Genomic DNA, 72,089 nt, shown 5'->3' with positions numbered 1-72,089 from the left:
CTTTATAATCATAAAATAAAGTTAAAAATCTAATTATTCAACTTAAAGCATATAAAATCTTTATTATTATTCGATTACTAAAACTTTAAATCATAAATAAAAAATTACTTAATTTATATATAAAATTTCATAAAAATATAATTTTAGTTAAATATAATAAATTATAAATAAATTTATTATTTAATTTTTTTAGAAATACGGGGTCATACAACGTTTGCTGATCCTAAGTTGTACAGGTTTGTAGTTGGGAGTTTATCTCACCATCACAGGTCTTGAAATTGCATATAATGTGAGTAAGATTTCTCAATATATGTAGTGTCTCTCATATGCTGACTAGTTAATTGTCAAAAGAGTATTACGTTACTTGGCTGGCACAACTTCATTTGGTCTGCTACTGCACTCTGATGTCTCCCTAAAGGTAGTGGTTTACTGTGACTCCGAGTGAGGTAGTGATTGTGATGATAGAAAGTCGCAAGGTGGTTACTCTGTTTTTCTTGGAAGCAATCTAGTCTCTTGATCTTCCAAGAAACAGTCTGCAGTGGCTAGGTCCAACACTGAGGCTTAATATTGTAGCATGACAGATTTAGTTGCTGAATTGATCTGGATTAAAAATTTGCTTGGTGAACTTTATGTTTATTTACCTAATCCTCCCTTGGTTTATTATGACAATTTGAGTGTTGTGCTCTTGGCTGCTAATCCCATTTTACATTCCAAATCAAAATACTTTGAACTAGATATGCATTTTGTTCGAGATTTGCTGACTGCTAAGGCTGTTAGTATCAATTATATTCCTGACAAGGTTCAGGTTGCTAATGTCTTGACTAAGTCTATTCCTTCAGAGGCTTTTCTATTTTTTAGGGACAAACTCAAGGTGAGAAATTCTTTCACCTTGAGTTTGAGGGAAAATGTAAATGATGATATTGAAGAGAAGGCAAGTGAGATTGTTTAGACTCATAAGAACTCTCTGGAAGCTTCTAGAAAGGCTGAATCAGCTCAAATTAGTTAGGGTGAGTCAGTAGAGTTGTTAAAATTTCGTTAAGTTGTTAGCCTCTTGTTATACAGTGTGTAAAGTATGTTATAGCTAAGAGTGTAAGAGTGCTCTATAAATATTTTGTAACTTTACTAATATATTGAACTACAATAGTTCATCAATGCCATTCATATTTTCTCTTTACTTCTGTTTTTATTTTCTTATAATTAGAGTGTTCTAATTCTGTTTTTTAAATCTAGATCTGATACTTTTATTTATAATTATTAAAACTTAAGATTAGAAGATTATAATTTAAGATTTAAATTTAGAATAAACCAAATAGTTTTAAAAAAGTTGATTGATGTTGGCGAAAAAATATTGATTACTTAATATTACTCATAAAAAAATATGTTAATAATTTAAATTTTTAAAATAAATAATTTGCGTATGATTCTTTGTTGGATCGGATAAAATAACATACACGGGTGCCATACTTTCTTTAGACTGAAAACAAATAAATTAATTATATGCTAGCTTAGCTAGCTATAACTGTAACACAATTCTGAGAAGGATCCATTGTCACTCAACAACTTAAAATTCGTATTTATCATCAGAATTTGTGGCTTTCTAAGCCCTAATAAAAAGAAAGGAACCTAGGTACATCAGCTGAAGCAGCACCTCTACTTTAATATATTTTTTATATAATATTTTTTCTTTTCGATAACTTTTTGTGAAGCCAATTGAAGACTATTCAAACAAAGAAAGAAGGAATTGAAAGGTGCGTGTGACTGACTGAGAGAGGGTTAAAAGTGTTTGTAGGGATAAAAGAAAAGAAAAGAAAAGAAAAGAAAAGGGAGATATTCGCTGCCAACAAGTGTTGCTTTCTGTAATAAAGGGACACTAATATTATTCTTATCATCACCATAAGAGAGATGAGATCTCCCATTATTTCACTGATTGGATGAAACGTTATGGTGCCACAGAAATTAAAGAAAGTGAATTTTAAAATATGCTAGAATATGTTTGCATGTATTCTGTTGTACGTATATATATATCCATAGAAAATTGCTACAATATCGTTAGGGGAAAAAAAAAAAAGAAAATAAGAAAAGATTTTCAGTCAGGTGATTTCAGTAGTAAATATCATGCTCTATCTTCAATATTACTATAACCATAATACAATTAAAGTACACGAATAATAATAATAATAAATAAATATTTTATATTTAATTAATTCTTCTCTAAGTGTCTCCACGAGTTTGGTTCTAAGGAATTTTAGAGGAAATGAAAAAGGCTTTGAAGGATTAAATCTAGTTCATGAGTTTTATTATATGAAGGGAGAAGCTAAGATTTTAAAATTTTATCACTCATCCACTCCCTATTTTTAAGTTCTCTTAAATTGGAGGATTTAGTAAGATATAAATTTAAGTTCTCTTTTTATTCTTAATAGTTACCATTTTCTTTTTTATACGTAAAACTATAATGGAAAAAAGTTGTAAACTTAAATAATAAATCCTTCAAATTCCTTCTATCTGTTGATTTTAAATACGTTAATAAAAGAAGCCAAGTAGGGGTGCACAGACCCGGCCCGGTCCGAAGGTCCGGCCCGGTTCCGAACACTTTAGGGACTAAATTGGTGTGATTTCATCGGGTTTAGGGTCGGGTACGGGTCTCAAAAAATAGACCCGGTCATTATTTCGGGTCGGGTCCGGGCCATAACTCGGGTCACCCGAAGTCGGCCCGGTGGCCCGATCATCTACATAATTAATATTTTGTGTTATTAGTGATGGATCATGACTATTCTTATGTGGAATTTAAGTATTGTAAACTTTAATATTTTGTGTTATTAGTCATTATAAGACTATAAGTTAATGTTTTATGTTTAGAATGCATAAGACTTTAGACTAATACATAAGATTGTGTTATTTGTATTGATTTAAATATTTGGTATTATTAGACAATATTAGTATTGATTGTGGTTATGCTTTAATTTTGAAGAAGGGTTGGTTCTTGTTATATTTTTTTAAGTGAATTTTACTATGTTAACTAATGGTTGGAGTCTTAAAAATTTGGATATTTTTACATGCTAGCTTACAAGAAGGTATCAACGTAATGTAATGTTAATGACTCGGTTTTCACCCAGTTTTTACCCGGTTTTCACCCGGTATAATTGTGGCCCGAAAGTGTATTGGTTTCATCGGATTTAGGACCGAATTTAGGTCTAATAAATAGACCCGGTGTATATTTCGGGTCGGATCTGGATCACATCAAACCCGGCTTCACCCGACCCATATGCACCCCTAAAGCCAAGGTTTAAAAAATCTCAAGTGCTTCTGTTACTTTTCCTTCCCCTTCTTTAAAACCTTCCCCTTTTTTTCTTTTTTTGAATAAATATCCAATTCGGTATTTATCGATTTTTACAAATAATATGAAGGATATGATAATTTATGTCAAAAAAGAATATCACATTTTTTTTATTTTAGGATAATACAATTTTTTTGTTAAACAAATAGAAGTAGATAATAATAATGATAAAATATCATTGTATAATAAAAATAACAGAGACAGAAATTATAATGATGAAGATGAACAAAATAACAATAATAGTGGTAGTAGTTGGTTCTATTGTTAAAAAAAAATTAAAATCTAAAATTTTTACAAATTACAAATAAACCTCCCAACTAATTTTCATTACTATTTAACGGATTTTTAACAAAAAGATTGTATTATCCCAAAATAAAATAGTCAAGAATCAACATATCTTTTTTTTTTATAAGAAATTACCTTATCTTTCATAAAAATAGACAGAAGTTTGATTAATTAGATGTTCAGTATTTTTTTTTTGCAGAATATTTTGTAAGGAAGAAAAAGATTTTAGTGAAAAAAAACATGTGAGAGAATATATTAAATAGTAAAAATTTACATTTTACTAAACAATTGAAAAAAAATTGAAAAGACCATTCACAAATTTAATTATTATTTGAAAGGCGAAGTTAACATTTTAAAATCCTCCAAACTCCTCATTTCAAATGTTCCAATTTGGAAGGTTTATAATATTTAAATCTAAATTATCTTTTTATTCTTAATAAATTATTATTAATAAATTATATTTTTATTTTTTTGAAAAAAAAATTAACAAAAAATGTCACTTTTGAATTAAAAAACCTTAAAAAAAGAGTTTTTTAAGTGGGTTAGTTGGATCATTAAGTCGAATAAAAAAATTATTGAAAAAAATGCTGAAATTTTTTTGCAAATGCGAAAAAAAAGGCCACTTATTTAATTCGTAGTTTGGTTTGTTTAACCTACTATATTTTTGAATTAATTAGACTCAACTCATTTAATTTAAAATTTAAAAAGATCTAATTTTAAAAATAAAAGTTTGTCTGTTGAAGAATTTGACTTATTTTGATGGTCATACTAACAATACCTAATAAGCTTTGTCAATTGCATTAAAATTTTGATTGAATTTTGATTTTCAGTCTTACTTAAAAAGGAATTTAAATAATATTTTTAATTAAAAACTCTAATTCTAAATAATGACCCTAATTTTAAATAAGGACAATACTCATATAAGGATGGCAAAAACAACTTTAGAAAAAAGTATAAATTATAAATAAAATTAAAGAATAAAAAAACAATTATATTAATGATTCTAACTAATTAATATTAATTCAAATCACACTGAATTTTTTAAATTAATACAAAATAATTTTTTTAAAAATCTCAATTTTACAATAAATTTTATTTAAAGAATTCAAAAATAAATAAAAATTGCTAGACTAAAAATTAAACAATTAAAAATAAAAACTGATAGATTAAAATATAAATCTTTAAAAATCAAATAAAAAAATATTAAAAGAATTATAAAAATTATAAATAAAAACTCAATTCGTAAAAAATATTAAATTCGTAAAATAAAAAAAGTATTAAAATGATAATAAAATGAAAATAAATTTATAAAAAATAAAATAATTCTCCAATAAAAATAAAACAAATTAAAAGATTAGTATCAGATTTAAATTAACAATTTTAAAAATATAATAATATTTTTAATAAAAAATAACATGTCATGGGGGAGGATCTAGAGAGTTTGGTTCAAGGCATACCTTTGAGAGATAAGATTTTCTTAGGAGGAGATTTAAATGGCCATGTTGGGAGAGAAGTGACTGGATATGGGAGTATTCACGGAGGCCATGGTTTCGGGGTGATCAATGCCGAGGGTAAAACTATTTTGGACTTTTCCTCAACCTTTGATCTTCTCATCGCAAATACATGTTTTAAAAAGAGAGACGAACATCTTATAACCTATAAGAGTGGCATGACAAGCTCTCAAATCGACTTCTTCTTGTTGAGGAGAGTCGACCGAAAATTTTGCATTAACTGTAAAATTATCCCGGGAGAGAGTTTGACAACACAACATAGGGTGCTCGTCATGGATTTTCGCGTTGAGCAAAAGTTGAGGAAAAGACATCATACGAAGAACCCAAGGACGAGGTGGTGGCGGATGAAAGGTGAGGAACAAAGAAGCTTCCTAAGACGGGTAGGAGAAGAGGCAAAGTGGGATGGAAATGGAAGCGCGGAAGAGATGTGGAGGGAGATGGCAGAAGTTATTAGAAGAACAGCAAAAGAAAGTTTTGGTGAATCTAAAGGAATATGACCAAGAGACAAGGAGTCCTGGTGGTGGAATGCGAGTATACAAGAAAAGATAAAGATAAAAAGGGGATGCTTCAAAGAGTGGTCTTTATGCCGCAATGCAGATAACTGGAAAAAATATAAGGCGACTAAGAAAGAGACAAAAGTGGCTGTAAGTGAAGCAAGAACAAGAGCATATGAAGGTCTCTACCAGTCTTTGGGCACAAAAGAAGGAGAAAAAGGTATATATAGAATCGCAAAGAGTCGGGAAAGAAGAACGAGAGATTTGGATCAGGTTAAGTGCATAAAGGATAAGGATGGAGAGGTGTTGGCTCAAGAGGAGAAGATTAATGAAAGGTGGAAGAGCTACTTCTACGAGTTATTTAATGAGGGACAGAAGACTCTTCCGAGCCTTGGTCGTTTATGCACAAGGGAAGAAGATCAAAACTTTGACTATTATCGAAGGATTCGAGACTTCGAGGTAAAAGAGGCTCTAAAGCAGATGAAAAATGGCAGGGCAGTAGGACCTGATAATATCCCGATTGAGGTTTGGAAGGGTTTTGGAGAAAAAGGCATCAACTGGTTAATCATGCTTTTTAATGAGATTTTAAGGTCTAAAAAGATGCCTGATGAGTGGAGAAAGAGCACCTTGGTACCTATCTACAAGAATAAGGGGGATATACAAAGCTGCGGAAACTATAGAGGGATTAAGCTTATGAGTCGTACTATGAAGTTGTGGGAAAGGGTGATAGAACGGAGGTTGAGAAAAGAGACACAAGTAACAGAGAACCAATTTGGATTTATGCCAGGCAGATCTACCACTGAAGCGATATACCTATTAAGAAGGATGATGGAGAGGTATCGTAGTAATAAAAGGGATCTACATATGGTGTTTATTGATTTGGAAAAAGCGTATGATAGAGTACCAAGGGATGTCTTATGGAAGGTTTTAGAAAAGAGGAGAGTAAGGATCGCATATATTCGGGCAATTAAAGATATGTATGATGGGGCCACAACTAGTGTGAAGACTCAAGGTGGTGTGACAGAGGAATTTCCTATTGGTATAGGATTACACCAGGGATCATCCTTAAGTCCATACCTTTTCACATTAGTCTTGGAAGTACTCACAGAGCACATCCAAGAGCCTGTGCCATGGTGCATGCTTTTTGCCGATGATATCGTCCTTATGGGAGAGTCAAGGGAAGACCTAAATAAGAAGTTGGAGTTATGGAGAGAAGCTTTAGAAGTGTATGGTCTGCGCATAAGCCGTAGCAAGACGGAATATATGGAATGTAAGTTCAGTCTAAGAAGGGAAAACCCCAATATAGAGGTGAAGATTGGAGAAAACATCCTACGAAAAGTTAAAAGTTTTAAGTATCTTGGGTGCATCATACAGGACAATGGAGAGATTGAACAGGATGTAAATCATAGGATCCAAGCAGGTTGGTCAAAATGGCGGAGTGCATCTGGTTTTATATACGACAAAAAAGTGCCTTTAAAACTTAAAGGTAAATTCTATCGCACCGCTATAAGACCGGCTATGCTGTATGGTACGGAGTGTTGGGCGGCTAAAGGGGAGCACGAACATAAGCTGAGTGTGGCAGAGATGAAGATGTTGAGATGGATGAGTGGTCATACGCGATTGGATAAAATAAGGAATGAAGATATAAGGGAGAAAGTTGGAGTTGCACCAATTGTGGAAAAGATGGTTGAATCGCGTCTCAGGTGGTTTGGACATGTGAGAAGAAAACTGATAGAACATCCAGTTAGGAGGGTGGATGAGATGGAAGATGAACAAAGGGCGAAAGGCAGAGGAAGACCTAAGAAGACCATCCATGAGGTGGTCAAACGAGACCTATATGTAAACGGTCTCTCTGTAGACATGATACATGACAGAGCACAATGGCATCGTTTGATTCATGTAGCCGACCCCACTTAGTGGGACAAGGCTTTATTGTTGTTGTTGTTGTTTGTTAATAAAAAATAACACTTTTATTTATATTATATATAAAAAATATAATACATACCAATCTATCTAATAAATAAAATCAAATATTTTTATTTAAAAACGTTTTAAATATCTTTGTCTAAATATTCGATTTTAAATAACAGTACATGGAGGAATAAAAGTGGGAATGATAGATCAACATCTACCCCAAAAATAAAATGGGAACGAATTCCGTCATGCCAATGAAATAGCGCCAGGTGGCAAACAAAGAAATGGACACGTTAGTGGATATGGCATGCTCTTGAGTGTTGAGCCAGAGGCCCTTCCTTTTAACTGTGGTCCAAGCCCTCCCCTGGAACCCTTTCCTTTATCCCACTATATATATACATGATGGTGAGACCAGCGGTGGCTATGGCTTTGCCTTTTAATCATAAGAATGGTCATGGTCATAGACTCATGGTGCTGATACATGATGATATATATGAACCATCACTAGGTATATTTTCCCCCTCTTTTGGTATTGATAGCCAGCTTAGCAGAATTTTTGTATATTCCTAAGGGTTAATTTTGTGCCTGTAACTTTGTGACATGTGTCATGCTCGAAATCGATATTTCAATAGAATAATACTAGCTAAGGAGTAACATTTTTAGTAAAAAATATCAAATTGATTAATATTAATTTAAATGTAAAAAAATGTTTGTCATTTATGTTTTTCACTTGAATAATTCAAAGTTAATTAATATTTTGAGAATATAATTTATCTATTTAGATTTATCGTAAAATTATTTTTCCTACAAATTTAAATTAATAAAAAAATTATATAAATAAATATATCTCTAATTTATTCTTTTAATCATGAACCTCTTTTAAATTTACTTAAATAACAATGATTATATTCTAAATCTTTTGATCTTAAAAATTCTGATACTATATTATGAAATTACTATTTTTAAAAAATTAAACTGATAAAAAAATACATAAAATATTATAGTTTTAGCATAATTAACTTTAGTTGATATGTAGCTGTATTTTTTAGGTTTAAAATGTACATTATTGATGTTATTAGATTATACAAAAAAAAAAAAAATCTACTAACTTTTTCTAAAATTATTTTTCTCACGCTTGATTTATTTTCTTGGCATACCATTTCCGTTTTTCCATTTTCTTAAATATATTCTTGCCATCATCAATATTATCGATTATAGTACTCTTAGGATATAGAATCAATAGGGTATCTCAGAGAAATTCTAGATTAGGTTTCAATTTGAATACAACTAACGAACTGCATCACTCCACATATTTATGTTTTAATCGTACGTACGTTGATCTTTCGGTTCTTTTATTTATTTTTTTATTATTTATTTTCAATGAATATGAATATGATAAGTGATAACCCTATCCTCCAGACTGTCTCTAAAACAAAGAATGAATTAGTGTTATTTTCTCCGCTTTAATTTATTCTCCGACCAGATTTCTTGTGAATACTGCTTCCGCATTAATTCCTTCATTAATTATCTTATTTTTGGTATCACTCTGATTTTGACATCACCTAAATGTTGTGTCCCCTAACTATGAATTAGACGTATAAAAGCCCTTGTGAATTCATATTAGCATATGTTATTATTAAAGTTATCTGAAAAGATGCAATTTGAATACGTTTGAATAAAAAGTTAACTAAACACGTATTGGTGGAATATGAAATTTACTTGTATATAAATAAAATAATATATATAAATATCTGCTAAATTAATTTTTGGTATATATATAATATTTTTGTATATATAAATAAAATAGTTATAATTTTAGCTGAAAGTAGTTATAATTAAATTACAATTGTGAATGATTGCATTATCAGATAAAATCTATATTAGAGATATAATTATTTATGTGTCTTTTTTTATTAGTTTAAATTTTTGAAAAAAGAAGTTTTAAAGACATGATTCCAAATTTTCTATGACAAAAATTTAGAATTCGATTCTTGTTATTTTCTAAAAGAAAAACTAACATAAGACAAATAAAAAAAATTTGCAAAAAATTTAAACAAATCCAAAAAAAAAAATTCTTGTTTTTAGAGATATGTTAAAGATATAGTCATTCACGTATCTCTTCCTATCAATTTAAATTTTTAATAAAAATGATTTTATAACAACATAAATATAACCCTAAACTTTAAAATCAAAGTATTAAATCAAATTTTATTATCTTAAACCTAAATATAAGTCACCACAAAGTTATTTATTCTCCATCACAGTTCATTTACTTATATAACTCATACTTCCCAAATTTCAATAATTAACATAAAATTTAATTACTTAAATTTTCATAATTTTATTCAGTTTTTTAATGAAGTCTTGATAATTTAAAAAAGCTAAATTGTAGTATTTTTATACTACAATAATATATTTTTAAAATTGTGATTAATTTAGCAACTAATATAAAAAAATACAAAAATGTTATTCATATACTAAAATCAGTCATTAAAATTAGTCATTAATGTATTTGTGTATAAATACATGTGTGATTTAATTTATTTTCAATGTATATTTATATTACAGTATGTATTTTATATTGATAACTGATTTTAGTAGCTAATTTTAATGTATACGTAGTATAATCCAAAAAAATAAGACTATAAAAATTGTTAGTCGTTCAATCAAATAGCTAATAAAGAGTTTGGTGATCAATTTTACTTAAAATTTGACCCTAAATCGATCACTATTCTAATAGTTTTTTCCATTAAGAAACTATAATGCAAGAAAGTTTGAATAAACTCCTTATTTTTATCTATCTACTATTATTAAAAAAGATTAAGAGAAAGTCAAATTAAATGTTTTTTATGAATATTTTCTAACAGTTCAGTTTTATAACCCGCAAAAATAGGGTTGAGATGACAAGTTCATCTATACTTTTAGTTTTGGACAAAGATATTTAATTTTGTCTATTAAATAGATTGTCGTATATTAGATTTTTAACAAGTAATATAGATTAAAATTATTATCTTTATTAAAAAGTATTACTGTATTTTTAAAATCGTTAATTTGATTCTGATACTAATTTTTTAATTTGTTTAAAATTTAAATTTTTAACAAAAATTTTATTACAGGATTGTTTTATTTTTTTATTATTTTTTATAAATTTTATAATATTATTTTTCTACTTTTATTTTATTATCATTTTGATATTTTTTATTTTAAAAATTTAATAATTTTTTACAAGTTAAATTTTTATTTATAATTTTTTATTTTAAAATTTATATTTTAATCTATCAATTTTTATTACTAATTGTTCTATTTTTGGTATAGTAATTCTTATTATTTTTGTATTCTTTAAATTATTGAGAAATTGAGATTTTGAAAAAAATATTTTATATTAATTTAAAAAATTCAATGTCGTTTGAATTAATATTAGTTAGAATTGTTAATATAATTATTTCTTCTCTTAGATCTTCAATTTTATTTTTAATTTATATTTTTATTATTAATCTATTTTTTTAGAGTGTTTTTTTAACTGTTACTAAATAAATAACTTAAAAAATATATTTTTATCATCTTTATATGAACGATGCCTTTCAGTTTTACCGTAAATGTGCTTTTTTTTTTTTCCCCTTATTATTATATATATGCCATCCTCTATTATGAGCAAACTTTGATGGTATTAGTTGTATATGCATTAATCATTTTAGCTCCACAAATGATTATTCTCTATTTCTCTGTAGAGTTGTGTTTTTTTTTTTTTCTTTTTTATTGTGTAGATATATGTAAATTATTTTTCAGAATAGTATTTGTTCCCAGATTTTTCTTAATTAATAGTGCAGCTTTTAAGTTATGCTTATTAGAAAGCTAACAATGAAGGAAGTATGAGAATGAATGAGTGAATTTCTAAATTTAAAGTGACAAAAGTGTATCAAATCTACTTTATGTATATTAAGGAGATTTGAGGAGAAAATCATCAAGAAAATCATAAACACAACAGCATAGTCTATCTCGATTGAGATTTGAACATTGATCTTATTCTTCAAGACGTGGTTCTTTTGTCGCCACGCACGTGCAACCCTTTTCATCATATATAACTGCTGTAATTTCTTTCAAAAAAAATATATAATTAACTAAATAATAATTGACATTGAAAAAGATATTTTTGTCTTCTTTTGTGTCAACCTAGTTGCTTGCTATAATAATCTATCAACTCTTTTTATAATTGAACTGATTAAATTAGCAAATATATGTATGTACATAATTTTCTTTCGATTTCCTACTTTATGTTAATCCAAGTTATCCCACTAATTCTTTTGAGATAAGAATTCCCTTAAGAAATAAATCTTTAACCACAAAAATTATATATATATATAATTTTAATATACTCTTAATGTAAAATAATCTTTTTACGTATATCTAATAATCATAATAAAACACTGATCAATAATATATAATATATATAATTTTAATATATTTTTAATGTAAAATTATTTTCACATATATATATTCATAAAATACTAGATTAATAATAAAAATAATTATTTTTTATATCCAAAAGTTTATATATAATTAAATAATTATATAAAATATTTTGTATTAAAAATACATTAAAAAAATATATATATATATATATATATAAAAGTGAGTATTAGACTATATATGTAACTAAAGAATACTTAAATACTGAGTCCAAATATCAAGTGTTAGGTTTTCCCATTACAATTATACATATCTTAATTATTCATATACATCAAGTGGATATATATCCACTTGGATTATATACATATATACGGAAAGAAGTTGATGAACAAAAAATACTGTGGACCACTGCTCATACCTATAATGGCTAGTTGAAAGAATACAGAATATATGTCACTCTAAAGTATAACATACAACTATGCATAATTATTAGAACCGATAATCCCGATTAAATTACTGAATTATTGTGTTATTAATTTAACTAGTGTATGTTCCCGTACCTTGTACGGGATAATACATAAAATTATATTAAAAATTTTATTAAAAAATTAAATAATATATATAGTAATTATTATTATAAATATTTTATAAAGTTATAATTAAAATTAAACTCTCAAAATTTTTAATATTAAAATATTAAAAATAATTAGTATTTATCTTAATTAATTTGAGTTTGTTAAGTGATCATCTCACTCGTCCGCTTAAACAACTATTATGAGTTAGAATCTCGCTTTGTCTATATAGCAATCCATTGGCTAGCGATAAACCCTTAATAAAAGGAGTATCAATACGTGGTTAGACTTGGCAGGAGTTTTCGAATACGCAGGTACCCGACCCGTCCATACCCGAATGAAAAGGGTAATAACTTTACCCGAGTCAGGGCAGATTTTGCTCAAGACAGGTATCGTCGGGTTTAGGGTGTACTCGCCCCGAATATATACATATAAACACTTTTTAGGAATTAGGATTTGTCTCATATCACACATGATTCATAGCTTCAGTCTATACTCTACATGCAAGATAAACTCAATCATCCTCACCTAAAATCTTCTTCTTCTCGACTTCTTCACAAAAAAACTGCATAGCTCCTGTCATGTTGTTGCTGAGTCCATCACCGCTTACCTATTCACAACTACCATCTTCCTTCACAGCCAGAGACGGATCCACATTTAATATAGAGGGAAATTTACCCCACAAATTTTTTTAAAAAAAATTAATACTTATATACATATATACCACTTATTATATTATATTTGTCTCAAAATAAAATATAAATAGTTTTTTTGTATTTTATGTTAAAAAATATTTTGTTAAACTTAATACATAATAATAATTATATTGTTAAATTTGATTTAGCATGAAAAATAAATAAATACACTCAAAAATTAGTGATAATTAATTATATTATATTAGTTAATTAATTAATAATTAAATTAAAACTTAGTTTTCTAATTAAATACAACTTAAATTATTAGTGATTTTTTAAAAATTGGTTAAGATAAAAAAATATATTATCTATGTATTAATATACTGTAATTATTTTGGTTAAAAAATTTATTTATACTATAAAAATTATAATAAGTAAATTTGATAATTAAGTAAAATAATTGTTTAAAAATATATATAAAAAAATAATATTTAATCATGTTAAAAATAAAAAAGGTCCTTATAAATATTTTTTTGTTATTTTAAATATTATACTATGTGTATGAAATTATAATTTTATTATTTTAAATATTATAATAATGATTGTGTGTATATTTCTAGTTCTTATCAATATGTATTTTTTTTTTTTACCAAAGATAGGAGACTCGAACCCGCAACCTCTTAATTGAGTATGGGGAGACTATGCCATTTGAGCTATAACTCATTGACTTATCAATATGTATTAGATAGTTCTAATTTTAAATTTTGAATATATCTAAACCAATTTAGATTGATCAAGTGATCAACTTAGTCGTCCGCTTAAATAAGTATTGAGGGTTCGAATTCTATCTCGTATGTATAGCAATTCGTTGCCGGCCAATTGTAGATTCTTAAATGGAATTCAAATTCATGACGGATTAGTCTTTAACTTGTTGAATATCGTGGGAAGCAAAAAAAATATCTATACCTAAATTTTATTATATTTTTGTCCCCATTACTAATTCTCTCTCTCTCTCTCTCTCTGAGTCTGTTAAGTTCTTCTATTCAAACATTGATATTTAAATTATAAAAAAAATTGATTTTCATATTTTATAAAATATCATACTGGCGGTAATTGTAAATATGACGCTACTTAAAATTAAATAAAGTAACATAGATAAAATAAATAAAAAAAATTAAAAAAAAAACTTAATTTTGTATAAAATTTACCTATAAAATTCTGTACCGAAAAATGAATTTAATTTTAGTATATTAATAATATAAAATATTTTATATAATCATTCAATTCAATTAGATTTATCTATTTAGATCATTATTAAAAATAAATTTAAGATACCAACATACAATTACTTTAAATTAAGCAACGATTATCAATACTATATAAAGGACACATTATTCCACTAAGAATGATTTCCATAAGGAATAATTTTCCCATTTTCTATACTAATTAATATTAGAAAGTTTATATAATACTATATAATAATATTATTATTATCAATATTATATGATATCAAAATAAAAAAAATCACCGTGCTAATATAATATTTAATTAACACATTAAGACATATATAATATTTTGTTAATACATATATAATATAAAGTGATTTACAAATTATTATTAATTCGTATATAATGTATAATTAAATTTAATGAATTCAATTAGAATAAACAATAAATTATTTATTTTATTTCAGACTTTATAAATGAATAAATTAATTAACTAATATAACAAATTACAATTAATGTAGTAAAATTAATTAAGTAATATATATTATAATAAATTATATTAATATTTAAATATCTAATCAAATCAATTAACTGATATAATTAAGTCATGAATGAGTTAAAATATTTAAATCGGGAAACACTCTCTATAGCATGCCACGTCAACTCCATCATTAAGTGTAGACATCCGATTTTTATATAATAGAATAGATTGATAAATTATAAATTAAATTAATTAATGTAATTTTAATTAAATAATTATATAAAATTTTATTTATTTTTTATTTTTATAATAACTATTTTTTATTTTTATTTTGTAATTATTTTTAAATTTTAATAATTTATTAATTAATTTATATTTATTAGATTTTTATATATTTATAAATTTATATTTATTATATTCTTTAAGTATTTATAGAAAAAAATAAAAATAACAATCATAAAAATAAAAAATATATTATAGTTAATAAATATTATTTTTTTAAAATTTATAAATATAATTTAATTTTATTTACATAATACATTTAATAAAAAAATATGTATAGAAAACAATTTTTTTTAACTCAATCAGATTTGACCAAATTTTATTGGATTTGACTATATTTGATCGAATTAATTATTTAACTGGTTTAAATTATAACCTACTCAGTCACCAAAAAAAATTATAACCTACTCAATCCAAATTAATAACCAAATTTGATAATTATGCAACGATGTCAATAATTAAATTTATTTATTTTAGAATTTAATTAGGGAGTTAATCTTTTACACTCAACATCACCTAATTTTTGTAAATTCTAAACTGTAAAATCTAATAATTTTAAAAATAAAGTTAAAAATAATATAATAACAATTGACTAATATTGATATTTAAACATTAAATTTTTATATTTTTATTTTATTTATTTTTAAATTTTAATATTTTTTATTTACTCATTTACCTGAGACTACAACCACTTTTAGTGTGACGGAAATAATGTTGAGTTGTGACATATATATATATATATATATATATATATATATATATGACTAACTAATTTGAGTTACGTATGGCAATTTTATTAATGTTTCCATAACTTTATCCAAAAAGGTGGCAGACGTTAGGAATAAATGCTCTTATTATAATAAATACTTTTTTAGCCACCAAAAAATAATAAATGCCTTTTTTAATTCTTTTTATTTTATTTATTCATTTTTTTTTCTAATTGAGGTTAAAACACACATGTTTGTCTAGCTTTCAGAGCCGCATGTGTATATGCGGCTAAAAGAAAAAATAGTAAAATAAAAAATAACAAACAAAAATGAGGGGCTCCAACAAAATATTATCTACCTACTTATGTGCTGCGAATAATTATTTTATAAAAACATGTATTTTTATATTTTATATTAATATATATTATATAATATGATTAGTTTTTTATGTATATATAATATAAATAGTGTTTATTATTTTTTAGAAAAACAGTGCTAATTTATCTATATTTTTCAATAAACAAAAAATACTAAGAGTTAAAGCTATATCATACTTATTTTTTAAAATATGGCTAAAATTTTAGTTTAAGATGTTTGAAATATTTGAAAAATGTTAGTGTAAGATATGTGACAAGAGTATGTTTATTTTTAAATATTTTATTAAATAAAAATTATTGTATTATATATTAACTTAATATTATTAATTTATTTATTATATTTTATACTAATAATTTTAATTTAAAAAATAACGTATTAATTAGGTTAATTAATTTTTTTAAGATTATAAATAATAAAAATTTAAAATCCATTTATTTATTATTTTTAATAACATATTTAAAAAAAACACTGCACTCTCAACTCTTTTTTTTAGTGTATTAATATTAGTAGCTAATAATGTATTTTTGAAATGAGATTTATGTAAATAAATAAGAGTACTAGTTAAGTGCAATTTAGTGAAAGAGCATCTCTAATTATTCTATCCTATTGATTATTTTTTGTCTTTTTATTAATTAGAAAGACCTTTTTTATCTATAAAAGACTGTTTTTTCTTCTTTCAACTGTCATTATTGTTTATATGTTGCACTAAAACAAGAAAAAAAAATATTTCTTTTTTTTTAATTGCACATACAATCACTTATCTTATATCTATATTTTTCTCTTCTTATTATAAAATAAATGAATTCAAACATTCTTTCATGAATTGCAGTGTAAAATTCTAACATCATTCCAATTGTATATTCCTTGTGCAACTTAAATGTAAAAGTTTGTAATTCAAATTCAAATGCTTAAAATATCAGTGCACTAAGTACAATAGAATAGTGGAATAGATGATGAATTCATACTTTTTAATTTTTTTATATAGAATAATTATTAAACATAACTGAATACATCAGTCCTAAAAAGTGATAAAATACTGTCTTTTCTTCTTTCAACTGTCATTCTTACTTATATGTTGCACTAAAATAGAGAAAAAAATGTATATTTCTTCGGCGATTTCAAATGCTTAAAATGTCAAGGTACTATAGAACAGTAGAATAGTCAGTGAATTTATACTTTTTCTTTTTTTGTATAGAATAATTGTTAAATACAACTGAGTATATCAATATTAAAAATGACTTAATATAATATTATTTTTTGTCTGTAAAAAACTGTCTTTTCTTCTTTCAACTGCTGTCATTCTTGTTTATATGTTGCGCTAAAACAAGAAAAAAATGTTTCTTTTTTTATTGCACATACAATCACTTATCTTATATCCATATTTTTCTCTTTTTATTATAAAATAAATAAATTCAAACATTCTTTCATCAATTGCCGTGTAAAATTCTAAATTAGTTGTATATTTCTTTTATTGCACATACAATCAGTTGTATATTTCTTTCCTAACTTGAATGCAAAATTTTGTAATTTAAATTAAATGCGCACTAGGTACAATAGAACAGTGGAATAGTTGGTGAATTTATATTTTTATTTTTTTAGATAGAATAATTATTAAACACAATTGAGTACATCAGTACTAAAAAATGGGTTAATTTTTTTGGATATGGGATAAAAATGAGTGTAATCCTTTAATATTGGAAGTTATAGTATTTTACAAAATTTTGGGGCTATAGAATTCGCAGAGTGCGAATTGTCAGATCAATTTTTTTTAATTTATAAAGATAATACACAGACTGCGTATTGTATTATTTTAATGTTAAATTACAATACACAGTCTTGCGTATTGTAAATACACAGTTTGCGTATTGTCAGTACAATACGTGTTCTGCGTATTGTGCTTGTATAGAACAACGCCCCCATAATACTGTAAAACTCTATTTTTTGTAACATAAATGTAAAACTCTCTTCATTCTTCCATATTAAAATAAAAAATCCCTAAAAAATGACCTAATATAATTTTTAAATTGTTCTACTAGATTTTTTATTCTGCTTGACGGATTTTTTCCTTTCTTTTTAACCTTAATTTTCTAATTGTTCTTTTACTTTTACAAATTTTATTTTTATGTGAATCCATTTTTACAAATTTCTCTTCTTCTTTCAATTTTTTTTTATCTTTCTCTCATTCTATCATTATTACACCTTCATTTGTATCATAAATCTAAAAGGAGAAGAAATTCATATCCGAACTCACAGAACATAGAAGAAGATTAGGAATTGATATTTGTGATAAAAGAAAATTTTTCTAAAAGACTGAAAACATGTACTAAGAATCTATTTAATCATATGTTTATAACGTATTTTAATAATAGGAACCATTGAAAACGAATTGAAGACTATTGATGGATGAATTTAGATTAATGGAATTAGGATCAAACCAGTCTTTTCCATTTGAATTCAATTCTGTGGACTTTTAGAAAAAATTTTAAGACAGTTGAAGTTGGTCATAGATTGGGTGAAAAAATGAGTAAAATTATTGATATTGGATTTTTTTTGTCAGCGATAGGAGGGTATTGTGATTTTCTGTACCTATTGTACTTACTTTGGACATTATTCAAATAACTACCTGATTTTCATGTTTTGCTGAAGTGAAAAGTATCGGCGACTGGGTCAAAGCCGATCACGTAGAAAAAAAATTGACAATAAAGATAGTGATAATGCAAATAATTTCAGCAATTAATAATCCAAACCTTCACAACTAAGGAAAAAGATTGTCCCTTCTTACTTGCTTGAAAACTTCTCTAAGCTGAATATGAAAGATAAAAAAAATAAAGTCTCAAAGTACAGAGTCTCCCAGTCCAATTCCAGAATTAGCTTGACAATGAATAACAAAATCTGGTTCTCCTATTATGTTAGAAAATATTACAGACTCTATGAATGAAATATAGGAAGACAATCAAATGATAATAGAAGTTAGCAGTAAAAAACTAAATCTAAAATAGATAACAAGATAGAGTCATAATTTATTTAACCAATTGTGTAGGACAAAATGAAAAGGCTCTGATAAATAAGTTTGTAGCCAAGAAGATGTGTGTTGAGCAGGAGTTAATTGCTGATCACAGTTCACAACCTTACAGGAATGGTTCAATCCCACTCTCTCGAGTTTTTTTTTTTTGAAATGAAAAATTAATCTCGATAGGTGAAGAAAAATTCAGATCTTGTGGCTCCTCTAATTGGTAAATTATTGATCCTTCTGATAGTGCGGGTGAACTTGTGTTGACATGGAAGGATGATTTTGTTGTTCAGATTATTAGTTATTCTGAGTTTTATGTTGCTGCCTTGATAAAATATGTCCATTTCAATATTGAATAGAACTTTATAGGCATTTATTTAAATTGCAGGGAGAATATTCCGTTATCTCAGTTCTAAGAAATCTCTTTGATTCTCTCCTAATTCCAAGGTGAATCGGTTATTGATGGTGATTTCAATTCCATTATTGATTAAGGTGAGAAATTAAATTTGGTGGTAATCCTAAATTTCATATTTCTATTGCTGTCTTTAATCACTTTATTTGAGATAACTTGTTAATTGATTTGGGAATGATAGGTAGATCATTTACTTAGAGGAACAGGCGCAGAAAAGGTGAACTAATTCAGGAAAGGCTTGACAGAGTGCTTGTTGATAAATTTTGGTCCTAATTATACTCTCAAATCACGATCTTTATACTATCAGAGACAGGTTCTGATCACGTCCCTTCCTTTTGGACACTAACTACCAATCGGAGAGATCAAAGAGAAGATTCAAGTTTCAATCTCGCTGGTGTGGTGAAGAACAAATTTGTAACTTCATCAGCGAGGCTTGAAGCTCAGATATAGAAAGTTTGACAATGTTTAGATTATTTCAGAAGCTTAAATTGGTTAGACACTGATTGATTCTCTAGCAAAAGAGCAACTCTACTAATTTTAAAAAGAGATCGTATAAGTTATTACTATCCTAGAACAAAAGCAGGTATCAGACATCATGGGAGGCATTGGATTAGTTGAGATTGAACAGTAGCTTGAAAAAATATTTGTGTGAGAAATTTTATTGTGAAGATAAATCTAGAATTAAATGGCTAAAGGAAAGAGACCAAACTTCTTCCACTGGAAATTTAAATCTAGAACCAGAAGAAATAATATATGACATTTGCAGAGGGATAATAGGGATATGGCAACAACCAATGATGATATTGCTAAGGTGGCTGAAGATTACTTTAAGAGTATTTTCACGTCTTTTAATTAGGTAGATCATGGGTGTTTTTTCATAGACTTCAAGCCTAAGGATATAGCTAACATGAATCGTAGGCTCAGAAAACTTGTTCCTATGTATGAGGAGAAAAGAGTTACTTTTAGTATCCATCCTCAGGGTGCACTGGGGGAGGGGTATATAACGACTAAATTCTTCCAATTCTACTGAGATATAGTGGGAGAAGATGTGTTTCGAGTTGTGAGGAGTTTCTTTGCCAGAGGTAAAATTTTGAAAAGTTTTAACCATGCCAATATCTGCCTAGTGCCAAAGGTCCCAAATGCGAGCGATATGATTCAGCTAAGACCATCAGTTTTTCCTCTGTTGTCTACAAAATTATTTCAAAAGTGTTGATCCACAGACTCCAAGGGTATATGAAAAGGTGCTTGTTATCCAATTAAAGAAGACATGTATTACTGTATGCAGTTGGTGAAGTCATACCAATCTACACATTGTTATGTTTTAAACTTTCGGACAACTTGCTAAATGAAATTTATAGTCTTCTAATCCAGTTCTGATGGAGACAGTAAGGTTTTAAAATACAAATAGTGTGGATTAATTGGGATAAAATGACTAGACCTAAGAAAAAAGGTAAACTTGATTCCAAAGATCTCAAGACTTAAATCCTGACTCTTTTGGATAAATAGTGTTGAAAAATCATGGCTCAAACTAACTCTCTTCTTTCTGAAATATTTAAAGGTAAATATTTTAGATTTAATTCTATATTTACAGCAGAAGTAGAAACCTTACCTTCTTGGAGTTGACAAAGTATTCTTATAGAGAAGCGAGTGATGCATATGCATTATAGGTAGTTTTTACTTGTTATTTTAGTAACTTTTAGTTTGTTTTCATGCAATTGTAGTTAATAAACAAGCAAATTCATGAAATATCCTTACATGCATTAGTTCATCAAGAATTAGTGAAATTGTGATCGTTTCATAAAAATACAAAAGTTATTTAATGCAAGAAGTGGTGCTTAAGAAATGGTGTGAGTAGATGAGTTTCATTGCATTGAGATAGAATAGAAAATCTTATATTAAATCATGAACTATCACAGCTTTGATGCACCTTCCTTGGTTGATGATAGGAGAAAGGAAAGCCATGGAGAAGCAACAGCGCTCAAAGTGGCACTCAAGGGGCAAGCACCAATAATGCCTTGGCGTTCACTTTGGCGCTCATCAACCAAGCGCCAGCAATGAAGCAACAAAGCAGTGCTCACTAAGCAAGAGGCAGCGCTCACTTTGGCGCTCAATTACCAAGCGCCAAGAAGCACCCTGAAGCATGCCTTAGCGCTCGAAGTGGCGCTCGATTAGCAAGCGCCAAAGGGCACGTGGAGCTACCCTCAGCGCTCGTTTGCATGCTCACTTCAACGTTCACATACCAAGCCCCAAGAACACCCCTGGAGCAAGGCCTGGCGCTCACTTGGGTGCTCGTTTGCACGCTCAGTAAACGAGCACCTGTGATACTTCATGTAGAAAATTTGAGGGTCATGCGTACGCATGGCGACGCATACACATGAGGGTGGAATGAGCGCTAGGATTGAACGAGTGCTGAGTTGGGCGCTCATTTACTGAGTACCTGCGAAGAAGGTCACGCGTACGTGTGGGCAACGCATACGCGTGGGCGACGCGTACGCGTGAGGATAAAGATTTGTGCCCCTGGAGGTGAGACCTGGCGCTCGTTTGCACGCTCGGTTGCATGCTCGTTTAGTGAGCGCCTTCGATAAGGGTCACGTGTACGCGTGACAAGGGAAAAATGCCAGTGCTCAGTTTGGCACTCGGTTGCACGCTCGTTTAGTGAGCGCCTTCGACAAGGGTCACGCGTACGCGTACGCATGGGCGACGCATACGCGTGACAAGGAAAAAATTTCAGTGCTCAGTTTGTCGCTCGATTGCACGCTCGTTTAATGAGCACCTTCGACAAGGGTAACGCGTACGCGTGGGCGACGCGTACACGTGACAAAGAAAAAATGCTAGCGCTCGTTTGCACGCTCACTTAATCAGCGCCAGAGGGAGCGCCAAAAGCTTCCCAGTACTTATAATTGCAAGCCCAAGAAGCCCATTTCTAGAGTACACTTCGAAGGCACACCTGAAGCTTAGAATTAGAATAAATAGAGGTGACTTTGAACTATAAGGGGTCCCTAGCTAGGATTATATACATCACTTTTCATACTTTGTTTGTACTTAGTTCTTAGTCTATTTTCTAGCTTTGTAATTTTGAATTCCTTTTGTAATGAGAGCTATGATTCACTAAACCCTTCATTCATTAGGGGGGAGGAGCTTTGTTTGATTTCAATGAATTAATGATAATTTTCTTCTTCTCAATTCAAGTGTTGTTATCTAAGAGAAAGCCTTTGTGCTTCATAGATCCAATTACTATCGAGAAAGGGATTGAATCTACTTGAATTTCATAATGAACTTGAGAAAGGAGTTATGAAATTCATATTGAGACTCTTCTTTCATAGCCTTCTTGATTGATACATTCTTAGTTGATACGTGACATATAATTACTTTGAATTGAAATCCTGGAGGTTGTGTGATTTGAGATTAGCAAATGCACTTCACCTCTTTTAATGAGCAATAGATCAAGAGATTGGTAATTGTGTGTGTTAAGAGAAATTGAGTCACCAAGAGATTGGGACCCAGTTACTTACAATCTGCCATAGATCTACTTCACATGATTGAGAATGGGTTAAGACCCATTGATTCAAAAAGAATCAAGCATCTCCAATCCCTAATGATCTTACCCATTATCAATTCTCACTTTAATTTCTTGTCTTAGTTTTCAAATTGTCAATTTCTCTTTGATACCCAATTTTTCAATTTCTTTTACATTCTTGCAATTTACATTTCATTGCCATTTACTTTTCAGCACTTATCTTCTTGCAATTTAATTTTATGTTTTTTACAATTTCAGTTATTTACATTCTCGCTCTTACATTCAGTCATTTAGTTTCATGTTCTTTACTCTTATGTAATTTACTCATTTGCTTAATGAATACTCAAAAATCATTAAATGTTTGTTTGACTAGAATAGCTACTTAACAAAAGTTGCTTGATCCATCAATTCTCGTGGGATCGACCTCACTCAAAGTGAGTTATTACTTGATTACGACCCAATATACTTACCAGTGGAATTATTGTTCATCAATTTTTCCGTATCAGCGAGTTGTAGAGAAAGACATCAGTTCAAAAATAAGTTGGTGATATCCGAATCTTCAGTGAACCATGGTTCCCTACTCCTTACCCCTTCACTGTCCTACCATATGCGACACTGGTATCAAATAGTTACCATCTGTTATGGGTGAAAGACATATTTTTGTCAAATAAACAGTGGAACCAAGCATTATTCTCAGACCTTTTTTCTTCAGAAATTGCTCAACGAATCTTCTCCATAACCCCAAGAGAAGGTGAAGACACAATTCAATGGGTGATGAACAGAGCAAAAACATATGATATTGTATCAGGGTATAGGATTACTTACCAATTTTACCATACTTCCATTAAATCTTGTCCGAACTTTATGCAATAGAGGCCAGTTTTGAGCCATTTATAAAAGCTAAAAATTCCTCACAAGATTTTATTTTTTGCATGGAAAATCCTCCATGGTAAGTTTCATATTCTGCTTTTCATCCACCAATGGTTTTCATCCACTCCAGCAACTTGTCCAATTTTAATTCAACACTAGAATCACTCATGTACGGTCTTTTTTTTTTTTTTGGGAATACTAATCTAGTGTGAAAGAAGAATCATTTGCCTTACCTCATTCCAAATCCTAGATGTTCTTTATTCTTCGATTGGTGGAGGAATTTAGTATTACAAGTTGGATTTCAAGGAACAAGCTCTCATAGAGCCCGAGTGATTTTGATTATAGCTTGAAATATTTGGAAGAAGAGGTGTTGGTGAGTTTTTGAGCATGTTTAGGAACCTCCGAAAAAAATGCTAACAACATCACTTAAGTTGATCCATGAGTCATCTATTTTACTTTATGCATAATACCTTAAAAAAAATTTTCTATTTTCTTTTTATAATTTCAACTGTTTACGAATATCGGAGAATCTTTCTTTTCCTATTTTTTTTGTTCTGTTTTTTGGACATTATATTTACTTTTTTATTAAATAAAATATCATTATATTGTCTTTGAAAAAACAAAATCATTGAACGCAACTATATATTTATAGATCATTTAACTATGTCAGTTTAATATGAAATTTTATAGCTATGATTGATAGCATATGAATTTTCAATATGACGGTTAGTGTCATAAAAATTTTCTTCAATACAAATTTTGTTGAGTGGGTATAAGATTTGATCGAGTTATACCGATGTATGAGTATCTCTTTTATATATGAAAAAAAAAAAAAAAAAAAAACAAGCGGGCATTGAAAAAAGAAAGAAAATTTTCTTCCATTCATATTTACTTTTACAATTTAAGTATAAATAGATTGAATAGAGAACATAATTTATGATAATATATACATTGTTTGATCTATTTAATCAATCCCATTTAGTCGGATGGATTATTAGGTTTCCTTGATGTTATTGTTACCTAATGTTTAAGTTTTAAATCATAAATAAAAAAATAGGTCTTCTATCCGAGATATTACTATACAAACACAAATACTAAAACAAGTTATACACTTTGGAGAAGTCCAAAATCTTTCTAAGGCAGACATGAAATCATCAGAATCCACAACAAGATATACAAAGATTAAAAAAAAAAAGCTAAAACAAAATTCATAAAATGTGAAATATAATAATTTGTAACCATTCACAAACAAGTTTATTATTTATATAAATTTAATTTTAATACACTTATAATAAAAAAAAAAATTATCATGTATTTAATTATAAAAAATAACTATTTTTAACAATTGACGAGTAAATAATCACTTGAACAAATAAATAGAATTGAATAACAGTATATAATAATTTACATTATCAAGGTATTAAAATTAAATTTATTTATAATTGTTTTACTTTAAACATTGAAATGCCATATACGGACACCATTGCTATATATCCCACTAGTGCTTTTTTTCTTGGGATAATATCTTACGACAGCTTTAATTGATGATGAGGGAGAAAAATAACTTCTTGGGGGGTTGCAAAATCTAACAAAATCTTGTGTAATTATTATAGCTCATGAGTTATTTCATTGACTTGAGGAATGAACAATGGAACGACAACATGATATGAGTAAAGAACTTGGCAGCCCAATGTGAATTCGACAACAAAGCAATTAGCAAGAGAATATTTATACAGTAGTTGAAGATACGAGTTGGATGGTACTTAAATTTTATACTCCTTCCCCTTGTCATTTGGGGAGCAAAATGAGCAAACACAGATTTTTGAATTGTGATTGGATTCTTGTCTTCCCCTAGTTTGGCCCATTAGCATTACTATTATTAGATGTGTGATTTGCCAATATAAATTACAAATGCAGTGTTTTACTTATTGAGAAAGGTTATTGTTTTTAAACATTTATCTACTCGTACGGACAGTTAAACAGGCCGGCCTGACCATTAACATTTGATCCATTTAAATTTGTGAGTTAAATGGACTAGTTTGTTTAAATTCGTTTTATTCACTGATCCTAATTTTTTAACCTAAACTATTTACGACTAGTTTGATTGATTAAACGAGTGGTCTATTTATTTTTTTTATTTTAGCTTTTGAAAAATATTTTGACAAAAATATTACTTTTAGGTCAACAACCTTAAATAAATTGTGTTTTTTTTAGTTAATGGGTCAAATTTTTAGATTGAATCGAAATAAATGTTGGTCAAAAGTGTTAATATTTTTTTGAAAAATATATATATAAAGAAAATAAACCGCCCGTTTATCCCGCAGGTTAACCCATTTAACTCGTTATTTTTTTGGATTAATTAGACTCAATCCGTTTAATCCAAAATTTAAACGGAGTTAGACCCAATTTGGGTAAACAACTTAATTAAGTTACTTTTAAAAAAATAGTTTAAACAATAAATGCTTGTATTAAAAGTAACTTATAAATAAGTTATTTTGTGTTTGGTTTTTTAGTTCTAAAAATAATTATTTTAAGAGAAAAGTGATAAAAAGTTTTTTATTATGAGAGAAGTCATTTTTTTTAACTTCTCCTTAAACACCAAAATAGTTTTTTAAAAAGTTGCAATTTTGTTTTAAAAATTATACCAGACATTAATACTACATCTTTTCATAAGTTAAAAGTTAAAAAAAAATCAATTATGAATCTATCCAAACGGGTCCTTAATTTTAGAAGTAAAGTTTTCCCATTTAAACAAATAAATAGACTAACCCAATAAATTTAACCCCATTTTAATGGTCTTACTTGTATCTCATATTCACATCTTTATTATTTTATTGTATACTATAAATAACACAACTCTTTTTTGACAGTATTATAATAAGTAATCGATGTGGTTGAGTGACATTTTCATTTTTCTTTTGTAATCTACTAATCTGTTTCTCAAATTTGGGTATTAGATATGGAGTAATTATTATTATTATTAAGAAAGCCATATCATGATGTGATTTCAATATGTTTGAGCAAATATGCCTTCAATTAAAAAAAAAAAAGTATTTACAGTTTCCATACCTATTATGTCATATCAAGTATAACAATTTAAATTGAAGTTTAAACAAAATCATGATATTCAGTTTGATTTGCTGCTACTGTGAAGTTTATGGCTTTAAATATGAGTATATGACCATTGCAGATTTGCATTTTCTCATGTATTTTACATTTGCTTATGTTATGTTTTAGATATTCTCAATTCTCAACTTCTCTGTTTTCTAACAAATCATGTGGTTCATAAATCACATACATTACAATTACATACACCAAAAAGTAACATGGTACATTATCTTTTGGAAGTTGTACCAAAGTGATTGCCTAAGCTCTAAATTTTCTTTTAAGATTGGATTCTGATCTAAGCTAAGGAAGCAATAAAGTGTGTCTGTGTATGAATGTGTAAGGAATTTGATCTACTAAAGGACATTGACGTGGTTGAATTGGTTGATTTATAGGCTAAGAATAAGATAAAGCTTTTTGTGTTTAGACACCCAAAAAAAAAGAAATTCAATTACCACCTTTCAAAATTATTATTTAGGATAATTTGGAAAAATATCAATTGTTATAGTAACATCAGTATATCTTGCAAAATTAATAGCCTTTCCATCAAACTATAATATTTTTTCTTCTCATTAACGATAGAAGTATCCTTAAAAAATTATTTAAATTTTCTCAGAGAACAAATATTTACTCCAAATTAAGAGAGTTATTTCAAAAATGTTTCAAATTAACCCAGCCAAAAATTACAACTCACTAGTCTCTAGAGTTAATAACACTAATAAAATTTTACATTTTCATCTAAAATTGTGTGGGAGAAAGAGCACATTTATTACAATATCAAACAACTAAGTTACTGGTCATGAAGGCCATAGTCCTCTCCAAAGTACTTGTCAACAAGGGTATTTGCCATAGTTCTCAGTTGTTCATTTTCATGAAACTGAAATCTTTCCATTGCTTCAATCCCATCTTCTTCTTCTACAAGCTTTGGGCCCTTGCCATTTGGCATCCCTCTCAGGACCTGTTGTAAACACCAAAAACATCGTCAAGAAGGATGCATAGCTTGTGTTTTTGAAACTTGATCAATTATGAACAAAAGAGAAAAGTAAGTTGATAAATTGAACTTATTTCATAATAGCTTATTTATATATCTGCCTCTTTTTTTATTTTTCTTTTGGAAATTAGCTAATAAGCACCCTTTTTCTTTTAGTCTCTAATATTTAGATTAAGTTCTAATTTCATTTCTAACGGTTAACATGTTTTCTGATATGTAGTTTTCCTCTCTTCTGGGCAGTTTTCCCGCTCCCTTTATTGAAAAAAATGTCTTATTTTTGTTTCAAATGCTTTCTTTTCGTTTTTTTTTTTTTATTTTTAAAAAACATCGTTTTCCCTCTGTTAATATCTTATTCTTTCGCTTATTCTTCTATCAATTTCACTCTCAAATCACTAAAACTATAACTACAGCCACCACAATTATGATTGTTACCTAGACGATACTGGAGGAAAAAAAATATTTTTCAAAGAAAAAATTTAATTTTGACCAAAGGACTAAAATAGAACAAAATAAGGCATTTGGGACAAAAATAGTGTTTCAAATGTTAGTGCCGAAATTAAGACTTAACCCAAACGTTGAGACTAAAAGAGTACTCAACTCGTATAAAAATAGTAACTTGTGGAATGATTGTTATTGGTTATGGAAGGATTATTTATAATATTTAATATTTGATATTTTGGTGGAAAGTTATCATTAGTTATGCGAATGAATTAGCGGATTTCTTACCAGCTCTATGAATTGGAGTCCAAGCCTAGCAGCTTCAATATCAGCAGATCTAACCAAATCAATAAAACCTGGCAAGCATCCTTTTTCGACCAACAAAATCAGGTGCTCAAAGATCAGATCCGGCTTCGCATTACCTTTAGTAGGCGCGACACAAAGGTTCCCCAATACATAAGCAACCTCCTTTCTTATATCAAATGGAGCGGCAGAAAGAAGACGCAGCAGCAAAGGCACCGCCTCGCTTGAATATATCAACCGCTTGTGCTCAATGTCACCAGCGGCTATATTAGATAGCACCCAGGCTGCTTCCTGCATTTTGAAATTTAAGCTCTTATATCAAGAAGATAAACAAAAGAAGGAATAAGTTCATCAAATTGAAGATTAAAATTTTTTACCTTCTTTAAGACCCTGTGTTCGCTATTCATACATTTTACCAGGGCTTTTATGATATTATCTGAAAATATTATTACAAGATCAGATGCAAGAAATTATCCATATTTTGAACGAAAATGCACCAAGATTATCAAGTAAAGGGAGAACCAAGAAAATTACTAGCCTGTAATTTCTTGTCCAGGTGTCAGAATAACATAAATTGTATGGGAATCAGCAGCAATGAGATTACCTAAACTTCGCAAAACCTACAACGATTTTCCTTTGTTGTTAGAAAGACTTATCAGTGAAAATAACAATTGTGATTTGTATGTATTATTAGATGCTAATGCTAAAATGTTGTAGATGAAGAGGTCATTACTGGAATCAGTAATTGCAAGTTATTTGATGTTGCCAATCTGTGTACTAGCAATTGAAGCACGTCACTCTTCACCAGCAGACTCGTAGCTACATTCGAAAGTGCCGACAGATACACAACTACCCATGCTACTTCAGTTGCTAATTCATCATCCCTGGTGTCAATTAAAAACATGACTCGCATTACTTAGGACATCATTGCAAGCTGTACTGTTAAAAGAGTTAGAGCTTGCTACTAATCTAACACTTCCAAGAAATAAGCTTTGTGTTCACAGTACCAAAGGAGGTTGTGTTATAAGTCTATCACACTTCCAATTTCAACCCCACAAACTTACAGTAAGGTGAAGTTTATGATTATATTGATACTAGTTAAAGGCACACCGCATGTTTTTTTTTTACAGGTATATCATACAGAAACTCTAATCAACATATATAATAAATACTCTTATACAGAGAAAGAAAAGGCAGAACACATAGAAGGGTTTTCTTCCTTGAGAAAAGCAAATGCCTCTAAAGTCATCGATGGTTTCAGATTTAAATTGCCATCTAACACACACACAAGTGTGCATGCATGTGTTAAGTATCTAAGGAAAGTGGGGAACCACACCTTAAAAGCTAGCCGATAAGGTGGAAGAACTACTCTCCTTACATACAACATCAAGCATCCCGTACTACCCGATGTGGGATTTTGGGTACCCCATAATACCCAAGTCCCTAATAATACACCGCCCCTGGAGAGCCGATGTCCATGATGGCTTCACTCTATCAACATTGACCTAGTGGTAGCCACTTTGCTACCAGCTATCAGTATTCGGTATTCACCTTAATCCAACCTATAGGTAGCCCTTTCCATAACACCAACAACCAAGCTTTGATACCATTGTTAAGTATCTAAGAGAAGTGGGGAACCACACCTTAAAAACTAGCTGATAAGGAAGAAGAACCACTCTCCTTATATACAACAGCATGCATACACACACATGTGCATGACATGGTTAACATAAATTTTGCAAATTGGCAGATTTACAAAAAGGGCCAAGGATTTGGTACCGAGCACTGGTACCTGTCTGTTAAATATTTGCAAAATGTACCCCCCGGATCCTTTACTTAGAAATTATAATCCTGCTCCACTTTTTCCACTATTCACATTTGACCCAATTTCAATTCAACCTTAATGGAGGTTGTTCTTCCTTTTACCTATACAAATTAAATCCCAAATGGTTATACTAATTTCATGTAAGTTGAAACAGAGGTTCCATTCCTGACTTTTTGTTGTGTGATTAAAGAAGTCAATGTTGTCTGCAGATTTGTTCATATTGTAGTCTCCAAGAGAGAGGGAAATGGAAGAACAAAGATTAGCATGACAGAGAGAACATGTTCATGCAATGCATTTGTCAGCTGATTTTGTCATGCTAATTTTGTCTCCAACTCATTTAATCACTCAAACTCAGACAAAGAATTTGTACCAATCAAACAAATAGACACACATGTTTTCCTCATGACATGCATAACAGCTGAAACTCCCTTCATGTGATAATGCCCTTTTTACCAATTCAATAGATATCTAAAATATATAGCAATTAACATGTACTTGTTCTTTTGAAACATTTGAAATTACCAACACCAAATTTCAAATTATGAATGCAAACTAGAGCCAGAAAAGAGCTTGGACAAAGAAAAACCATTCAGGAGAAGAATGAAAGCCACCTAAAACGGTGATTCTCCTTTCTGGGAGGAATTCAGAAAGAGAAGTGAAGGTGATTCGCCCAGTATCCACGAAATGGGTTTGAAGGAAGAATGGTTCTGTTATTTGCTTCACCTAACAGTCGAAAAAAAGGGTGAATGAAGTTTTAATAAATATTTAAGGGGGGGTACCGGTGTCCCTCTCTAGATAGGGATACCAAATCATTGACCTACGAAGAGAGTTTGAGATGAATCACTTGAAATTTTGATTGTTAGTTTCATGCCTGTATTCTGTATATGTTTGGCAATATGTTTTCTGTTTATGATAAAAGAGAATTCTGCTGTGATTTTAGTGAAGTAAAAGCTAAATATCCTTAAAACTAGACTAAGATGTTCAACTGTGATTTAAACAATATGAACTCCTAGCATGTTGACCCAAAAATAGATAAATACAAAAGGAGACATGAGTTCTTAGCAATGATATAGAACCAAGTAAATCCAGAATAATACTCACGCTTTCTTCAAGTGTCGAACGATTGCATCCAATACTCCATCAACACGAATGAGTTCAGTTGCAGCTTTCGGTTCTGGACCCTGCACATAATCATACCAAAGTGATGTTAAAATTCCAAAAAAAAGAAAAAATTTGTCGCCACAACTATAGTTCAATTCAACAACAAAGATTTGTCCAGCTAGTGAGGTCAGCTAGATGGATTAAACAACTAAGCCTTGTCACTGCTACTACACTAGCATGTGCCATCATAACGAAAGCAGGGGACTGCAAAATATATTTTAGACAACACTGATCACATCACACAAGCTAACTATAAACAGTGAAGAATTACCATAACCAAAAAAAATTTATCCCACTAGGTGGTGTTAGCTACAACCTACAAGCATTAACTGCTGCTATAGTGTTCTATCTATCATAAATCATAATTTTAAACCATTTACAGTCAAACTGTTCTAGTCGTTTCTCTTATGTGTGAATTTTCCACTACATCTAGCTATTGGACTGCACTCCCCATCTGGGGCGCTCTTTACTTGGGCCTCTTTATATCTTCTCACATACCCAAACCACCTACAATAAGCACTACACAGTATTTCTTTCTAATGCGCTCATTCCTAATCCTATCCCTTCTAATATGTCGTCATGTTCAATGCAACATCCTCATCTCTACAACATTTAGCTTGTCATACTGCTAACTTTACTGCCCAACATACAATCCCATATCTTATAGCTGAGCAGTGAAATTTACCCTTTGGCTTTATACAATATAAACAAATCAGAGCACAAACAAATGTAATGCAATACAATATAAACTATAAAATTGATAAACTTTGACACCTTGATGAGGTTAGACAAAGCCCAGGCAGCTGTTCTAACAGTTGAACCTTTGTTTGGTAGCATCATTCTTGCAAGAGGTAGTAAAGCCCCTTGAGCAAGCAGAACATTCCTCAACTCTTCGCCTTCACCAGCTACATTTCCAAGAGCCCAAGCACACTGTTCGGCAACAGGTGATGAGCTCTTTTCTGCAGAACAGATCATTCATAAATACAAAAGGTAGAAGCAAATACTAAAATAATTAAAATAGGCTCAAAGTTCAAGTATGAATTTATCGCAAATGTTTAATATAGTTGCCAAAGTCCTGTGCATCCCATTCTTCCTAGTTCCTTTAGATCATAGACACTTTGCAATGTTATAACAATTTGAATTTGAGCTACTAGAATTCGTCTTAATCTTTCTATGCAGACATCAATGAAACAACTAATTCATTCATGGACATGCAAAATTAAACTCAAAGTGATCAGTGATCACTCACCCCCAAGATGAGCAATAAGCAAAGGTAAGGCAGGCAACAAAGCTTTTGTTTCTTCAGGATTCCCTGCAGCAATATTTGTAAGACACCAAGCCGCCTCCAGCAACTGAATAACACAATCACCAAAAAAGCGTAAGTGACTAGTAGTAACTTACGGTTCAGTATTGATACTATCTGCATAACATGCACAGTGCAGTACTGCTTTCTCAAGTTTCATGGATAGTAAAAGGCATTCATGGAAGCAACAGAAGATCATTCTAAAGGAGGAGACAAATCTTTAGACCTGTTCATCTGGAGACCCAAACGAAAGACACTGCACAAGTGCAGGTACCACGCCGGCTTTAATAGCAGACTCAACAGGCGGAAATTCAGACCTTGACAGCAGTCGCCTTAATTCTTGCAGGGCAACCACTCTTTTCTGCATTGCACCCTTCCCCCTATACATAGTCATAATGCATATGAGCCAAAGTTAATCAATATATGAACTTGCACATCACATGCTTGAAGCTTTATAAAGTTACTTCTTAGTGAGGAGAGTGAACAACAACATTCAATCACTCATTCAAAAACCTATCAAATCAAACCGAACTGGATAATTCTTGTTATTTAACTAACGCATAATATAACAAATAGATGAGTTCAGAGGACCAAACTGAAAAGCAACAGAAGATTTCAGCTTTTCGACGGCAAGGGAAGTTTGAGAGTCCAAAATAGATTGCTCTTCATCAATAATCATGTCACTATCAAGGGGAGCTTGGCCATCGCCGTCCCCGTCGCCACTGCCGCCAACGGGGACCCTACAGAGCCTCTTGGCACGCACAAGAGACTCCCTTCTTTCTTTGCCAATCGCCACCGCCTGTTGCCGTCTCCTGGTACCCGCAACAGTCCCAACTGAAACCCTAGATTATTGCAGTGTTCATAACTGAGATGAAATGAAAAGCATATGCATAACTATGCAAGGAAAAGTGTTACCTGAGGACTTAATAGGGCTTCTGGTAGTAGAATCCGCCATTGTTGCTTGGTTCCTTCACCAACTGAAGTAGTAGTATCTACTCGCCAGTCGCCACTGAGGCACTGAGCTTCCTTTTCTTTTTCCTTCTTCGTAGCTTGGGTTCGGTGTTAGGGATGAGTGGTGCAGTGCTAGTTCGAACCGGTTATTGAACCGGGGAAACTCCGAAACTAGAAACTAGCGGTATCATAGTCATTGGTAAATGGTCAATTTGAATTGGGAGGGCTCAAAATCGATCCAATTTAAATAAAATCGGATTAGGGAAAAGCTCTGGATACAAGCCATTAGGGCTTGTATGCTTTACAAGTTCATTAAGTAATAAAACAAAAAAATGCGCTGCTCCACATACGTTGTATACACGCGCTATATAAGATTCCGCGTATATCTAACTACCAAATTTAAAAGATTTGTTTCCTTCTTCGTTTTCGTTATTTTGAGATTTGGTTGTTCTTCTTCTCGCGCGTCTTCCCTCCTTCTTCTCCATCGTTCTTTTCCTCTCCTTTTCTCACTGGTATGTTCTTCGTTTACGTTACTTTCCTCTCTCTCTGCAACTCAAGCTTCGTTTTCTATTTTGATTTGTTGTTTTCTGAAATCAAAGTTTGAACTCGTTTTGAAGATAATGGATCATTCAACCTCAGATTGTCAACTGAATCCAGGCGAAGTGGATTATGAATTTGAATCTAACGAAGTTCCTGAGGTTTGATTTACATAGGATTAGTATGAATTTTCTTTCAGTAATTTGTATAGCATTGTGTAGTTGAAAAATTGCTGAACATTGACTGTGAAAGTAACACGTTAACATGAATTTGTCGATTCAATGTATTAGTTGTGATTAATTATCTGGAATTTATAGCAGACGCTCGGGTGTAGATCAATTTCATTTTGGGTGTATTTTTGCTAGAAGTGTGGGTGTATTTACACTTTACTGGTTTTTTGTTATTTTAATTGAGTTGTTGTTGTTCAGGTGTATTATATCAGACATGAGTGGGTGTGTTTTTAGTTTTTGACATGATGTATTCTACCGCCTGTGTATTTACAGTTTATGGCTTTAAAGGTCATTCTGTAGTTGAGTTGTTGCGGTTCGGGTGTATCATATTAGACATGATTGGGTGTATTTGAGTCATATCTATGGGTGTATTCACAGTTTCTGACATGGTGTATTGTGCAGCATCTCTCGGTTGTTGATAACGAGCTTGTTCCGAAGGTTGGAATGACCTTTACCACCCTTGAAGATGTTGGAAAATTTTACAGGAACTACGCCAAGGCTGCAGGTTTCTCTACAAGAGTTCGATGCACAAATAGGAAGGGAAACGAGATTAAGAATCAACTGATTACATGTAGCAGAGAGGAAAAATGGAAATCTAAAATATCTCCGACCGAGAAGACCAATTCGACAGCCGGTTTAAACTGTCCTGCAAGAATTTATATACACACATTGAAGGATGTTGGTGCTTGGATCATTTCAAAGGTTGTGCTGGATCATTCACACCCCTGCTGTCCAAGTAAAGCAGAGATGCTCAAACAACACAGGGAACTAAGCATGTCCATTCGTCGTACGATAGAGAATAACGAGGAGGCCGGTATCAGACCAAGCAAAACCTACCAATCATTTGTTGCGGCTGCCGGGGGTCACCGCGAGTTAAATTTTATCGAAAAGAACGTGAGGAATTACATTACCAGGGAAGTGCGGAATGTTTCCAAACAAGAAGATGCAAAGGAATTCGGGAAATATTTCTTAAGAATGAAAGAGAAGAATCCGAATTTCTTTTTTGAGCTCGAACTCGAGGAGGATCAATCGATTAAGCTCGCTTTTTGGGCCGATGCAAGAAGCAGAGCTGCCTTTGAGTATTTCGGAGACGTCATTTCATTCAACACCACCTACAATACAAACAGGTAACAAACTGCCCCTGTTTATGATGCTAAACTAATGTATTTTTACGAATCCGCAGCAGAGGTGTATACTGGCTGTTTCATTGGGTGTATACGAAGCATTTGTTGGGGGGTACCTAATGATTTTGCATTCTGGACTATGGTAATTTGTTTCAGGTATAATTTGGTCTGTGGTTCTTTTGTCGGGGTGAATCACCACGGTCAGTCAACACTTCTCGGATGCTCTTTGATGAAGAACGAAGAAATTGAATCATTCAAATGGTTATTTCAATGCTGGCTTCGTTGCATGGGAGGAAACGCTCCGAAAGGGTTTCTCACCGATCAGTGCGCATCAATGAAAAGGGCTTTAGAGGCCTGTATGCCAACGACAGTTCACCGTTGGTGTATTTGGCACATCATGAAGAAGATTCCAAGCAAATTAAACGGGTACAAGGGACATGCCGATATTGAACAAGAAATGAGCCAAGTTGTTTGGAACTCTCATAGCAAAGACTCATTCGATAGGAATTGGAATGATTTTCTGCTGAATTTTGGTCTTGCGGACAACAAGTGGCTTTCAGGTAATGTCTTTTTAAAATCTGCAGCAGAGGTGTAAATTGCATGTTCCCTCGGGTGTATTTATAGTCTGTGTTTGGGTGTATTATGCAGATCTGTACGAAGACCGTCACATATGGGTTCCTATCTATCTGGATCACCACTTATGGGCAGGGATGAGAAGCACACAAAGGAGCGAGAGCATGCATTCATTTTTTAACAAGTATATCACCCGGAACAGCTCGCTTATTTAGTTCGTCAAACAATACGATAATTGCCTCGGAAGCAGGGAGCAAGCAGAGAGAGAATCAGATGCTGCAGATTTTTATACGGTCATACCGTGTGCAACCAAATCCTCCATTGAAGCTCAGTTTCAAGATGCGTACACTCATGCAAAGTTTAGGGAAGTCCAAGCGCAATTCAGAGGAAAGGCGAATTGCATCACCAGATTAAAGAATTCTGCTCTAGGCTATTCAGTATACGAAGTCGGAGAGCAAGTTTCCAGCTCAATATTCAACAAGTTCGTGGTTACTTACGACTCAGTTGCAGCCGAGGTAAAATGCCAATGCTTATTATTCGAGTTGAGAGGGATATTGTGCCGTCACGCACTAAGCGTGTTAAGCTTCGAACAAGTAAGCCAAGTGTCACCTAGATATATACTGGAACGATGGAGTAAGAAGGTAAAGAGGCGACACACACACATCAAGAGCAGCCACGACGAGCCACTAATGGAGCCAAGAAGCAAGAGGTTTGACCAATTGGTTTTTCGTTCGCAAAATATTTGCAAATTTGCATCCGAATCGGAGGAGCTGACTGCAATTCTGCACCGTGCGTACGATAACGTCATGGCCGAGATGGAATCATTAAAAGCCAAAAGGAAGGGGACATCTTCTTTATCCCAAGAAGACGCCAACTTGGAATCCGTTAACGAGCTTCAAAGCCCGCCAAGGATTCGAACAAGAGGACATCCAAAAAATAGGCTAGGTTCAAAGTTGGACAAACAGATTGCAAATGCCACAAAGAAGAAGAAGACGAAAGTTTTAAGCGAGGTAAAAGTAATGTTCTTTAAATTTGTGGCGATTGAGTTTATTTTTCTCGTTAATAGTTTAGCTAATGTGTGAGTGTTATATTCAGATAAACCTGTTTGATGCTGCATCAGCGGTGCATTCAAATTCCAGCCAATATCAAGGACACGTTATGAATTATCAGTTCAGGGTACCAGCAGCAGGGGATAACTCTTTGGGTGTATAGTTTTAGAGAATATGGGTGTAAAAGCACTGTTCTTTTGGGTGTATTTTTGTTCATTGACAATTTACATATAGATACATATATAGATACATATAGAACAAAAGCTGTAAAAATTCGCAGGTTATGGGTGTATATTTGATTTGATGTTTTTCTTCATATTTTAGTACTTGTAATTCATACATTTTGAATACAGCACAGACAGTTTGGGTGTATATTTTATGCAATCTTGGGTGTATTATTAGACCTGCGTTGGGTGTAACAGTTTATAATTTGCGTTTATATATGCCTTGATTTTTTCCTTCATATTTTACCACGTGTAATACAGCTTTTGAATACAGCACAGATAGTTTAACTATGGAAAAAAATATACATGGAATAGAAGTTGTTGATAAATGGCAAATATTTACAGCATTTGTTCAATTTACAAATATTTACGCAGTTTCTATATCAGCAGAATTTATCTGATAAAACGGACTCAATAATACAGAGGATGGCTTCGACAGCCTTATAGCATTACTCTCTCTAATTGTCCGATCTCTCTCTTTATTCATCTCACTGAATAGTATCCGCGAAGCATACTCCACTCTATAGTGGTCCACCTCCTCCTACAATTAAAAAGTATATTCTGTTTAAACAGCAATATTAATTCAGTAAAGTAATACAGAGTTATATAGTTCTAAAGACAGTTACCTGTGGCCAATTATCCCATTCATACTTCCCGTTTTTAATGTTTTCCGGCTCAATTAACTCCATCCACTTCATAACGTAGATAGCGCAGTCATAGCTAAAAACGAAGAAAATAAATTACAAATCTCATTTACGAAAGTTTAATATTCAGAGTCACAAATTTATACCTTGATTTTTGGTCTGATATTTTAACATATGATGATTTAATTTCCTTCTCCTTCTCGCCTTTCTTTAGAGGTTCCCCGCCGGCATATGTTATCAATCTTGAAAATACATATCCCTTAAATACCAAAATAAATCAGTAATACACCCGAATGAATGCACAAGATACACCCAACTGGATGGACAATATACACCCAACACAACTAACGAAATAGACCTAAATATTAAAGTAAAGAAGACAGAGGCAACTTACAGTGAATTTATTAACCTTCTTTCTCTCTTCGCCGGGAGCTTTTTTGTGTAGCGGGTCAAGTATATGACATCTCCGCTTCGTTGTATCTATCAGCCATAACCACCAATGCCCCGAGTAGCAAACAGGTGCAAAAATCTGAAGGATTGCCACATTTCAATAGTGTGTTATTTTATTTGGCATATAAGTAAAGAAGCGTACTAACAAATTTAGCAAATGAAACTTACATATGGATGCGAAGTTAATTTTTTTGCATCTATGAAGGGAATAAAACTCGGGTAGTCTTCCACCCTGAATTCCTTATTCGTTTTCGGTGATATGAATTCCCCGTTTGGGTGATCCGAAAGTGCCATGTTCTGCAAGAATTGCGAAACAAGAAATAAAATACTGAAAATACACCCAAGTGAATACTTTAAATACACCCAAATGACTACACAACTTACACCCAATTGAACGTAAAAAATACACCCAAATCAATACAGAAAATACACCCAAAGTTTGTAGAAGTAACACTTACCACAATATCGGGGGGGAGACAGTATATTTGTTCTTGAAACCTCTTTTCATTTTTCTGGTTGAGGATGAGGCAGATGGCAGATACAATCTAGAAATATATGCCGAAATCAATTTTACATTAATAAACATTGCAGTTGACTTTGGTGTAAAAACATTAATGTTATTCTAATATTACGCCAGATTCTATATCACTTTTTGCCTGGAGGGATGCAAGGTGCATTCTAATCAAAAGGTGTTCATCTTGGGCAATTAGAGTGCACATGTGCTCATACTCGTTAGTATTGCCATCTGCATCTTCCTTCAGTCGCGTCCCCCAGATGTAGCACTTTTGTTTCATATCATCCGTAATCTGATTTATTTCCCCAGGAGTTTCAAACTTCCCAGAACTTTCCCCCCAGTCTCCCTTTGAATTTGTGGACTTTTGTTTTTTCCCTTCGCCGCACTGCTTGCTATTTTTTGGACCAAATCGTCTAATTGTTCTATCAAATTTGCAGCTTTTGGAGATTTTGCCCTTTCTGTCTCCTGCGTTGATGCTCCCTCCTGGCTTGAATCAGTCAATCCAAGACACACCAAAATCTGAAATAGACACCCCACCAAGACATACCCCTCTGCAGCAGATTTATCAACGTTTTCCCTTAGCCATTCTTCTAGTTCGTCACTTGATATTTCATATCTCTCACTACATTCATAAAAGAAGATGTTAACAAAAATAATTACGATGATAGACGGTAATATAGCTTACGAGGTACTGTACCCATCAAAGTATTGATCTTCTTCAGGAGGTGAATCTTCCACAACAACTTTTTTCTTTTTTGGTTGTGTTCTGGGTGGAAAAAAAGAGTACCAATCAGAAATAAAAAATTAATTTTATCACAGAATATTATTCAAAGAAGTGCTTACTTTTTTGGTGATGTTTTTGTCTTTTTCTTTTTCTTTTCCTTCTCCACCGGTGATGATTCTTCGCTCCTATAAGTTAATAAGAGACACTTCAGTTAATACACGAAATCTTTATAATGAAGCCAAAAGAAAGGAGCAATAATTTCAGGACATTACTCATCACTTGATTCAGATTCAGATTCAGAATCAGAATCTGACTCCTCTTGACTCTTCTTTCTTTTTCTAGAGTCTATTCTGGAAGGCAAACAATCATTATTTAGAACATACTAAAAAATACACCCAAATGAATGCACAAGATACACCCAACTGAATATACAATATACACCCAACACAGCAAACGAAACACACCCAGCTTAATAAACTACATACACCCAACGTGATCAACAAAATACATCCAACTCGAAAAAGAAATTACACCCAAGTATGGTACTTACTTTTTCCCCTTTTTGATGCGGTGTTTTCTTCCTGAATCCTCAGAGTCTTCTTGAGTCTCAGACTCAGAGGTAGAAGTGTCACTGTTAGTAGTTGTTTCTGTCTCCGAAGACGATGTTGAACTCGTCTTCCTTTTTTTTGTTTTTTTTATTTCTTGTTTTTTTTCTTTTTTTTCTTTTTTTTTTCATTTTTTCTCTTGCTCTTGTCTCCGCCATCTTCACAATCCCCTGAAACATTAGATATTTTAGCTAGCAGCATTTAGGTAAATAAAATACAACCAACATATTATGTTTACTTACCAAAATTTTCTCTCTTTCTGCAGTCATTCTTTCCACCAACTGCTCCTTAGTCCAGTTGGCAATCCAGGGCTTTGGTGGTCTTTCAGCCCTCTTCTTGCCTTTGTTTTTTGAAAGATGAAAGTAAATTATCATCCGGGCGAAGAGGCAGCCATCAATTGCCTTCTTCTTTTTCTCCTTGTAGTCTGTGATGCCCTTGACCATGAAGGTCAAAACATGCCCCCCCCCAGTTTCTCTCCGATATGCCGTCCATCTTAAAAATTGGGGCCAAGTGCACAGGCGATATTTTGTTTATCGTCGTTGGCAAAAGGAACGCCATCTGTATATAGAGGATGAATATCCTCTTGAACATCAGGCGTTCCTCTTCGTTGCCAACGCCGATTTCCATCATCTCATCGGTAAGACTTTTGAGGGTTTTACCCTGGAATCTTCTAAAAATTATTTTGTCATCATCAGAAAGTTTCTTATACTCAACTTTCTCAGGAAATAGATCTCCTACAAAAAGGAAAACAAAAAAGTATCCAAGTCGGTTCAAATACACCCAATCATCAACTTAAATACACCCAAGCATCAACTTAATATACACCTATAATTTTAAGCTAGTTACCTGTTGCATTGATGCCAAGCGCATCACCTATTGTTTTTGGTGTTATTTTGAAAGAACCATATCCTGTTTTCAGTCTGTTCTCCCCAAGTTTGAAGTTGTTTGCCAATATCAAGCAACATTACAATGTCAAGCAGTATACACCCCCCAATCTACGGAATATACCCCCAAAGATCAGTTACCAGAAGATCTAGAACAACAAGAATAACAGGAGAACTTAGAACAACAACGTAGAAGAACAGTGTAACAAAGAAGCAAGAATAACAGTAAACCCTAGAACAACGACGTAGAAGAAAAGTAAAACCTAGTTCGTAATCTGGAAAATATACAGGAATCTTAATGAACTTACCTTGAGTATTGTTGCTTTGTTTTCTCTTCAGATTCTTGATGAAGAGTTTGATGGTGTGTTGATGGAGGTTTCGAAGGTTAGCGACGACTTGTATATTTTGAACTTCGATTTTTGCTCAAAAACGGAAGGGTTGCTTTGTATTCGAATCGGTTTGAGAAGTGGAAGAAGTGGAAGAGTTTGCCATTACTCGTAGGATACGTAACCGTTTGAGTGTTGAGCGCGTGAATGTGACGCTCCATGTAATCCCTCTTCATGCGCGTGAGTTGTATTTGGGCTGGGCCAACTTGTAAGCTTGTAAGCTTGTATGTGTAGCAGGCCCGAATCGATTAATCGAATCGAACTAAAAAAAATGACGTTTTGTAATTTCTGTTTTGGTTCGATTCAATTTTTAATTCCGCTAAGAAAAATCCTAACCAAATCGAACTAAACAGATATTTAATGGAAACTCTGAATTTTAACCACTTCAGGTCTCAGGCCCAAGCCAAATGACCTAACCCATCTCCTTCTTCTCTTTTCGGTCTTCACACTTCACATTCACAGCGTCGTTTCACTCTCTCCCATTCTCCCACTTCCTCTCACTCTCTCACTCTCTCACTCTCTCACAATGACAAAATCATCACTCATCTCCGTTGTAACACCTTAACTTTTAGCACTTCATAATCATACTAAAAGCTTAAGGCGTTACTTACCTTTAAACCTTTTTATCTTTTACTATCTTCATTTAATATTGAGTCTTTGTAAATACGAACCGAAATTTTATTTCAGAAAGCAAAAAGTCTGTACCTTAGACCATTTAGTCGCAAAAATATTTATATTCACATAGCATTATATATATAGACTTATTCAAATATTTTTAAATACAAGTCCTACTCCCCTAAAACCAAAGCAATAAACGACGAGAGGAAAATAAATTCTAACAATTTAACTTGTGAACATAATCTTCTATACTCCTATAATTCCACACTAAACCTTCACACCTATAGCTGAAAGAGGTGGAAATAAGGGGGAAAAACTGGAGAGTTTTTAGTAGGGTCGGGGTGTATAGTTATCTTCATTTTGCTATTATTAGCCAACCGCAACTAACATCAGAACACATACAAGCATAAATAATAAAAGAACATAGAAGTCAATCAGTCATGCGGCACACACACACAATCACAGAGTTACATAGCACAGAGATATGCGCAAACAGGTATGATGCATGCCTTTTCTACTGGCCGTGAGCTCACGTGTCGGTTACTTTGCCAGAATCCGACACACCCGATAGCTAATCCAGATATCGTCCTCTTGAAAATCGGTGGGCGATACACCACCACAAATCCCACCTAACGGGCGGTACACCACCATGAACCCCATCATTGCGAGCGATACACCACCACAAACCTCGCAAGATCTTCAATTGGAAAAATAATACATACGTGGGCGGTAAATAACCACGATCCCCACAAACACTTCCACAATCCGTGGGCGGTAAACCACCATGATCCCCACGAAGCATTTTTTTTTTTAAATATGTGGGCGGTAAACCACAACGAACCCCACATACGTCTCGACATTGGGCAAGCGGTACATCGCCACGATCCTTGCCAGGTCCTAGCTCAAATTCAAAACCACAATCTTTTAAAATCTTGACCTGGAGTAAGAGGGACTAAGCCACAACCCTTGCATACTACCCATGTCTTTTCAAATATCAAAATCTCTCTTTAAACAATAATTCAAATCCATTTCTTTTTCATCAAACTCCTTTTCTTTTCTTGATAAATCGAATTCAAACATAATACTTTTCTCGATAAAACTCAGAACATAATCATTTCTTTAATAATTCAAAATTAGCTAATATAATTCTTAAAGCTTTTGAAAATTCATTGACTCCCAAAATATTCAAAATACCCCCAACTGACTGTTCATACATAATTAAATCAAAATCTCAAGCAAACAACAATAATTCAACATAAACTCATTCAAACTCAAACAATAATTAATCAAACCAACATTCACTTATCATATTCATATTTAATTATTATAAAATTACCAAACCCTACCTCCGTGCAGAAATCACAACAACGAAAACTCCAAAGAAATATTTTGATCGAGCTGCTGAAGAAGAAAACGTTAGAAGTCATATGTGCCTCCTAGAACTCCAATTGGCCTTAGTCAAAGGGAAGAGGAGCTACATCACCGTCAACTTCTACCGAACAAAAGTAACACCAACGTGTAGAGGAGGAGGATATGAACACTTTTACCGGATTAGATTTTTTATTGGAGTTACAGATCTCTAGAAATCGAACACCAAAAGTTTACGGTGCCATGAAATTCTCTTTCTTTTTCTCTCACGGTTTCTTTCTTCCTTTTTCACAAGGAATATTTCGGTCATGCATGAAGGGAAGAGAATGATTAATGATGATTAAGGTGATTAAGTGACATGTAGGTGGGTTAGGTGTCACTTAATAAGACTGTTGAGTCGGCTATTCAAATTATAAATATCTTAAATGAATAACTATAAAAATCGGATATATTAAAACACAAGTAATAATATATATGAGTTACTAATATAAATGACATTAACAACATAACGATAAAAGATATATGGTGAAGCATTAGCAAAGCTAAGTTCACCGAAGAATACCGATATTTACTCATATCGGTGAATATCTAGCTCGATAATAATATTATTAGCTAAACTTTATTTTTAAATTAATATATATATATATATATATATATATATATATATATATATAATTTTTATTATTTATAAATTACTAAAGTTATATTTTTTATTATGTAAAATATTTCATCATAATAAAAATATATATAAGAATATGAATTTAATTAAACTCAAATAGTCATAAAATTAATTTAATTATTTTTAATAAAATAATTTCTAAAAATAAGGAAATCCAATTAATAAAATAAATTATAACTTATTTATATTTAGATTTTAAAAAATGTGGGTCGTTACATCCACCGTCGATGCCACCCCACAGGCCATAGTACCCTGACTCATGTGCGTCATGCGGCAGCACAACCCAGTCCTCTCTCTCGTAACACTTCTCTCTCAGTCCTCCTCTACGACACCACGCACTAGTTGCTGCCGTCATCCCCCACGCACAGACGCACTCTCCTCTCTCAGTCATAGACTCAGTCCTCTACTCCTTTTTGTTGTCGACGTTCAGCCTCCAATCGTCGTCTTCTCAAATTGTAGCTAGGCATGATAATTTTTCTCGGCAGGGTGGGTATCTGCGATAAATTACCTGCCAGAGGATGAATATAGGAAAAATTTTACACCTATGAAGACGGGAGATGAGGACCCGTTTATTAAACGGGGCGGGGCGGGGAACGAAGTACCCGCTCCGTGAGTACCTGTGTAATACTCATATATATAGGACAAATGGTAAAATCTCAATATCCACCGAAAGAAACTATAGAATTACAGGTAGTCCAAAAGCAACCGGTCTGAGGTTACAGTAGACCGAGCAGTGATAATCTATTGCATCATGCTTAGTAAAGAGGTAGAGGTGCATCAGGTGATTCCTCAGGAGCTCTACGCATAGTGGCAAAGGCCTCCACCTCGGCAAGATTGGCCTTCTCTCACCTCATCTTTCGCATGTGTGAGACAGCCCAAGTTCGCATTGATGGAGATACCCCTATTGAAGTCGATAGACCAATTACTAGGATGGGTATGGAGTACGCTAGAGAGCATGGGCATACACCACCACAGGAGCCAGTTCTACCTCCTTAGCAGGAGCTTCTGAAGATGCCTCAGGGATTCTATTTCCCTCCCCGTGACTACTGGGACCAGTTGACCACATTCATATGGGAGCTGACATCCTATGTTGATCAGCTGAGGATTGAACATCACGACCATTCAACTCTCCTCTATCAACTAGTGGAGGAGCAGCGCAGGCAGGGGCGCGACATAGAGGAGCTGAAGCGCTAGAAAGAAAACAGTAATGATCATAGTCAATCACTTGACCAACCAGCGACTTCATTACAAGCTAAACAATTAGCCATTAAACCTTTGACAATGTCCCAAGTTGTTAAGAGTGAAAAATTATCTGCATAAACTAAAAGCTTATATGAAGTTCCTACAGTTAACAGATATACATTATTACAACCATCTTATCTATTTAAAACTAAACTATTATCAGAGGAACATCCTTACCATGAAAAACCCGTGCTTATGAAAATAATGATTTTGGAGAAAGAATGGTTCAAGATAGACAGAAGAACCCTTTACAAAACAGTTTTTTCAAATACTTTTCATTACCCACCAATAAGTATCCAAAAAATCCGAACCTTTTATGAGTTTATTTTAGTTAACACAGGATCTATTGAATTAACCCACAATAAAGACCCAATCACAAAAACACAATATACTCTAAAATTAAGATCCTCAAAGTAATAACCCTGTCAGAATGGAAAAGACCTCTCTTTCACTGTAAAATATTTACTAAAAAATTTGAACCTCAAAATTACTCCTATTATGATTACATAGATGCCTGGTGGTACACTCTGTATCTTTTTCCAAATCCACACTCCTAGTTGATATGGTTCTACAAGGGAATTTTTCTACAGTTTTTTAAGTGGTTTCAGGTATGGTTCCAAGAGCTCGGACCGATAGAAGTTATTTTTTCAAAAGAGGCTAGCATGACTTATGAATATTTTAAAAGCAAAACCTCATTTTAAGATGAATATAAGTTGATTTTTTTCATTTCCACTATAGGAATATATTGGATTATGACTTGGGAATATAACTTTGCAGGATATGAAGACACTCCAAGTGTGTATAATATTTAATAAAAAACATAAAAGTAAAATAGTGGAATAAGTTCGACCTTAATCTAGTCAGTAAAAGAGGCCATTGATAACTGGATGACTATATCTCAAAAAGGATCAGAACCCCCAAACCACAGTTCGGGGTTTGAGAAAGTATCATACGAAAAATAAACTTGTTTCTTAGCCCATAAAAAACAGATGATGGCTGCCTTTGCAGCGGCCACCTCAGAAGAAAAAATTCATAATTCTCTAAAAGTAATAAAAATAGTCACAACAGATGAAGACGAAGAATTTCAGTCTAATCCAGGATTGTACATACTAGACACCCAATATCTATTTGGAGATTAAAAAAAAAAGTTTCAAAATCAGAAAATCAGACACCTATCCAACAACAGAAGAAGAGGTGTCAAAACAACTCAGAAATCAATAAAAGCATCACATGCAGAAAACAACAAAAGCTCATAGTGGAATACTAACAGAATACTAGCAGGATAATAAAATCAGCTACCAGATTCACAAAAATCATGACAGAGCACATCAAATCTAAGACAAAATTACCCACAGAAAAAGCAAGTAAATTTGTAAAATCAGGGATAAAATTGTAAAAGAATTAGCGGAATAGCCTACTATAAAAAGGGGGAGGAAGTTGTAAGGCGTCCGCATTTACACACACAATCTCTTATACTCTAAAACACATTTAAGCTTTCGTTGCAAACTTTGTATTCTGTATAAGCATCTTTGTATTTCATTCAAGCTTCTGAATTACAATACAAATTCATATTATTTGATCATATTGTGAGTATTAATATACATTATTAGTTTATTAGATGTTATTCTGTTATTAATATTACTCATGTTTAATTTGCATCTAATAGAACTACATATTTATATTATTAATATGATATTAACACATATATATATATATATATATATATATATATATATATATATATATATATATATATTAGTTAACATGATATCCTAACCCATCCTACGGTTACTCTCTCTCTTCTCACTTCTCCTTCTCTCTTTTCTCACTTTTGTTTCTCTCAAACCCTCATGAGTCACAGAACTCTCTTCCTATCTCCTTACCACCGTCTGCCACCCACCTACCCATCACCACTAATCTCCTCCTCATTCACTGCTTTTCCCTCTCACTCTCAAGGTGACTACAATACCTTCGTCGCACGCTTGTGACCCAACCTGAGGAGAACGATGCCGTGGCGCGCCTGTCCCAGTCGAGGAGAACATCGTTGTGGCACGCCTAACTCAGCTGAAGAGAACGCCGTTGTCGCATACCTGAGAAGAGAGAAAGGCCGTGGTGCTGCTACATGCAGAAAGACGGTTCGGTAAAGAGAAATCAGAGAAGAAAGGGAGGCGGCGTTGCTTATGGAGGTTCTGTCATTGACGATGTTACAGCCGACAAAGAAAAATGTATTTCTTTTTTTAAAATTTTTATTTTATTTTTCTTCTTTTCAAAAAATGATTTAGTTAATACTAAAAAATACTGTTCTAATTTTTTTAAAATCTGTTTCTGTTTTTAATAAAGGCTGAGATTGATTTGTAGAAGATCCGATTGATGGCTACTTTTGCTTCTAGCTTTTGCTGAGGTAAATTTCAAGTTGGATGAATGAATTTGTTAGTTTTTTATAGTTGATGGCTGCTTCTACTTCTAGTTTTACTAAAGTGAATTTGAAATTGGATGAATAAATTTGAAAATTTTTATGTTTTGGGTGTTTTTGGTATTTGATTGATTTGATTTAGTTACGGGTTGTAAACTTATGACTGAATGTTGCTGGTGATGGAAATTATGATTCTAATGATTGATTCCTTTTTTTTTTTAATCTGTGGATATTCGCGGATACCCTGATTCCCAGCGAATATGGGTCCCGTTCCCCATCACGGGGACGGGACGGGAACGGGGATGGATTATGGGTGGCGGGGGCGGGGGGCATGTCCCCGCCCATGGGGACTCGTTGCCATCCCTAATTGTAGCACCTTCTTTTGTAGTTCACAATGTCATCTTTATCATAGTTCGCAGCACCTCGTCTTTGGATCTCTTTGATTTGCAGTTCTAAACTATTTTTTGTATATGACTATTATTTATAGTTTTGTTTTTTGGTTCTAACAAATTTATGGATAAGTGAAAAATGTAAAATGTGTTGTGTGTAAATTTTCTGTATTGCAAACGTTGAATTATACAGGTAATATATACAAGAGAAAATTTTGGACAGACTATCAAATCTTCTAAATCTTTCTATTCTAACAGAAAGATTCCTATTATAACAGAATGAAAAAAATCTATGTTGAGTCACTAGTTTTAAAATGTAAAAAATGTACGAAAGAATAAAAATAAAGAAATAATGTCATTACTAATGGACCTGTGTCTTATTGTGTTGGGCCGAAGATAGTGAATTGTCTGATATGCTCTCGCAAGTTGGAGGATGGTATAAGTCATGAATCTCCAACTTGGATAGACTGAGGTGGAACAGATGAGTTGGAAGTGGCTTAGTAAAAATATTCGCTAATTGTCGAGATGAAGGAACAGAGAGTAATTTCATAACTCCGGCTTGAGCTTTTTGATAGACGAGGTGACAATCAACATCCAAGTGTTTAGTATGCTCATGAAAAACAGGACTAACAACAATATGAAGAGCACCTTAGTTATCACAAAACAACACTGGAAGATGATCACAAAAAATTTGAAGAAATTGTAACAAATTCAAGATCATCTAGAGCAATTTACAGGTAATATTAGCAAGAACTCAGTATTTAACTTTCGTAGAGGAGCGAGCCACAGTACTTTATTTTTTGATCTTCTAAAAAATCAAAGAATCATCGATAAAAAAGTAATAACCAGTGACGAAACGGCAATTATTTAAACACTCAGCCTAATCAGAGTCGCTAAACCTAAAAATATGAATAGCAGAGTCCCTGAAAAAAAAAAAAAAAAAAAAAAAACCTCGTCCCGAATTGTTCTTCAAATAACAAAGGACTTGTAAGGCTATTTTATAATGGAAATATTGAGGTGACAATTGTACACCGTATTACTAATGCTTGGTAATCCTTGATTGATGTGTCAGTGACTCGCCAATAATTAACATTATCACATATGTTTTTTATCTCAAAGATATACTACAAAAATTACTTATACTATGTGTATACCAAAAATAAAAATTATTTATTAAAATTAATTATTAATATAAAATATTTATTAAATATTAAAATATATACTAAAAATAAATTAAAGAACACATGTATTATTTAATTCATTTTTAATATATATTTTATATTTTAATATGTATTTTATGAGAATAACCGATTTGATAATTGATTTTTTTATATACACCTACCTAATATAGTTAATTTAATTATCATATACCCAAACAAAAAATTTATAAATTCAAACGACATACATAATATTTTTTTTTTCAAACAAAAAGAATTAAATTGAAACATTTAAATTATTATGCATTTGAACTTCTTTGAATTAAAAATTTGTCTCATCCAAATTCTGGTTTATTTTATTTAAAAGGAATATTAGAGGATTAGCAAAATTTATTATTTTTTCTATTATTTGGCTAATAATAATTGACACTCATATTTGCATGTATTTACACATAATAAGAATCAATACAAGTTGCATCTATATTTATCAGAATTTACACACATAAATTAATATAATTTGCACGTATATTTTACAAAATTTGCACACATAATTTTGGACTGACATTTGATAGTAATAATTTGTACCCATATTTATAAGTATTTGTATACAAAAAATATATAATTTCTATATATATTTATCAAAATTTACACACATAAATAAATATAATTTGTATTTATATTTTTAGAAGTTACACACATTTATATATAATAATTTAGTATTTATAATAATAAAATAATGACTAAAATTATAAAAAAAAAACTAATGGCCAAATAGAATTTCTCTTTTATTTAATATGTTTGATTGAGATTTTAAATAAGAATTGTAGTAACTTTTAAGCGTAAATATGATAGTAGCTGCTCATTTTCTGAATTCAAATATAACCACAACCATATCATCCCACCATTGAAATTTTGCTCGTCAACCATATTAGTTTGAAGTTTTCAATGCCATGTGAATATAACGCTTTTTCTTTAATTTTTGCAGCACATAGATGGTCGTCGATCCATATATCATAATCATATAATTTGTACACCTATTAAATAAAACTACATACATTTATTTATTTCAAAATAGAAAAAAAATTGTTTATTGTCAAAATCCATACTTTCAATATTGAATGTGTTGGAAACTTAAATTAATAATGTATTATTGCTATGGACATGATAATAATTTCCAAACGAGAAGATCAATTTCTGAAGAAATCTCCCAACTAAACATTGTTGTATATATCTTACAATAATTTTCAAGTGAAGATATTCATAGCAGTTATATGCATGTAAAATGAATAAAAAAAATAATTATTTAACGGTTTTTTATTATAAAATATAATTTTATGTGAATTTTTACCTAATTTTTATATCACACACACACATATATATATATATATATATATATATATATATATATATATATATATATATATCCCATCTTGAACAACATAAACAATCACCAATCAAATAAAAACATATTATACCTTTAAATTAATCATCTAAATTTTAATATTAAAATAACCATCTATGCACCTAATAAAATGAACATTCGATATATTTATTATTCATATTATTTAATATTATTTATTATTCATATTATTTACTGTACTTTTTCTATATATATCGTTTTAAATTTTATTTAAACCTCCCTCCCCCTCCCCCCAAATGACTATTTTCTTCAAGCATCCTGTTTCTCCTATCAAATAAAATATACATCTTTTACATAAAATATGCATGGCTGCCACATTATCACATCTCCCTGCGTATATAAAATGTGTGCATGACTAGACTCAAATCTTATTAGTGTCATGCATAAATATTAGAAAAATACTCCAAAGTCAGAAGTCAGAACTCTATATATATTATATGTTTTTTATTTGTCTTGTGTATAGATGGATTCTTTAATTTTTTTTTATTTGCGTATTTTTTAATCTGACAGATTAATAACTAATTTGTCGCAAATTAGAACTCTATCTAAAAGTTTGTTTCTAGCCAATGAATTGTCACATATACAAAACAAATTTAAATCTAACACTTATTTAAGCGAACTAGTGATGAACTAAACTACTAGACTAATTCAAATTAGTTATGGATGCTTTAATTTGTCTGAGTCATATGTATACTTGTCGCCATTCAACAACATTCACATAATGAAAACGATCAAGTAATATACCGAAAATAAGACCTGGAAAATTAAATGACATACATGTATGTATATAGTTTAGTTTACCTATGAAGTATGAACGTTTTCTTATTAGTAGTTGATCTATAATTCTATATGACTATGTATATATCTCAATTAACCAATTAAGTTGCAACAACCAAATGTACACAAGAATCAATTTTACTGGTGAGGGGTGTTTATTTGTCATAATGAAGGTAGGCAAATTCAACGACAACAATTAGAAAACTCAGAAACATCAATAAGTTATGAGTGTATAGTCAAGAAAAGCGTTAGATTGAGGCAAAAGAAGAGATCAAAAGAGTGACAAAAATGGACAGCTAGCTCGAAGTTGTATTAAAATTTCTGAATCATTAAACCTAAAAAAAAAAAAATCTCTTTAGAAGATTGAATCATTAAAACAAGAGAGTCAAGTGGATTATTTTTTCTATGTTTTTGGGAAGCGCCGAATATTTTTATTTTAAAACAAAGAGATATTAGAATTTTGCTGCAATTTTTAGGTACGCTTTTGAAATAGTTATCTATATATTTTTACAAAAATTCGCATCAAATATATAAACAATTTGTGCAATTTATAAGCAGTTTGTCATTTCCTGAATCTTCTAGAAGTACTTATAGTGGTTTATTCTTCTTACTATTAGTATAACATGTTTATTAATTTATTCTTTTATTTAATGTTGTTATCCATTCTAACAAAAATTATCAAAAAAAGAAATTATTCTTTTGTTTATGTTATTAAATTTTGGAGGCATTTTTACATTTATTGATTTCAATATTAAAGACACCTTTTCATTTAGAAGAGATACGTTTTTCTATTTAGCATTTTCCAGTGAAAGACACATTTCTCTTAAGCGCCTTCTCGTTAAAATGCCTTAAAAAAAAAAAAATACAAGACGTCGCCATGGCAAAACGGGAGTACATGAATAAATAGTATGAAAAAGGTGGTATATTGATAAAAAAAATTTTAAAATTCCTGACATTTAGATTAGGTCGTAGTTTTGTTTTTAACATTTGAAAGCTTTTTTTATTTTAAATATTTTATTTTGTTTTATTTTAATTCTTTAGTGAAAATTAATATATTTTCTTTTAAAAATACCCTTTGTTTCATTATAATATTCTTTTAGATAGTAACAAAAATCGTAATTATAATAGTTATATAGTGTTTGTAGTGATTTGAGAATGAAAGTGACAAAAGAATAAAAAAATAAAAAAAAACTAATAATTTAAAAAAATATTTTAATTTTGATTACAAAACAAAAATAAAACGAAATAAAATATTTAAAACCAAAATTAACCAAAACGTTAGAAACTAACATTTTCTCCTTACAATTTACAAAACCTTGGAAAAGGTCATAACTCATTTCACATCTTAATATTTATCCATCAAATCTTTTGTATGTGTTGACTTTATAATTTTATATGGAAAAGTCTAGGACAAGTGACTTTATTAAATTCTGATCAGCATGTAATTAGTAAAAAAAGTGAATAATTATAGATTATTGGATGAAATTTTATATTATTAAAAATATTATTAATGGTTACAAATCACAAAAGTTGCTGGCCTCTTAGCATTCCTCATTTTATATATATACGTAGTTGATGTAACAACTTGTACAAAAGACGTGTCCCGTCTCCATTCCTCCAATTTGTTAGTCCTATGCAGTGCCCACACTATCTGTTTGTGATAATGCCTCACCCAAAAAATTCAACTCTTCTAACAATGTCAATGTCAATCTCAATTTTATAGCTAATTCAACGCCCTCATTTTCCAAATCTGAACCTTTAACAGTGTTTTGATAACTCAATTGACTCGTCAATTTCAGTTTTCACATCCTTAATCTCTCAACAAAAAAAACATGGACTATTCAGAAATCGAGGTTCCTGCACCATTTCTATGCCCAATATCACTTCACCTAATGAGAGAGCCTGTTACTGTTTCAACAGGAATCACATATGATAGAGAATCCATAGAGAGATGGTTATTCTCATGCAAGAATTTCACTTGCCCTGTTACAAAGCAACAAGTTTTACAAACACAAGATCTTACTCCAAACCACACTCTTCAAAGGTTGATCCAAAATTGGTGCACTCAGAATCATGTCTCACTTGATGAAACGACTCAGCATGATTCTAGTTCAACCATTGAAAAAGCTCAAGTTGTGAAACTCTTGAATGAAGCAAAGAGGTTTTCACATGATGAGAAATTGAAGTTTCTCAAATGGATTAAAACAATTGCTCTGGAGAGTGAAAGTAACAAACAGTGTTTGGAATCTGCAGGGGCAATAGATTTCTTGGCTTCAACCATGGATGAAGCACATTCAACTTTGTTCATCATTGAAGCAGGTATTGAACTCTTGTTTAAATTGAATCCTTCAATATATCAGCTAAAGTATCTTATAAACAATGAAAAAATTCACTTTTTTGAGTCATTGTTTCATGTATTGAGACTTGGAAACCAAGAATCTAGAACTTATGCAACATTGCTATTGAAATCATCATTTGGGGTGGCCAATCCAACCCAATTGAGCTGTGTCAAAACCGAATATTTTGTCGAAATATCAAGAGTGATAAGGGACAAGATCTCACAAGAAGCTTCCAAGGCCGCGCTGAAGCTTCTTGTGGATCTTTGTTCCCGGGGCAGGAACCAGGTCAGAGCAGTCGAGGCTGGCTTAGTACTAAACCTCATTGATCTCCTCATTGATAGTAACAATATTTCCGAAAAACGGATTTGTGAACTCATATTGATAGCTTTGGATAGGCTCTGCGGCTGCGCAGAAGGGCGCGCCGCCTTGTTGAGCCATGGTGCTGCTGTCGCCGCCATTTCGAAGAAGATTCTAAGGGTTTCTTGTGTTGCAAGTGATAGAGCTGTTAAGATTTTGGCCACAGTTTGTAGGTATTCAGCAACACTTAATTTGCTTCAAGAGATGTTGGTGGTTGGTGCTGTGTCTAAGTTGTGTTTGGTGCTTCAAGTGGATAATGGTGCTTCCAATAAGGCTAAGGAGAGGGCTAGTGAGATCCTTAAGTTGCATACAAAGGTTTGGAAGAATTCCCCATGTATTCCTGTTAATTTGCTTTCAAACTATCCATGATTTGAAAAAAAAAAGGCGTCACTCTTTGCATTTTCAATTCATGTTGAAATTAATTATGATTATATATGTGTTTGTGAATTTACTTATCTATATACTCACATTAGTTAATAATAATTTTCTATATATTATAAATTTTATAAGTCTTCTAACCGTTGAAACAAAATACTTTATTACATATAGATATCAATTTATAAAATTTTATAAAATTTATTGATATTTTCTCATATTACTTTATTTTTATGTATAATTAATTTTTAAAATACTTGTAAATATTGAATATATATATATAATTTCTGAAATATTTGATGCATAATATACCGTTATTCAACGGTTAAACTGAAATCATTTAGAATACATAAAAAAAATAGTGCAAGTCATTTAAAAAAATAGTTTATGATTCATTTATTTACTGGGTCTTGAAAAAAATATAATTTAGCCTATTAATTTTGTAATATATATATATACATACCAAAATCAGTTACTATATATTTATGTATAAATATATGTGTTATTTAAATTATTTTAACATATATTTTATATTAATAATTAATTTTAATATATATATATATACGTATATACCAAAATTAATTACTATGTATTTATGTATAAATATATGTATTATTTAAATTATTTTAATATATATTTTATATTAATAATTAATTTTAATGTATATATATTATCGGAAAAGGAAAACTATTATGTATGAATTATATGTACTAGTCTAGAAGTCTAGAACTACTACTAGTAAGTATTAATAAAATCAAGTGTTTCATTGACTTGTATGTCATGTGTAAATTGTCATATTCCGTTTAATTTTTAGTAAAGCGTTCTATCTTGGGTGCAATAATATAATATATATTGAGAGAAAACCTGAGCTAGATTTTGGTTGCTAGTGCTATAGATTTTGGTGAACAAGATGCTGTTAATAACATTACTATTAGGTTACCTAATCCTGTTGATTGAGAAATGAGAACAAGACAAAGGGTTATAACGCGCAGATTAATGCTTAAAATGATTGTTTATGTGATTCATAGGCTCAAATCGTGGTTACTTATAAACAAACTGTGAGCTAACGTGCATTATCAATTACTTATGGATGAGTTAGTCACAATATATATTCCTGACGAGAATAGTAAAATAATGTTATCATCATCGGTTGATATATCAGGCTTCATTTAGTTTTAAAAAATCAGAATAAGGCAAAATATTAAAAATAAATATAAAAAATAAAAATACAAAAATTAATATTTTTATATTTTATTTAATAATATACTGAATATAAAATAAAATAAACAATAAAAAAATTTAATTTCTCTTTTTTTTTTACATAAAATTTAAAATAAAAAATAAAATAATTAAAAATATAATTATAAAAATTTCATTCAATATTTTTATGTTTTTTTATAAAAAAATATAAAATACACTAATTTAATATTTTAAAATATAATATTTTTATTCATATTTTATCTATTAAATACAATTTTATATTTTTATATTCAGAATTTTTTCATTTATAAAATAAAAAAATTATTATTTTTCCAACATAAATTTTTGGACTTTAATTCCCCAAATATATATACATATATATATATATTTGGCATTTAAGCCAAGTTCGCCGGACCCCGACAAACTCTATAAAAATTGGCAAGTTTGCCTAACTCCGGCGAACTCTCTTTTAAGTTTTTTCAATTTAATCCATTATCATCGTCTCCAAATAATATATAGATCTACAAACAGTATATAGGAATACACAAAAATACACGGACAACAAGCATGGCTTCTTGCCAATGAGTTATAACTCAAATGGCATAGTCTCACACACTCAATTAAGAGGTTGCGGGTTCGAGTCTCCTATCTTTGGTAAAAAAAAAAACAAGCATGGCTTCTTTAAGGATTTTTTCTAATTATAAATTAAAAAAAATAAGCCATATTTAACAATGGCAACCATTCTTATCATCTCTAAAAATACATATGTTAGGAATAAGCCATATTTAACAAGGATTTTTTTAATTATAAATTAAAAAAATAACTATTTCCCAAAAATAACAAGGATTGTTATCTTATATACTTTTTGTATACTCTTATGTACTCTCTGGAAACGATAATAATGATTACCATTGTTAACTTTTCAATATGATATATTTGAAGTGGATTATTTATGGAAAATAATTATTTTTTAATTTATAATTAAATTTTTTTTGTTAAATATGGCTTATTCCGGTGTACCTATGTATTTTTAGAAACGATAACAATGATTGCTATTGTTAAATATGGCTTATTTTTTTTAATTTATAATTAAAAAAATTCTTGAAGAAGCCATGTTTATTGTCCGTGTATTTTTGTGTATTCCTATATATTGTTTGTAGATCTATATACTGTTTGCAGATGATGATAATGGATTAAAAACGCGAAATTAAAAAAACTTAAAAAGGAGTTATAAAATTTATAGAGTTCGCCCAGGGTTAGGCGAACTTGCCAATTTTTATAGAGTTCGTCGGGATCCGGCGAACTTATTTAAATGCCAAAAAAAAAAATAGTATTTGAGAAATTAAAGTCCAAAAATCATGTTTAGAGAAATAATAATTTTTTTTATTTTATAAATAAAAAAAATCCTTTTATATTCATGTCTCAATGTCGTAGACTTAGGTTGTTAGGTTCACTTTGGATAAATAATTTAATTAAAATATTTTTGAAAAAATAGCGTGGATCTGAACTCTATTTAATTAAACTACTTTTGTAAAAATAGCGTGGACGAGTGAGTTGATCACTCCACTAACCAAGTTAATTTTTTAAATAACTTTTTAAAAAATTACAATTTAATTTTAAAAATTGTACCGAATATTAATACTACTATTTTTATAAATAAAAAATTCAAAAAAATTATTTTTTAAACTTTTCAAACAGACCCTTATAAACAAAACGCTTTAATAATATCGGATTATGTTCAATTTGTTTCACTCAATTGACTTTCGAGTTACGGGTAATTAATTTATTTTTCTTTTCTCACTATGGAGGCAATTGCCAATTATGAGTTTATGATCCTGTCTGTAAGCTTGCGAGTTTTTGTAACTTCCAGGTTGAAGTTTTAGAATTGTATATTATATGAACCTTTTCTTTTTAAAAAACAGAAAACAAAAGAAAAAAAAAAAAACATAACAGGAATTTGATTCTCTCTCCTAGTGATAGATAGAAATATAAACGCGTTGTTTGGTTTTTTTTTGACATGATACAGGCCGGACATCCAGCCCACATACTAAAAATATTAAGTTTCAAATCCGTCAAACTAAACTATTCTAATTTAAATTATTTCTTCCTCTCAACATTCATCTCTCACCCAACAAATTTAGATTTTTTAAATTTTGAATTTTTACTTAAAAAAATAAAATATAATATTTCACCATTTATTTCATAAGTGAGACAAAAAAAAAATATGAGAGAAAAATTATTCAATTGTGAAAAATCACACTTTATCCTCTAAGGTGAGATTCAAAATTTAGAGGATCCACTGAACCAGAAGAAGCTAATTCCCCAAAGCTAACGTCTTGAGAGATGGAAGAGGTTGTCGCTATTGTAATTTGGCTATTGGCGGTGACCAAACTTGTGCCTACGTTCCGGCGATGATGGAAAGTGGAGATCGCACTACTGCTTCGACGCTAATGGAAGGTATGCCTCTGTGAAGCGCTACTCCGTTTCACTGTTTCAAGGTTGCTGGAAGCGACTTACGTTGTTACAGCTCTGATATTATCGATGCCCAGACTGACAGCTCTATTCCGGCGAAGGTGGATTCAAATAGGATCGCTGCAAGCTTGCAAGGCTGAGACAGCTATGCATTGATGGTGTCTTTCCCTTTTGTCTGATCCATTCTTCACGTACCTAAGCCTGCTAATTTAAATTTTTTTATTAATATTTTAATAGTAATTAGTTAAGTTTCATTTTTTAATGTAATATTTTTTTTTTGTAATACTTTACAAAAAAAAAAAGAAATGCTAGCGTGGTGAGCTCTACTGCCTACTCCGAATCTGCCTTCAATTTTGCTGATGAGAATTTTGGAGAGGTAGTCTAAATCTTTTCCTTCTAATGATATCTGCAATTTGAGGCGGGGGAGTTGTTGGCCAAACAGCGGAAAATTGATTTTGGAGTTTCAAAATTGCTAGTAAATGTGCCCATCTGTTTCCTTCTCGAGGGGTCTAGGTGAATCCGCAATTTAGAAGTCTTTTCTGTATGGATTTTATGTCTTGAATGATTAGGTCTATCTCCCAATTTGTATTTCCTGATTTGAGAGTCTGAGCAAGCTATATACAATCTGTTTCAATGGTAGCTTTTTGAATATTGAAATTTTCTACTAGAATTATAGTTTCCCTTACTACTTGTGCTTCTGCTAACAGGCTTGAACTTGCTTGAATCTCTGTTGCTGATCCTCCCAAGATTTTTCCTCTATGGTCTCTGATCACTGAAGTCGTTGCCCCTGACTTGGTCCTATTGAAAAAAGAAGCGTCGGAGTTTATCTTGAGCCAGCTTTAAGGAGGAGGTCTCCATTTGACAGGTATTGCATTACCTTTGTTATCCTCTCTGACTTTGTAGATATTATCATTTGTTTGGCTGTTGTACTCTTGCTTTATTTTCCTTGCATAATTGATGGTAGACTCTAGATTAGATTCTATGTTGTTATATACATGGTTATTTTTTGCCTTCCATATTGACCACATAATGATGTCTATTCTACTCCAATTCTGGTCTGCTTTCGCTCTGCTTGCTTTTTGCAATTCCTGTACACTTGTTGCAGCCATTCACCCACTGATCTGACGTTTTGATTTGTTGGTGTATATTATGACTGTGAGCCGAACCACACTGCTTTAGTCCATTCACAGAGCAAAAGAGTATGCTCGCTGGTCTCTTCCTCCTACAAACAGATCGAACAGACACTATTAATCAATAATCACTATTTTTTTTAATTTGCTCTTACTGGTATGATATTGTGCGCTGCCTTCCAGAGAAATATTTTGATTTTTTGTGGTGCCTTCTTATTCCAAATTCCTTCCCATAGATCCTCTAATGTAGAGCTTGATGAGGGGTTGTTGTTGTGGTTTCTTTTGTCTTCTCCTTTTTTTTTTTGTCATATAGTATCCTATTTTGGTTGTGAATTCTCCATCATTTCTGAAGGGCCACAATAACCTGTCCTCCTCTGAGATCCTGCTAACTGGAGTCTAAATTACCTTTTTTGCTACAACTGGGGGAAACTCCTTTGGATTTTTGCTCTATTCCAATCTCTAGAGGATGTGAATAATTCTTCTACTCTTTGATTGTTAGTGTTTCCTCTATTGAGTGGCTCGTTAATTCCATGAATTCAGTTATCTTCTCAAACTTTAACTCCACTTCCTTTGCCTATAATCCATTTTACTTTACATTTTAAAAGCTCCCTCCCTTGTAATAAACTGTTCCATACCCATGTGCCCTTTTGGTGTTTTGGCGCTTTCCAAAAATCACAATACGAAAAATATAGGGCTTTGAGCACTTGTACCCATATAGCTTTTGGGTTCCTGATCACCCTCCAAACCTGTTTGGCTAATTGCGCAGCGTTTTGGTGGTGAAACTCTTTAAAGCCGAGTCCTCCTTCTTTCTTACTCTTTAAAGCCAAGCCTTCCAATGGATCCTTCTTTCTTTTTCTTGGCTCCTCCACCAAAATTTTGCGACTTTGCCATTTAATTTATTGCAAAAAGACTTAGGAAATCTTAGAATACTCATGGCGTATGTTGGAATTACTTGTATGACTGCTTTAATGAGAACTTCCTTCCCAGCTTGATTTAACAGGCTTTCTTTTCATCCTTCTATTTTTTCTTCCACTTTTTGCATGATCCACTTTAGAGCATTACCTTTTGTCCTTCCCCAATGTGTCAGGAGTCCCAAGTATCTCCCCGGGCTGTCCCAAGTTGGGATACTGAGAATCTTTTCTATATTAACTTTGGTTTAGATTGAAATTTGGTTACCAAAGATTATTCCTGATTTTTCTAAGTTGATCACTTGTTCAGAGGCCGAGGTGTATTGGTTTAGAATTTTTACTAGTTGATAGATTTTTTCCTCCTTTGCCCCTGAAAATATGATGCAATCATCAGTGAATAGTAAGCGAGTGATGATTGGTGCTTTAGGTGCTAGTTTAACTCCTGAAATAATCTTTTTGTTTAAGGCATTATCTATTAAAATAGTAAAAATCTCAGAAGTCATGATAAAAAGATAAGGGGAAGAGAGTCTCCCTGTCTTAATTCTCTCTGTGGGTTGATTTCCTTGGTTAGAGCTCCATTGATCTTAAACTTAATATGTCACGCTTCCGATGCACTACATTATGAGCTTCACCTACTTTGGATGGAACCAAAAGCCTTTAGCGCTTCTTCTATGAACTTCCATTCCATCCTATCAAAAGCTTTATTCATGTCGAGCTTAATGGCTAAGTCCTTTGTGGCTTCTTTCCCTTTACTTGTTATCCTGTGAAATACTTCTTGAACTATGACTATGTTGTCTTAAATGAGTCTTCTAATGACGGAAGCGCTTTGGATTGGTGAAACAATCTTATCCATGATTCCCCGCAATCTAGCCACTGTCACTTGGATACTATTTTGTAGATGTAGTTGCAACAACTTATGGGCCTCAAGTGGTTCAAGGTTTCCACTTGCTTAATTTTTGGGATGAGCATAACCTTTGTTTCATTAATTTGTCTTGGAATGAATCCTCCTTCAAAGAAATTTTTAACCACCGCATAAACATCTTTGCTTATGGTGTTCCAATAGTTCTAATAGAAAAGACCGCTTAAGCCATCTGGCTGTAGTACTATCCATACTAAACACTGCCTATTTGATCTCGTCCTCTGTGACTTCTTTTAGAAGGTCTTCATTCATTTCTTCTGTGACTCTTCTGGTGACCTCTTTTATACATTCCGCTATATTAGATTGACCACTAGAAGTAAAGAGCTTAGAGTGGTAATCTTCAATGAGCTGCAAGATTTCCTCCTCATCTTGTACCCATCTCCCTTTTGTGTCCCTCAATCTGTCAATGCGATTTTTGTCTCTCCTTTGAATGGTTGAAGCATGGAAGAAGGGCGTGTTCCGGTTTTCCCATTTGAGCCATTTCACTCTAGCCCTTTGAGTTCAATACTTTTCTTCTTGTCTCTATAGTTCTCTAATTCTTTGTTTAGCATCCTCAATTTGTTGTTGTTACCTTGGGTTGTGATGAGAGTTTTGGAGGTTTTGGATTTTACGTTGCCATCTAGTAATCTCCTCATCGGCTCTTTTGAAGCTCCTCATGTTCCATTGTTAGAGTTCTTTGATGCAATTGCTGGTTTTATCCATAAGTTTGTTCCAGTCTCCTCCTTATAATTTGGATGTCCACCCCTTTTTTATCACTTCCTTGCACTCTTCCTTGTCATTCCAATAGGCCTTATATCTGAACTGCCTTGGTACCTTTAGATTCAGTTTAATGTTGAGGATTAATGAGCAATAGTCTGAAGAAATTGCTGGTAGAGCTATCAAATTGGTATGGTTGAAGATCTGTCTCCACTTCCAGTTTACTAGAGCTTTGTCTATTTTTTCTCTTGTCACAAAGTCGTCTCTTGGGTTACTGAATCACGTGAATTTACTGCCTTTGAGTTTTAGGTCCATGAGATTCTTCTTGTGCACCAAATTCTTGAATTCTTCTATTTGTATGTAGGGTTTAGGGTGCTTACTAATCTTCTCTTCTTGATGAAGTATTGATACAAGAAAAAATATCTTTTTTTTTTGGTGAAGAAGGAGGGTCAAAGACCCTAAAAAAACAGAAAAAAAAAGGCTTAACAAGACCCTCTTAGTCTAAAAGAACTAAAACTATCAAAAACCAAAGCATGAGCTATATCCGGGGGAGGATTGTCAAAGATGTGCAACCTAAAAGGAAATTTTTATCCTCTTTTAGCTAAAATATGAGCAACAACATTTGCCTCACGGAGTGTATGAATCCAATTGGTACCTTGCATTCAGTTGGTCATAATTCAAATTTCTTGGACAAAGATGAGCAAGAATGAAAATTTGGACATCCATTCCTAATGAAACTGAGTACCATTTGTGAGTCAGACTCCACTATGACATGGTAAATTTCATTAATAATAGCAATTTGGAGATCCTTAATAATCACTCAAAGTTTTGCATGCATAATAGAGCAATTCTCAAGGTTACTAGAAAAACTTTTAATAAATCTCCCCAAGTGATCTCTGAAAGTACCCCTGCTCGCCGTATTACTATTATGTGTGAAGAAGAATCCGTCGACATTTAGCTTGATAAGATGTTTTTGAGGTGGAACCCAATGAATAAGTTGATCCATGGCATCATTTGGTTTCTTAAGGCTAATCGTACTTCCTAGAACATGAAGGACTTTCTTTATCCTAGTTTGGATGGAAGCACAAGCAGTATTTGGAGGAGTGACTTTAGCTTCAAAAATCAATTGATTTCTAAGGTACCAAATGGTCGAGACATCTACACCAAATAAAATAGGTCACTGATCCTTTCTATTGATGTTGAACCCAATACAATTCCTTGTATCTGAGTTGAAGAAATTTCTCATGTAGGCTCAAGGAACAAGGAAACTCCAAATAAACTTTGCATAGAGACAATCTCTCAAGACGTGCAAAGTGGTTTCTTCCCTTCCAACACATCTTGGACAATTTGCAATATTTATCATGTGTCTCCTTTTCCATGTCGAGTTGGTAAGAATGGCTTCATTAATTATAAGCCATAAGAGGTATCAAATTCTTTCAGGACCTCTCCATTTCCATATCTATCTAAAAATATACTCAGAAGGGGTTGGATTATCCTCTAGCGAGTGGTATGCAGTTTTTATGCTGAAGGTTCCATCAGGGGTAAGTGCCCATGCCACTTGGTCATCTTCTTTCCATGGAGATGGAGGCGCCATGGCTATAATTCTATCCACAATGTTGTTCAACAGCCACTCTTTAAGTTTGGTTTCATCCCAATCTCCTAAAATACAGAGAAAATCATTTAGAGATATATTATTATTCAAATATTGATTTACCTGCAAGGCATATTGATAAAGCCTTCTAATATTTGAAATTCATTGATGTTTCCAAAAATTTATGCGAGAGTCATTGCCAATACGTCAAATAGTATTCTTTTGTACATTCTTTCAAGAAGAACAAACTCCTTTCCACAAATTTGAGTCATTCTTCCTTGTCTTGAGATTGGGGAGCATGTCACTTCCACATTGTACTTTGATTTCAAGACTCTTGACCATACGCAATCTTTCTTTTCTACCAATCTCCAACCAATTTTTATCATGAAGGCATGATTTAAATTCTTGGAATGACGAATTTCTAAGCCTTCCACATTCTTGAATTTTGTTATATTTCTCCAGCCAAGAAAATGGGTCCTTTTAGATTGTTAAGTGTCACCGCACAATAATTTTCTACAATTTAGATCAATCATATTACAAGTAGAAGTAGGAAGTAATGTAGTTTACATAGTATAACTAGAAAGAGTAATAATGATAGATCTACCAAGGTAGCTCGTCCTGCAAGAGAAAGATAAGCTGCTTTCCAATTGTTTAGTTTAGATTTCAATCTATTCATAATCCATTGTAGGTATATTCCGTGACTCCAAAATGAAGTAGAGGAATACCCAAATACTTCCCAAGATCATTTGTTTTAGTAAACTGAAATGCCTTACTGATCTCCTCCCAAATGTTATGACCCACATTTTTAGAAAAAAAATTTGAGTCCTATCATTGCTAACTTTTTCACCTAAACTGTTACAAAAAGTTTCAAGAACCTTTTTAATAATTTTAGCTTGTTCTATGTTTGCTTCCGCAAAAAGGATAAGGTCATCAACAAAGCAGAGATGTGATAATCCGGGCCTATCCTGATTTAGTTTCATCGGTTTTCAATACTTCAAATCCACCGCCACACCAAGCTGAGATAAACGCTCTATGCAAAGAACAAAAATGTATGAAGAGAGAGAGTCTTCTTGCCGAATTCCTTTGGATGGATTGAATTCATCAAGGAATTCCCCATTCCATAAAACCCTCATTCTAGCACTAAAAATACAAGTACAGACCAGATCAATAAAGTTGGTGGCTAGCCCAATGTCCTGCATCGTATCCTTAACAAAACTCTATTTTAATCTGTCATAAGCTTTTTTTAAGGTCGATCTTGATCGCCATCCATCCCGTCATGCCATTCTTCTTTCTTATAGTATGAATCATCTCTTGAGTAATAATAATATTATCCTAGCTATGTCTATGCGGCACAAAATTGCATTGATTTGACTTGATTAGCTTTTCCATCACACTTCTTAACCTTCTAACAAGAACTTTAATAACAACTTTATAAGAGACATTACAAAAGCTGATTGGTCGCATTTGCTTCAAATTTGTAACAGACTCCACCTTCAGCATAAGAATAATTAAGGTCTCATTTATGTTTCTTAGTTCTTGAGAATTATGAAAAATATTTTTCACCAAATAACATAAATCAGCACCAACAATATTCCATTTTATTTTGATAGAAAAAGTGTCTTATTACTATATGTTCTTGTGGCGACATAATTCTTATTTATTTTATTTGAGATGAGAATTATAAAAAATAGTACTATTTATATACTAATTTTTAACATCTGTATAAAAATATAATTATTATTAAATAATGATATATTTACATTGTTTTTTAATTAAAAAAATATATAAATATTTATTTAGTTGTTAAAGAATACTGATGTCAAAAGATATTTATTATAAAGAGTATAAATATAGCAGGATTGAATCATAAATTATCACTTTAGTTAATAATTCAATGTTTATTTTGTAAGATTCAAATTCTAAAGTGGTCCTTAAAATTATTACATGCACTAGAATAATTCTCGAGATCTCAATTTCAGTACTTACGTTTTTTAGATTGGCAAAAATACACTAAGTTAGTCTCTCACTAGTTTTTTATTAAAGACATATTGATGTGGCTTGATAACATGGACTCATAGTAATACGTGTTACATCATAGTTTAACTTCGTGTAATGATATAATGATGAATCAACTAATGACACGTAACATACTGGCATGGATGATACTGTCACATCTCACAATACTATTTGTCCACATGTCAGTTTGGTATTGCATGCTACAACATAATTTGTCATTCGATGTTTTATTGTTGTAGATACACCAAATTAGTCATTGACTCTACACTATTTTAGGTTTTGAAATTAAATATAATAAACTAAATTAGTCTTTGCACCAATTTTTTTCATTTTATTGTAAAATTTATGGACGTAATTAATACAATTAAAATCTTAAAAATTATTTTAACAAACGCAACCAATTTCAAAAAAAAACTTTGGAGTTTAATTCTATTATGCCATAATATTGTAAGAATTTTCACCTAAAACTACTACTCTACTAGCATTTATCCCAAATCAAATAATTTAAGTGCTAGTTTATATTGGTTTCTTAATGTTAAAAAAATATTTTTAAAATATTTTTTAATTTTAAATATGTTTGAATATCACTTTTAAAAAAATATTTTTATTAATAAAATAAATAATTTATTTTTTCTAAAAGCCAACAAGACATTACTTAAATAAAAAAGTAAAAGCAAAATCAGTTTTTTAAATATTTTCTTTATAAAATTTTCTTTTATTATTATAATTAGTAATTAAAATTTATATTCTTAATTATAATTTTTTCTCTGAATTTTTAATTTTTTTCTATTTTTTTTTTAATTTTAATTTTTTTTCTCTAAATTCTAAACTCATTTCTAATTCTTATCACTTTGTTAAAAAAACTCTTCAAGCCACCATACCTTATTGTATTTTATTATTAATTTTAGTTATAATTTCTATTAATCATATGTATAAGATGTATACATATTGTTAAACTAATAAAGTTTGGGATTAACATAAAACTTTAAGAGTATTGATTAATCTATAAATCTAAGATAATTTTAAAATGACAAGTAAAGTATTGTTTTTATCCCCAACATTTGGAGTAAGTTCCAAAGTTGTCTCTAACGTTTCAATCGTCCTATTTAAGTCCTTAACGTTTCAAAACTGACTCAATGTTGTCCTGCCGTTAGGGATCCGTTAACAGAATTGACGGCGGGATAAAATTTAGACAATTTTAAAACGTTAGGAACTTAAATAGGACGAAAACGTTAGGGACAAAAATGATACATAGAAATAAATTTTAATTTTATCCTTTAATAATATCAATTTTTTACTATACATAGTATTCAATTATTTTTCATCACATCTAAGTAAATTACACTTAATCATATTATTCTCATTTTAAATAAATTAATTTTTTTTAATCTTACTCTTAAAGATTTTTAGTTATCATGAAATGTTTGTAGAATGACTAGTATATAAACTTGCAGAAAAAAAAAATAATATATATACAATAAAATATAAATTATACCTTTTGTCTCTAATGTATCAAAATTCTTTAAAATTATAAAAAAATAAATTTATTTAAAATAAAAGTAATGTGATTAAGTGTAATTTATTTAGATGTAATTAAAAGATAATTGAATATTATGTACAATAAAAAATTAATATTATTAAAATAAAATAAAATAAAAATTTATTTTTATGTATCGTTTTTGTTCCTAACGTTTTCGTTCTATTTAAGTCCCTAACGTTTCAAAATCGTCTCAATTTTATCCCGCTGTCAATTCTGTTAACGGATCCCTAACGGCAGGACAACATTGAGTCAATTTTGAAACGTTAGGGACTTAAATAGGACGATTGAAACGTTAGGAACAACTTTAAAACTTACCCCAAATGTTGAGAACAAAAACGATACTTTACTCTTTTAAAATTTTATTTTTTATTATTTGTTTATGATCAATTATAAATTATAAGATGTACAATTATTGTTGCTGGAAATTGGCGTCGTACACACTTTAATAAAAAAATTTGAAAGAATATAGTACTAAGTTCAAAAATATCTTTGGTCATTCTTATATTTTATGCTTTGATCTTATCTTTTTATATTTATTTTTTTAAAAATTATCTAAACATAAAATAATTTTTTTTAGGTTTAATTACTCTGTTGGTCCTATAGTTTCGCAAAATTTTTAATTAGGTCCCTATATTTTTTTTCCTTTTAATTGAGTTCTTGCACAAAATTTTTTTTAATTGGGTCCCTATATTTTTTTTCCTTTTATTTAGGTCCCTAATACCAATTCTATTTTTTTTAGTTACGTCCCTATAAAATTAAGCCAATTACTACTAAGAGGGACTTAATTGAAAAAAAAAATTAGTGCAGAGACCCAATTAAAAAAAAAAAAGTATAAGGACCTAATTGAAAATTTCACGAAACTATAGGAATCAACAGAGTAATTAAACCTTTTTTTATTACTTTTTTTTTTAAAAAAGATAAAAAATTTAAAATTTTTTTAAAAGCCAATTTAAATTGATCCAACTCTTACTAAAATAAATGACAGACTTAGCCGTTTAGATAATATAATTTGTGTTTTCATTTTTAAAATTCTGTTTTATAGTATGAATTTAAGCACCAGTGAAAACTCGTCTACTAAACAGATAATCTTACTTGAAAAAAATGAATGAAATAAATTTAACCTCAAACAAATTACAATTATATTATATATGCATTATCGCTCGGGAATTCCACCCTCATTTGACTGATCCTGCGGGACTATTACACCTATTCTATTCCCGGATTCTTGGCTGTTGTGCATTGGGTTCGGCCTCTATTCTTCTCCCGTTTCCGTTGATAGAGTTACTTCATTAGCGTTTAGTCGGGTAAGAAAAGTGAATCAGCAATTAAAATTAGTCAATAATATAAAATATATATTAAAATATAAATATATATTAAAAATAAATTAAATTATATATATTTATATATAAATATATTAATAATTAATTTTAATATATAAATAATATTTTTGAATAATTATTATCTGTATGTGAATAGGAATATATATTAAATTTATTACTACATTCCTATTAATAAAATAAAATTCGCAGAATGACTTCTTGACTAGCTAATAAGAACAGATACAAGAGCCATTCAACCAACCAATCAGAGATTTGTTTATTTATTTTTTTAACCAAAAATATGTTCTTAAAAGAAATATCGTATTTCTTTTTAAGTGCATCTAAAAAGATGAGCGGCTAATAAGCCCGAGAGAAAAGAAAAGATTCATAGTTATCTCTTAGTAATCGCAATATGTCCTACTTTATAAGAAAGTAAATTAAACTAACTTGTCACAGAAAAAAAAAAAAAAAACCCTAACTAAATGATATTTTTCCCGAAATACTAGTAAATCGCAGTAATAGAAAAGAGATTATTCTGTCATTGAATAATATGAATATGAATATATAGAACAGTATAAACCGCGTGGACTTTTCTTTGCAGGTACATGATTTTCACTACATTTAGTCATTGACAGCATTTGTGGGTGTTATTAATATTGATTCCTAAGAATGAAGACGTGGTGGTTAATATTCAAGCTTATTATACATTTAATGTTTTTTTAAACTAAATTCAATTAAGTTAGTTCAAATCCAATAAAAATTAATTTTATTAATAAGAGAGTAAATATACGTTCTAATTATTCTCACTAACGTAAATGTTTGTATGCTATATTCTTCCTTTTTTTTTCTTCGCGATTATTCTTTTTTTTCTTCTTCTTCGATAGTTTCTTTCTTATCGCCTTTCTTTCATTACTGTTGTATTTTTTTCTCTTTTCCTCATTTTCTTCTTGATACTTTTGTAACATTATATGTTTTTCTTTTTTTTTTATTTGATTTTTTTGTTTTATTTTTGCTTAAAGAGTAAAACAAGAATAATTATGAGAAGATAAAATAAGAAAGAGAAGATGAACCAGAAAAGAAGAAGATGACGATGATAATGAAGAAAAAGAAAATGAGAAGTCTTGAGTTATACAGAATTTATTAGAAAATACTACCGAGATCTTTTAATCATGACACAGAAGTTTCTCAATTTTGACAATAAATTTTTTTAACTGAAACACAAGTTCTTGTTAAAGGAGTGAAACAAAAATTATGAACAACATATTGATGGCTTTTCTGAATTTTAAATTTACATGCAATATTTTTATAGTTGATTGAGTCTTGTTTGTGTTTGTTCTAAATTGAGTTCATGTGTTATCATCATTAATTATTTTCATTATCATTCTGAGTTAAATGTGTTGTGCTTGTTGTCATTAACTTGGATTTGTTATAATTATGTCATATCAGATAGTTGTAATGATTCTGATGTCATTTAAGTCATGTTCATGACTTTTTCTGATCCAAAATTGACTTGGATGTATTTTTGTGGCTGATTAAATCTCATTTGTGTGTTTGTGCTGAACTGGATTTGTGTGTCGTTATTATTAAGTAATTTCGGTGTCATTTTGAGTTAAACGAGATGCACTTTGTCTCATTGACTTGGATTTAATATAATTAGGTTATACAAGGGAATTGTAGTGGCCTCTGGTGTCATTTAAGTCATATTCATGACTTTTTCTTATCCAAAATTGATTTGGATGTGTTTTTGTGGTTGATTGAGTCTTGTTTGTGTACTTGTTTTGGATTCAGTTTCTATGTCGTCATCATTAAATAATTTTGGTGTCATTCTTCTTTAAATAAGGTGCACTGTAACATCCAAACTTTTTGAATCAAATCATTATTTAATAACTAATTAATTAATTAAAATGGTAATGATTTAAGATTTAAATTTAAAATTTAAATATATGAAAGCACTAGTGGTAGTAAATCTCTAACCGACAATAAACAACCTTTTAAAATATAGTCATAATTAATTCTACATTTATTAGATTTGAATGATATTTAGTTATATAAAAAGATAAGAATACTAGCTCTATTCCTTAAGTTCAGTATAAAATCAAATTCAAATTAAATTAGGTAGATAAATCGGTTACAAGTTCATAGTAGAAAATCGCGCTCTTATCAGCCAGCCTGATATACTAACAGTATTTCGGGAATATCTCAAGCTGTGGTTATCCAATTGACTTCGTTTAAGATTCATTTTAAATATAATTCAATTCTCTATAAATTTGTATCTAATAGATATTTTCAAATTCCAAACGTAAAAAAAATTATAGGCTCACAAAGTGACAATTCAGATTGAAGATTTCACCTAAATGCCTCCTAACATAATCTGCACTACCTGAGAGCTATTTGATCCTTCCTTTCTCATTCTATTCCCTTTTTCTATACAAAACTTTCTAGTATACACAAAGTCTAGCTATGGAACAAGTCTCTCTTCACTAACAAACCGCATCTATTTGTATCGGAACACCTATCGGAACTTTACTCGAGGTAGGGGGTTTTGTGCTAATTTTTATATGTCATATCCTAAATGTTTTTGAACATATATGTTAGCATTGCACGTCATGATATAATGTCTCTTTTCTTCATACACATTATGCATTATAATAAAAATCTTATGTGCATAAAGAACTGAGGGAATGATCCTTCGGTAAGGGAAGGTGACCCCCAAAGACAAGATAATCGAGATGATCCTTCAGTAAGGGAAGGTGATCGACAAACTTTTGGGAACCTTCGGTAAGGGAAGGAGACTCCCATCAATTTTATATAATAAGATATCTTTGTTGATATAACTCTTTTCTTGTGTCTGTCTAAATAACCTTGATTGTAAATTGAACTGAGGGAATGATCCTTCGGTAAGGGAAGGTGACCCCCAAAGACAAGATATCGATATGATCCTTCGGTAAGGGAAGGTGATCACCAAAACGTTTGGGATAAGAACCTTCAGTAAGGGAAGGGGACTCCCACTTTTTATACCAGTTTGAGCTCAATACCTTCCATAAAAGCTACGAGAAAAAGTAATGAAAAGTGCAATGAAAAGTGTGATCATGATTGTTTTTCTTTTAT

General features: G+C 31.1%; 2 protein-coding genes across 3 annotated transcripts; one reads left to right on the top strand and one right to left on the bottom strand.

The window, feature by feature from the left end:
* Positions 1-27,786: 27,786 nt before the first annotated feature.
* LOC112737466 (importin subunit alpha-9) lies at positions 27,787-34,331 on the bottom strand. Of its 2 annotated transcripts, none has more exons than XM_025787380.3 (11): positions 34,077-34,331; positions 33,758-33,995; positions 33,388-33,541; positions 33,108-33,210; positions 32,633-32,817; positions 31,799-31,878; positions 29,606-29,756; positions 29,411-29,492; positions 29,250-29,308; positions 28,858-29,163; positions 27,787-28,098 (listed from the first exon to the last, which is right to left on the bottom strand). In XM_025787380.3, exons 1-11 carry the CDS (start codon positions 34,114-34,116, stop codon positions 27,931-27,933), a joined length of 1,566 nt encoding a protein of 521 aa, XP_025643165.1. In that variant the 5' UTR covers positions 34,117-34,331; the 3' UTR covers positions 27,787-27,930. The 2 variants fall into 2 exon arrangements, with proteins under 2 accessions (XP_025643165.1, XP_025643166.1); XM_025787381.3 differs by having other exon boundaries at positions 33,758-34,003; positions 34,077-34,235.
* A 19,476-nt stretch (positions 34,332-53,807) lies between these two features.
* On the top strand, positions 53,808-55,316 carry LOC112737465 (E3 ubiquitin-protein ligase PUB23-like). Its single transcript, XM_025787379.3, has one exon. It carries the CDS (start codon positions 53,952-53,954, stop codon positions 55,182-55,184), a length of 1,233 nt encoding a protein of 410 aa, XP_025643164.1. The 5' UTR covers positions 53,808-53,951; the 3' UTR covers positions 55,185-55,316.
* Positions 55,317-72,089: the final 16,773 nt, after the last annotated feature.

This window comes from Arachis hypogaea, chromosome 13 (assembly GCF_003086295.3).
Source record: "Arachis hypogaea cultivar Tifrunner chromosome 13, arahy.Tifrunner.gnm2.J5K5, whole genome shotgun sequence".
Classification (NCBI taxonomy): domain Eukaryota; kingdom Viridiplantae; phylum Streptophyta; class Magnoliopsida; order Fabales; family Fabaceae; genus Arachis; species Arachis hypogaea.
Note: the sequence above shows the minus strand (reverse complement) of the source record. Positions and strands in the feature narration are given on the sequence as shown.

What these genes read in the sequence shown, in the direction of transcription:
- LOC112737465 (XM_025787379.3), top strand. Translation starts at nt 53,952, where the DNA reads ATGGACTATTCAGAAATCGAGGTTCCTGCACCATTTCTATGCCCAATA.
- LOC112737466 (XM_025787380.3), bottom strand. Translation starts at nt 34,116, where the DNA reads ATGGCGGATTCTACTACCAGAAGCCCTATTAAGTCCTCAG. An exon ending in AAATCTTCTGTTGCTTTTCA is followed by an intron (nt 33,542 to 33,757) that starts GTTTGGTCCTCT and finishes GACTATGTATAG; the next exon opens with GGGGAAGGGTGCAATGCAGA. An exon ending in TTGGGTCTCCAGATGAACAG is followed by an intron (nt 33,211 to 33,387) that starts GTCTAAAGATTT and finishes TGTGTTATTCAG; the next exon opens with TTGCTGGAGGCGGCTTGGTG.